The sequence below is a fragment of the Peromyscus eremicus genome, chromosome 1 (genome assembly GCF_949786415.1).
Source record: "Peromyscus eremicus chromosome 1, PerEre_H2_v1, whole genome shotgun sequence".
In the NCBI taxonomy this organism is placed as follows: domain Eukaryota; kingdom Metazoa; phylum Chordata; class Mammalia; order Rodentia; family Cricetidae; genus Peromyscus; species Peromyscus eremicus.
In genome coordinates, this window is record NC_081416.1 from 48,433,626 (window position 1) to 48,505,714 (window position 72,089).

General features: G+C 37.8%; 6 protein-coding genes and 1 pseudogene across 6 annotated transcripts in view; 1 reads left to right on the plus strand and 6 right to left on the minus strand.

The window, feature by feature from the left end:
* The window catches only part of LOC131897105 (olfactory receptor 5B3-like), a 930-nt gene extending 846 nt beyond the window's left edge, over positions 1 to 84 (minus strand). The window contains exon 1 of the mRNA XM_059247989.1: positions 1 to 84. This exon is cut by the window's left edge and continues 846 nt beyond it. Coding sequence (XP_059103972.1) covers positions 1 to 84 — 84 coding nt within the window.
* A 1,827-nt stretch (positions 85 to 1,911) lies between these two features.
* Positions 1,912 to 6,084, plus strand: LOC131915182 (serine/threonine-protein kinase haspin-like; annotated as a pseudogene).
* A 6,037-nt stretch (positions 6,085 to 12,121) lies between these two features.
* Positions 12,122 to 13,048, minus strand: LOC131897116 (olfactory receptor 5B2-like). The gene has a single exon (XM_059247998.1). The coding sequence runs from the start codon at positions 13,043 to 13,045 to the stop codon at positions 12,122 to 12,124; it is 924 nt and encodes a 307-aa protein (XP_059103981.1). The 5' UTR covers positions 13,046 to 13,048.
* A 10,646-nt stretch (positions 13,049 to 23,694) lies between these two features.
* On the minus strand, positions 23,695 to 24,642 carry LOC131915989 (olfactory receptor 5B3-like). The gene has a single exon (XM_059269620.1). It carries the CDS (start codon positions 24,637 to 24,639, stop codon positions 23,695 to 23,697), a length of 945 nt encoding a protein of 314 aa, XP_059125603.1. The 5' UTR covers positions 24,640 to 24,642.
* Positions 24,643 to 34,310: 9,668 nt separating this feature from the next.
* Positions 34,311 to 35,237, minus strand: LOC131897127 (olfactory receptor 5B3-like). Its single transcript, XM_059248007.1, has one exon. The coding sequence runs from the start codon at positions 35,232 to 35,234 to the stop codon at positions 34,311 to 34,313; it is 924 nt and encodes a 307-aa protein (XP_059103990.1). The 5' UTR covers positions 35,235 to 35,237.
* A 19,068-nt stretch (positions 35,238 to 54,305) lies between these two features.
* LOC131897138 (olfactory receptor 5B3-like) lies at positions 54,306 to 55,350 on the minus strand. The gene has a single exon (XM_059248017.1). The coding sequence runs from the start codon at positions 55,330 to 55,332 to the stop codon at positions 54,409 to 54,411; it is 924 nt and encodes a 307-aa protein (XP_059104000.1). The 5' UTR covers positions 55,333 to 55,350; the 3' UTR covers positions 54,306 to 54,408.
* Positions 55,351 to 68,543: 13,193 nt separating this feature from the next.
* Positions 68,544 to 69,470, minus strand: LOC131897149 (olfactory receptor 5B3-like). The gene has a single exon (XM_059248028.1). It carries the CDS (start codon positions 69,465 to 69,467, stop codon positions 68,544 to 68,546), a length of 924 nt encoding a protein of 307 aa, XP_059104011.1. The 5' UTR covers positions 69,468 to 69,470.
* Positions 69,471 to 72,089: the final 2,619 nt, after the last annotated feature.

The following is a 72,089-nucleotide window of genomic DNA, read 5'->3' on the forward strand; positions in this document are numbered from 1 at the left end:
GAAGAGGGGAAGCTGCAGGCCTGGGTCATTGGTCAGTCCCATGAGGATAAACTGTGTTACTTCTGTCCTGTTCATCATTGTCATCTGACAGTCACTTGATGCTCTGTGGCAATGAGAAAGAAAAGGAATATGATAATAATGAACTTGAAATTAAGAAGCATAAACACAAGATATAGACATTCATTGTATTAACAACTTGTTTGTAAAGATTCTGTACAAAAGCCTGGACTTTGAATGCCAATTTAATGTATTTGCTACATATATGGTCACATGCTATTAAATATAAAAAGTAATACATGTAATTTAAAAGTGGTATTCATCAGTGTGCAGAGAGTTAGACACTTTGGAGAACCTTGTCCCAAATGGGATGTCCCCATCAAACATCTCATAGGGCTGAAGGAACTATGTGGAAGAGAATGTGGAAAGATTGTAAGAGCCAGAGGAAATGGATGACTCCAAGGAAACAGTGTCTTCCAGATTCAACAGGACTGATAGGCATATGGATTCACACAGTCTATGTCAGCATGCAGAAGTTCTAGCCAGAGTGGCCCCAACCTGAAGAGGGGAAAGTAGATGCAGGTTCCAACTTGAAATCAAGAAACTATCTGTAAATGACACACACTTGAAAAGATAAAATCATTTTTCTCCAATGCACTTGCACTGGGTATATCAACCATATTAAAGAGCAGGTACCATGCACAGGAGTAGTTGGCCTATACAAAATGAACTACGTGGTTTTTGTAAGATTTTTGTTTGTTTTGGGATTTTTCTCAAATTTTTGTTCTATTGATTTTTTGTTTGGTTGGTTTAGTTTTCACTTTGTGAGGTTTTTTGAGAGGAAGTGGGGGAGAGAGAGAGAGAGAGAGACAGAGACAGAGACAGAGAGAGAGAGAGAGAGAGAGAGAGAGAGAGAGAGAGAGACAGACAGACAGAGAGACAGACAGAGAGACAGAGACAGAGAGAGAGAGAGACAGAGAGAGAGAGACAGAGAGAGAGAGAGAGAGAGAGAGAGAGAGAGAGAGAGAGAGAGAGAAGACATAAAGTTGGTTGGGTAGAGAGGATCTAGGAGTAATTAGAGGAGGACAAAAGCATAATCAAAACATATTGCATGAAAAAACTTAAATAGAAAAAGAAAAGTGTTTTCCATATGCTAGTTAATTCTTAAATTAATAAATGAACAACAAACAAATATGTCTTCCAGTTCACTTCTGAACTCAATAAAGTTCAACACTTCCACATTTGTCACTTGCCAACAACTGATATAAACAGTTAGATTGCATTTATTGTTTCCTCTCGAATATATGAATTCAAAGAAAGCACTAAAACACAGTCCCTGTTAATTCATTCAGGGCAATTTCTTACTTAAACAAGGATCATTTCCCTTTTTTTGTTTTTTATATGTTTTTTGTTGCCTGTTTATTACCTCCTATGATAGATGAACATATTCTAAATATAAAACTCTAGTTGCTCAGTGTCATTCACTGAGATATTTAAGTTTTTTAATCTTAGCTTTGCGTATCACATGAGCGCAATCAGTAAATTACCTAGGATGAAAATGTCTATATTTATACCTCACCTAGATCTTAGATTTTGAAAACTATTGAAAATAATATTTTCACCTTTTCAATAAGTCACAGTGGGTACATCTGCCACTGGATTGACATGAATTACACTATTTACTGTATATTCACCCTTACCAGTTTTCTTGAGGGAAAAATTTATTCACTGAGATAAGTCAGTCTCATATAAAACCAGCAATGGAATGAGGACTGAATGTGATTACAAGCACATGCTCTCTAGTTGTATTAAAAAGATTCTAAGTTCTCTGTGCAGAAAAAAAAAAATAGAAGAACGAGTGTTAACATAGATCAATGTCCAAGTTAACCATAATTTCTTTCTGCTTTATAGGTAATGTCATGGTAATGTCACATCTGCCACATATTTTGCAAATTCTAGCTGTAAGACTGAATAAGAGATGTCAGTGAAAATCTCCAGACTAAGTTAACAATTTAAAAGTATACCAGCCTAATGTTTATCTTTTAATATTTTCTCTCACCGTGATTGAAGCTCCTAATTAATCCTCCGGTCAGAAGGCTTTATGGTTAACTATTATGACTGAAATAAAAAACCATTAACCAATGAAGCAGGACATGAAGTTCATTCCTTCAAAACTGTAGTATGGAGTTGTATTTGTTTTTCATAGTCTATCATATGCAGATCTGGAGCAAATTATACAGACTTCTCCCAGGAGTCTACCTACAGCTTCTGTCCCTACATTATGTGGAGGAAGCAATTAATTGACCCATGAGAATCACTCGGTTACTTTAATATGCACAGATAATTTTGTATTACTTTTATGAATTTGTTTTGAAATTTAAAATTAGTAATGATTCCTTTTATTTTACTTTCATTTGAGAACATTCTATAACATATTTCTATAAATGTTCTTAGGATACAGTTTTAATGTGTTTTTATTTTGCTTATTTTTATTGAAAATAGTTTCTTCTCTCATACAATAATCCTGACCACAGTTTTTCCTGTATTTTAAATAAGTATGCAAAGTAATGGGTTTTTCATTGTAACATTTTATACCTTGCTTCCTGTTGGTCCACCTCTGTCAGTCCATTATTCCATCTCCTCACACCACTTCATGCTGGCACTATTCCTTCCCCCAACGATGTTCCTTCCTTAGAAAATGGTTTTCTTCTTCAACACTTGCATGTATTACCATCACACATCAATCCTGGGATTGAATTTTTGCAAGCAAGAGATAGATTCACACTTTCAATTACACACGATCATAAGCGATTTTCACACATGTCCCAAAATGCAAATTTGTAAAAAAATAATCTTCTCCCATCCGAAAACATACATAAAACAAGAAAGATAATATAGAGAGAAACACACACACACACATACACACACACACACACACACACACACACACACATACACACACAACAATTAAACCACTTAAGGTCAAATATACTGTCACAGAACCTCAAGAAACACATAGCTTTTTACAGCCATAGGGAAAGGATTCATAGACAGGATAACAGAGAATTTCTCATCAGAAACCATGAAAGACATAAATAGCAAGAGAACTTGAACCTTTAAAAATGACAACAACCATCTTTGAAGACAAATGAGTGAAAAGAGACATGACGAGAATGATTCTTGAGAGCTGACACTGATACTGGTTTTTTCCTGTTAAATGTCAATAGAACAATCAGGTCCAAGTGGATTTTTCTACCTCCATAAATCCCTGAAGTCAATTCCAAGCAACAAATGCTCCTTCTTTCTGACTTTCTGATATCTGTCTACTCTCTCTCTCTCTCTCTCTCTCTCTCTCTCTCTCTCTCCATACACAACTACACAATTTTTATGTTTGTAATACTGGAGTGACAGCAATTGAAATAACCAAGAAAATGAGTATGCAATTGAGGTTTGACTCAATAGGTGAATAGCACAAATTTTCCAATAAACTCAAAACAAATTATGTTGTAAAATTTATGAAAAAATGCATGTGATGTATGAGACAACCAAGGTAGAATGGGCAGGATATAATTTGTAAGTGCTTGAGCATAAAAATATCAGTGAAATTATTAATTATAGTCTCCTACATTCACAGGTCAATGCCTAACTTGACAGGCTTCCTCCCCCAGCTGATGGAAGCACAAGCAGAGACCCACAGCAAACATTAAGTGGAGCTCAGGGAACCCCATGGAAGAAGGCAGAAAGAATTGTAGGAGCCAGAGGGCATCAAGGACACCAAGAGAATATGTCTCACAGAATCAAATAAGCAGGGCTTGTAGGGGCTCAAAGAGACTGAAATGACAATCACAGATCCTGGATGGGTCGTTACTAGGTCCTCTAGATATAAGTTGTGGTTGTTTCAATTAGGTTTTTTGTGGGACTCCTAATAAAGGGAGTGGGGGTGTCTCTGACTCCTTTGCCTGCCCTTGCAACCCTTTTCCTTCTATTAGCTTGCCTAGTCCAGCCTTGATAAGACGGTTTGTGCCTAGGCTTACTGCATCTTGCATTCAGTTGGTATCCCTAGGAGGCCTGTATTTTCTGAAGGTAAAAGGAGAAGGAGTGGATCTTGGGTGGAGAAGGGAAATGGGGGAAAGCTGGGAAGGGTGGAAGGACAGTAGCTGTGGTTGGGATATGTTATATGAAAGAAGAATCTGTTTTCAATACGTGAATAAGTAAATAAACTTAATAGGTTGAAATTACATAAAATATCCTCACTTAGAAAACCTTTAAACTAGGAATCTTTAATAAGGGAACTTGAATATTCACAAATGTGTAAAAGGCATATATACAATTTGTTGTTATGTAATCTCTAGTTATGAAGAGCTCTTCTTCTGATAGAAAAGAAGCATAGTATGCCATTGCCTCTGAGGGCTTTAATGGTGAATTTCCTTCATCAGAGCATGTTATTTTACCTCATATGTCAAATAATCTCATAAGCTTCAATCTTCAGTGGGGACCAGAAAAGAGAAGCAAATAAGATAGAACCTAGATGCCAGGTATGGACCTCTACCACCTGAGCCGTATGTCACATCAGATTAAATGGTTCTTGAATTTTTAGCAGCTATGTATTTGCTAAGCTCTTAAAGACCCTGCAAGTCACAAACAAAAAGCCATCTTATGCTGAAAAGGTTTATGGGGAGTGTAATCAGGAAGAGCCTATTCCCTTTGATGATTGCCTTTCCACAGAAAACTGGAACACTGTGAGAATATTGGGGAAGGAGTGTTTGGGGAAGTGTTTCAAACAATTACTGATCAAATACCTGTAGCCCTAAAAATCATTGCTATTGAAGGACCAGATTTAGTCAATGGATCCCATCAAAAAACCTTTGAGGAGATCCTACCAGAGATCATCATCTCTGAAGAGCTGAGCTTCTTGTCTGATGAGGTGTACAACCACACAGAAGGCTTTATTGGACTGAACTCAGTACACTGTGTTCAAGGGCCTTACCTTCCCTTGCTGCTCAAAGCCTGAGATCATAATAACTCAAACAAAAAAGCTACAAATGACCAGCCTCACTTTTTCCAGGAAGACCAGCTCTTTGTTATACTGGAATTTGAGTTTGGTAGGGTTGACTTAGAGCAAATGAAAACAAAGCTGTCCTCCGTGGCTACTGCAAAGAGCATTCTGCACCAAATCACCACATTCCTTGCCATGGGGGAAGCACCATGACTTACACTGGGGGAATGTGCTCTTAAAACCAACCTCAAAGAGCTCCATGACACCCTCAGTGGGAAGAAAAGCACCATTCCCAACCATGGACTACAAGTCAACATCATTGACTACACCCTGTTCTGCTTAGAGTGGGATGGGATAGTGATTTTCTGTGATATCTCCGCTGAAGAGGAACTATTTACAAACCACCAGTTTGAGATCTGCAGGCTCGTGAGGAAGGAGACCAAAAACTGCTGGGGTGAGTATCACCCTTAAAATAATGTGCTGTGGCTACATTGCCTCACAGACAAGATTCTGAATCATATGAGCTTTAAGACTGAATGTCAGACCACAGCCATGAAGCAAGTAAAGAAAAAACTACAGCATTTCTACAGAACTGTACTGAGGTTCAGCTCTGGCAACACAGTCTGTTTAAGTAAGCCAGTACTTAGAGTTCACATTGAGAGCACTTCCAAAACCTCATTAAGTACACCTTCAACGCCTCTGGTACTGTTTTTAATCTCTGCCACTAGAGCAGGATGGAGGTAAATGCCCATCCTTAAAAAATTCTCTGCCAGCTTTTTAAGAGAATCTTGTTTTTAAAAGGTAACCAAAATATTTGTCAACATGATTAAACTTGCTTTTAACAAGTGTGCTTAAAAATAAACTACATAGAGGACAAGAGTATATATCTTATAAATCCTATTTCTGTCAGCAGAGTCTGAAAATCTGATATTGCCATTTTTGACCCTTGATACCTTATGTAGAATGAGCAAAAACAAGTCGGAAAAGCCCAGCCCTCAGCTGTGGTCCTTACTGCTCCTGAAGCTGTTGTCAAGGCTTGTGCAGGAACCAGACTTCAGATGAATTATTTACTGCATGACAAAAGCATGTAGCAGAACAGTGCAAAAAAAGAGACTAGAGGTTCAAAACCAAGAAGGAGGGGTATTCACCAGCACAGGGGAAGTACAGAAAATGTTTCTTTATCAAATTAATAACCAATCACACAGAAGAATAATTTATGGATTTTCAAAAAGAGAATAAATGGCTCTATGGCAAAAAAAAGAAAGAAATAGAATAAAGAAAGTGATGATCTCAGGGCAAGATCCTACCCAACTAAGTTTCAACTTGTGGAAAGAAACTAAAGAAAAGCTCAGAGCTCAGAGCTGAAGCCAGCTTGGTCAACAGAGTAAGTTTCAGGACAGCTATGCTTAGGCAGTGAAAGAAATAAAAAACAAAGCTGTGAAGATGTAATTGAAGGAGGGGGCCATGTTCCAACCCCAGCAAGGAGCAGAACTTGGCAGCTTCTGCCACATGGTTCTGAATTTAGAGTTAAGGACAGAAGAAAGGAGTTATAGAATAAAGCTGCTGAGGCCAGGCATGTGTCAGAGGTATCCCTGAATGGAAGCCTAGTAGAGAGGCCATTGTGTGAAGCTGTAAAGTTGAAGCCTGGATTGTCTTGGAAAATCCAAGGTGTTAGAGATGCCAGAGTTGTAGGATACCTGCTGAGGAGAGCTGCTAACTGGGAGTAGAACCAGCCCAAAAGAAAAATGTGTGTTGCAGTCAACAAAGCTTAACAGAGTTGGAGATCTGAAGAACATTCTGAAGAGCATTTTGACATCAGACATGGAGCTACAGTTTGGAGTTTGCCCAGCTGGTTTTCAGTCTTGCTTTTGTCCAGTGTTTTTTTGCTATGCTCCCTTCCCTGTGTTTTGGAATGGTAATATATATCCTGTCCCATAATATGTTGGGAGTTTGTGACCTGCTTTTTTAATTTTATGGGGGGATTTTGATTTACAGTTAAGAGATTGCCATGCATGCCTCTTAGAAGAGACTTTGGACTTTGAAACAAATTTGAGACTGTTACAGACTATGGGGACATTTGAAGTTGTACTGAATGCATTTTTTGCATTATGATAATGGCTATAAGCATTTGGGGCCAGGGAGTGGAATGAAGTGGTTTGAAAGAAAATGGCTCCCAAAGGGAGTGGCACTATTAAGAGGTGAGGCCCTGTTGGAGGAAATATAACACTGTGGGGTGGGATTTGAGGTCTCTTTTGCTCAAGCTTCCCTCAGTGTGACAGTCAGTTGACTTTCTGTTGCCTGCAAGATGTAGCACTCCCAAATCTACAAGCCCCATTCTACCCCCTAAACCCTCCCATCCTCCGAGACTGCAAGTGCTCCCTTAGACACAGACTCCAACAGCTCCAATTGGACCAAGAGCCACAGTTGCGGGCCATCAGGCAGCACTCCTGCAAGCAGGCCTGACTACCACCACCCTACCAGACCCTGTAAGCTACAAGCCCCACTCCACCCCCAAACCCACCCATCCACCAAGACCACAGCTGCTCCCTGAGACACAGACTCCGCCAGTTTCAATTGGACCAAGAGTTCCAAATGGATGGAGTGGCTCCTTGAGACACGGACACCATTTACACTGAGTGGAGGAAGAGATGGGTAGATGCCAGGGCAAGAATACATTCAACAACATAAAGAGCAATATGGCACCACCAGAACCTACTGGTTCTACATCAGCAGCATCACAACAAAATTAGAACAGAATACCATAAAAAGAGTAAAGTGTCAGCAATCTTTCCTTAAGAAAACTATTTTATTTTGTATTGTATTTATTGATGTAAATTTTTTCATACAATTTAAAGATTTTTTTCTATTTTTTAACTGAAAAGATAGATACTTTTTCATATAATATATACTGATTAGAGTTCAATTCCTCCATCTCTGCCAACATCCTCCCCACCTTGGAGCATTCATCATCTCTCACTTTTACCATTTTTCTGTTTTTTTCTTCCACAGAGATCCCTGAGCCTTGAAGGGAAGTGTTTGATAAAGATACCCCACTTAGGGGTGAGAGCTCCAAAGTCTCTCACATTCTGCACATTGCCCAGTTATGGGTCTCAGTTAATTATCAGTGATTGTACTGAATGAAGAATTTCTCTGATAAGGGTTGACCAACGTAATGTTCTACAGTTATAGCATAATTCACCATGGCCATTTCATTGTTGTGTTCATTAAGCAAAATAAAAATAGTAGGTTTTCCCTAGGGCCTATGTCCTACCAATCATAGGTTCCTGGCAATTTTAGATTTTTCGGGCATAGGTTCCATGTCATTCAAAGGACCTTAAATTCAATCAAACTGTTGTTGGCTTCTCCTATAATACTCGAGCCACTAATGCACCAGTATATCTTGCAGGCAAGTTGCTATGCTCTCTGTAGCTGGAGTTTTCCTGCCTGGCCCACAGTCAGGACAAATCTCTCTCACCTGCCAGTCCCACAGCCACTCAGACCCGACCAAGTAAACACAGAGACTTATATTGGTTACAAACTGTATGGCCGTGGCAGGCTTCTTGCTAACTGTTCTTACAGCTTAAATTAATCCATCTCCATTAATCTATACCTTGCCACTTGGCTCGTGGCTTACCGGCATCTTCACATGCTGTTTGTCATCATGGCAGCTGGCAGTGTCTCTCTGACTCAGCCTTCCACTTCCCAGCTTTATTCTCCTCCTTGTCCCGCCTACACTTCCTGCCTAGCCAATGGCCAATCAGTGTTTTATTTATTGACTAATTAGCAACACATTTGCGATACAGAACATCCCACAGCACTGCTCTCTCTCTCTCAGAATTTGTGGCTATGTGAGACTGATGATTACTCTTCTCCTCTGGTATCATGTATAGTACCTGGCAACACCATGAACACTTGTCATTAGAGGTGAAGCTTGATTTCTCCATTTGTTCCATTAGATGTTAGATGGCATAAATAAGTGGTGTCTTCAGCAACAGGGCCTTACTGTCAAGTTAGGAAGATGACCAATAGCACTGGCAACAAACTGTGAGGTTTAGAGAAGTCTATGAGACCCCTTTGGCCAATGACTCCATAAGCTCTGACAAATTTTGGGCTTTAGGGGTCTTACTAAGTAGCATATAAGTTTAGTTGGGGCATTTTTTCTTTCCCCCGCTATATTGTAATTCAATTTAAATTCCTTTCATATATGTGTATATTTCAGGAAGCATCTACAGTAGTTGGTCTCCATATGGCTTTAGAAGTATCTTCAGTGTCAGTGGTTCCTCCCATGTTTTCTCCCTGCCATCCCATTCCCATCTCCCATTTAATCCTTCTTTTCCTGGTTTTCCCTTCATTCTTTTATAATACCACATTCTATTTCTCTTCCCTGGACGATCCTCTCACCCCACCCTGCTTATTTACCGGCTTCCTAACCTCTATGGTTGTAATAAATGAAAAACACATATAGCCTTAAAGGAGTCTATATGCTATATTACAGACAATGCTTGTCTTTCTGAATCTGGGTTATCTCACTCAGGATCTGGGTTACCTCACTCAGGATGACTGTTTCTAACTTCATCTGCTTACCCGCAAAATTTCACTTTTCTTAACACTTGAATAATATTCTCTTATATAAATGAACCACATTTTCATTAGCCATTCGTTGGCTGATGTATATCTAGGATGTTTCCATTTTCTAGCAATTATGAATGTGACATCAGTAAACATTGATAAGCAAGTATCCCTGTATTAAGTGTGGAGTCCTTTAGGCACATGCCCAAGAATAGTATGGCTGGATCTTATGGTAGATCTATTCTCAGCTTGTTGAGAAAATTCCACACTGATTTTTATAATGGCTGTACCAATTTGCACTCTCACCACCAATGAGTGTTACTTTCTCCCTGCATCATTGCCAGCACCCATTGTTATTTGTTTCATTTATCTTGAACATTCTGACAGGTGTAAAATAAAATCTTAAAGTAGGTTAAGTTTTTATTTTCCTGATGGCTAAGGATGTTGAACACTTCTTTAAGTATTTCACAATCATTAATGTTTCATCTTTTGAGAACTCTGTTTAGTTCTATACCCCATTTTTAATAAGGGTGGGAGTGTTTTGATGCTAAGGATTTGTTGTTGCTATTGTTGTTTTTATATTCTAGTTACTAACCCTTTTTCAGATATATAATTTGTGAAGATTCTTTTCTCATTCTGTAGTCTGACACTTTGCTAGTCTATATTGCCCTTTACTGTACAGAACATTTTCACCTTCATAAGGTATCACTTATTGGTTTTAAGTCTTAATGCCTGCACTATTGGGGTCCTCTTCATAAAGTACTTTCCTATTTCAATGAGTTCAGAACTATTACCTACTTTCACTTCTGTCAGATTCATGATATCTGGTCTTCTGTTGAGGCCCTTGATCCTTTTGGAGTTTAGATTAGTGCAGGGTGGTAGATAAGGATATATTATCATTCTTCAACATTCAGCTATCCAGATTGACCAGATTTTTGTTCTAAAGTGTAAGAATGTTTTCAATAATATGCATTCAATCTTCAAAAACAATATTTTCCCTCTGATTTATTGTCTTAAAAGTGTAGACATGAATAAACTGCTGTGCAAATGACTGAAAATGAAGTACAAATTCCTATTAGATGTATATATATGCACATATGTGGTTAAAATATTCAGAGAAGTGCAACATATTTCATTTACCAGTATTTTTCTCAAATTAAGACAGAATAGAATGGAAATGAATTTTTAAAACTTTTAGAATTTATATTTTAATACATATACTAAAAATAGATCATGATTCTTAAACACCAGTTTATTAAAATTCTCCAGTAAACAAATCCACAGGACATGATAAAGCAATGTGAGATTTGTTATGGGATATGCAAGAATGAATATGGATCCTAAGCAGTATCATGACGTGCTATCTGAAAACTGTGTAACAGGAAGACTTATGGTGTGATTTATTCTGATTTTAAAGACATGGTGTTAATAGGGGTGTGTAGTAGACAACTAGTCACTCATATGAAACTGGGGAAGTGAAAAACAGGAGATTCAATAACTGATGTCTAAAAGTGAGAACAAGTGGATTTTTTGAATTTAAGTAGAATTTGTTGTTTATATAATGCACTGTTCAGTTTCTGCAACCCTCAGTGGCTTGAGAATATCTGCCTACTAACCAGGAAATAAGTTGGTAGTAATTCCACTGAGTCAAAAATTAGTCCACCTGCATAGGATACTCACAGTCACACACGCTCAATACACACACAACACAAACAATAGCAACAATAAAACCATTTTTCCCAATGGAGGTTTTCTATTTGTACAGTTAACACTTGATAACACACAAAAAAATCTTTTCATTTTGTTTAATTTTCCAAATGTATTTTCCTGAATCCTCACTCAGCATCTTTGTACATTTCTCTTTCTCATGGGCTTTTTCATTTTTGACATGTATTTATTTGTACTGATGGGTGTATCACTTACCTTTCCCTTTCCTGTCTCTGGGACAAAGTACACAACAAAAGCAACTTTAGAAAAGACGGGGTTTATTTTGGCTCAATGCTTAAGAAGATGTATACAAATATTCCACGAGGTTGAAGAGAGCATGGTGGCTGGAGCTTAAAGCAGCTGGTCACACTTTTCTCTGCAGTCAGGACAGTCAGAAAGAGTTTCTGGTACTAAGCTCTCTTTTCCCTTATCATCAGAGGTCCCCAGTCCATGGAATGGTCCTACTATTCTCTACAGTCAAACTTTCAGGAAAAAATATTTATGACATTACCCAGAGAAGCATTCATAAAGATACTAAAGCCAGTCCTGTTGACAATGAAGGCTAACCATCATGATATGTCACAGGAAAAATTCAAGGAAGGTGATTAAACATATCAATATTAGTAATGACACTTTTGACAAAACAGAATCAAATATATCGAAAGCATCTCACTCAGGCTATGCTTTTAAATGTAACGTTCCTTTTCTCTGAGTAAAGAATAGAGGGAAGGGTCAAATCTCAGGCACTTAAAATAGCATTGATTTTAAATGTAACCCAGTACATGGAGGCAATCCTACAACAATAAATCTAGAGAGTGTGTATACAAAATGTTAAGGTTATAAACATAAAACTTACTTTTCCAGCAGAACAATTTTTCTGAACGCGCCTTTGACCTCCTTGTTCCTCAGACTGTAGACCAGGGGATTCAACATGGGGATGAACATGGTATAAAACACAGACACAATTTTGTCAGTGTCCATTGCATGACTAGAACTTGGCTGTAAGTACATGAAGATAAGAGTCCCATAGAAAATGGTAACAGCAGTGAAGTGGGAGGCACAGGTGGATATAGCCTTCTGGTATCCTGTACCTGAGTGCATCTTTAGGATGGTGGTGAAAATTACTGTGTAGGACACTATGATAATTATGAGAGCACACAAGATATTAAAGCTGGCTAGACAAACAGAAACCAGCTCATTCACATGTCGATCAGAGCAAGACAGAGACATGATGGCTGGCATATCACAGAAAAAATGATGGATCACATTGTATTTACAGTAGGAGAGACTGAATGTATCCCCAATGAAGACAAATGCATTTAAGAAACCAAAGACATAACAGCTCATGATCAGACAGACACAGACACTTGTAGTCATAGTGGTGGCATAGTGTAGGGGCTTACATACTGCAGCATAGCGATCATAGGCCATTGAGGCCAACAAGTAATTTTCCACAGTAGCAAAACCTGCAAAGAAGAACATCTGAACAGCACAGTTGTTGTAGGAAATGACTTTGTCTCCTACTAGAAGCCCAGCCATGACTTTGGGAGTGATAGCTGAAGAGTAACCAAGATCAACAAGGGAAAGATTCCCCAGGAAAAAGTACATGGGAGTGTGGAGTCGAGAGTCCAAGAGAATCAGCAGCATCATCCCCAGGTTCCCCACCAGGGTGATGGTGTAGATGAGGAGGAAGATGATGAAGAGGGGAAGCTGCAGGCCTGGGACATCAGTGAGTCCCGTGAGGATGAACTGTGTCACTTCTGTCCTGTTCTCCATCACTGTCACCTGTCAGCACTAGATGTTCTGTGGCAATAAGAATAGGAGTAGGATCATAATAATTATGAAATTGCAAATTATTGACACAAGATGTAGACATTCATTGTAAGAGCAATATGGTCTCAAAGATGCTCTACAAAAGCCTGGGCAATTTGTCCCAATTCACTGTGCTAATTATATATATATATACAGTCACGTGCTGTTGAGTCTGGAAAATGCTGATGAATCATACATAGAATTTAAAGTTTTGTCTATATGTCAACTAAGTTTTAAACAGTTTAATGATTTGACCGAAAACACTATGTAAATTGATCTATCTTGCTGTTCACTTGTAAGCTCAGTAAAGTCTGTCACTTCCACAATCTTCATCTGCCATGATCTGAATAGACACTTTAGATTGCTTTCATTGTTACATAGCAATAATAGTGCTAGTTTGGACATTAGGGTAAAGCACAGGCTCACTCATTAATTCTTTTAGGACAATTTTATCATATAAACAATAACCATTTCCTATTCTACATTTTTTGTATGGTTTATACTTGTTTCTTTCCAAACATCCCCCTCTAATAGGTAAAAATATAGTGATAATAGAACATTTATCATTTTTCCTTTGTGCCTCTGCAGAAATAATTGTACTATATATGACAATCAAGAAATTCCCTATATTGGAGAATTTTAGACACCAGATGTTAGAAAAAGGTTGAAATCAATTTTAACCTTTAAATAATGCATAGTCAGTATAACTGCCCATGCCTTTATATGTACTCTTCTAGCTAAAATACTTATTCAAGCTTGTTATTTATTGTGAATAAAAATCTATTAGTAGTCAGTGTGCAATCATCAAGTAAAGCATGGAGTGTGGTCTAGGTATAATTGTGGTGATATTGTGTCCCACAAAATATTGTGCACCCTAATAAACTTATCTGGGGTCAGAGAACAGAACAGCCACTAGATAGACATAGAGGCCAGAAAATGGCGGCACACACACCTTTAATCCTATCACTTGAGAGGCAGAGATCCATCTGGATCTCTGTGAGTTCAAGGCCACAGTGGAAACTGCCAGCCATGGTGACACACACCTTTAATCCCAGGAAATGATGGCAGGAAGCAGAAAGGTATATAAGGTGTGAGGACCAGGAACTAGGCTTGTTAAGATTTTAGGCTTTTGAGCAGCAGTTCAGCTGAGAGCCATTCGGATGAGAACACAGAGGATTCCAGTTTGAGGAAACAAGATCATCTGAGGAACTGTCGTGGTGAGATTAGTTGTGGCTTGTTCTGTTTCTCTGATCTTTCAGTGTTCACCACAATACCTGGCTCCAGGTTTGTTTTTACTAATAAGACCCTTTAAGATTCGTGTTACATATGATTATAGGTACAATCTGTCAGATTGTACTCAAAAATTCTAAACTTCATTAAGCTGAGAAAAATGGAAGACAGTATTAGAATGAACCAATTTTCAAGTTGGTTATACATACTATTTTCTTCATAGAAAGATTTCTCACCTCATCCTTATTGGCATAACAAACACAATAATATCATTTCTGCCCCAATTTTACAAATTCTATCTGCGAAGCCTGGATATGAAGTGCTGGAGGACTGGCTGAGATGTTAAGAGAGCACACTGCTCTTACAGAGGATCTGAATTCTGGTCCCAGCACTCACACTACTCCAGCTTCATGGAGATCCCTTTCCTCTAGTCCTGGGGCACCTGCACTCATGCAAAAACACACAGCGACACAAATACACAGGCATGTAATTAAAATAAATGAATAGAGACATTTGTGCAAGTCATGATTTAAGATTAACAATTTTAAAAATTGGTAAGTCTAATATTTATCTTTGAATATTTTCCCTCACCATGGTTGAGCATCACAACAATCTCTCAGGTCAGAAGGTCTTCTATCCTAAGAATTGTTGTCACTGAAATGAAAAGTAGAGACCAACAAAATGTGACCTGAAGACTGTTTCCTCTAAAATGATGAGATGTGGAGTCATATTAGAACTCAGAGACTAATGCTTGGAGACCTGGAATGACTCATACAGACTTGGGGAGCTCTGGAGATTTCTTCCCAGGAGGCTCTGTGATACATAGTGAAAAGGAAGCAATTAAACAACATGTGGGATCAAGTTGGCTACTTCAGTGTACACCAATGTGTTTGTGTCACTTGTTACTTCTTGTTTTTCAAAATGGTCTAATTAATGCGAGATACAGAACTTTAAGCATATAGTCCTAAGAATGCTGTCAGATATCTAGCCCTATATCCACTACCATTATCAAGTAAGGCAAACCATCTGAAACTTTCTTTGATGACTGTTCCTTCCATCTGCAATCCCTTTTCAATTAAACTATCCAACTGATTTCACTTTTATTTTATGTCCCTAACCACAACCCTGAAGTATATGTCTTTTGAGTTTGTGCTTCATTTAGCAATTGAGGGCCATCTGCAATGCCATTTGTGACAGGGATATCTTTGTTTTTTTTCTATCATGTGTATATATGTGTGCAATGCCTGTGTACGTGTGTGCAAATTACATGTGAGTATATACACATTCCTGCTCTCTTCTCTGTTGCTACAATAAAACATTGGACAAAAACAACTTGGGGAAGAAAGGTTTTATTTGGTTTATGTTTCCATGTCACAATACATCACTAAGAGAAGCCAAAGCAAAAACCTGGATGCAGAATGATAGTCCCATAGGAAATGGAGACAGCAGTGTAGTGGGAGGCACAGGAAGACACAGCCTCCAATATCCAGAACCTAAAGGAATCCTTAGGATTGTGATGAAAATGATAATGTAGGACATTAAGATAATTATAAGGTGGGGAAAGGGATTTAGGCTGGCTACACATACAGTTCGTTCACATATCTGCTGTGGGATGTTCTATATGCTGTGAATGTGTTGCTCTGATTGATTGATTGATAAATAAAATGCTGATTGGCCTGTAGCCAGGCAGAAAGTACAGTATAGGCGGGATAAGGAGAGAAGAGAATTCTGGGAAGTGGAAGGCTGAGTCAGGAGACGCTGCCAGATGCCACCATGAGAAGTAAGATATAAAGTACCAGTAAGCCACAAGCCACATGGCACCTTATAGATTAATAAAAATTGGTTAATTTAAGATATAAGAACTAGATAGCAAGAATCCTGCCACAGCCATACAGTTTATAAGTAATATAAGCATCTGTGTGTTTATTTGCATCTGAGTGGCTGCGGGCCTGGGTGGGACTGGAGATATCTCCAGCTACACATATCTATCAGGGAAATAAAGAGTCATGATTGCTGGCATATCACAGAAAAAATTATGAACAACATTGCACTTATAGAAGGAGAGACTGAATGTGCATAACCTCTAACATAATATCAAATGTAGTCATATTTGTTCAGAGCCTTTGTATGGAGATAGGTAACTGATTATACACCTGAAGAGCACTCTGGAGATTTCTTTCCTGAGACAACTTATAATTTCTAAGCCTATATTGGGGGTAAAAAACATGTAAGTGACCTATAGGGATCAAGTTGGCTATTTTAATATCCACATATCTACTTGTATTATTAATACTGTTATTTGTTATTTAAGTAGTTTAATTAATGTGCAGTTTCCATGAAGTTACACCCATATAATTTGGTGTATATTTGTTAGAATTTTATCAAATATCTTGTCTTGTATGTATTAAGGCAGCCAACCAGGCCATTTCATCTGAACTCTGTGATAACTGTTCCTACCATCTAGAGTTCACATCACCAGTTAAATTGTTTGTGTTTAGTAACTTTTTCTTTGCTACAATGTCCCTGATTATGTTTCTGAATCATGTGACCTGTGAGCCTGAAAAATCTCACTTAACCATTGAAATCAATCCCCATGGTCACTTTTGTCAAAATGGAGTCTTTTTATTGGGGACTGGGATGCTATGACAAAAACACCACACGATACTTTTCTATTCTACAGGTTGCCAAATATTCATGTTGATTTTAGTGTTTGGTTAATAGTGATAGACAGGTCTGATTAAAATATTTAATGAAAAGGAAGAGACAGAACTCAGTGGTTAAGAGGGCTGACTGATATTCTGGAGGACTCGGGTTCAATTCCCAGGCCATCAGGTGTCTGATCATGCCAGGATAAAAATTTAATGAAATCATTTAGGACACATCACTGTTTTATGTGATCCATGTACATTAGCATCAATTTGATTTGTTAAATTGTGTTTATTTGAATAAGAAAATTTCCAGCTGGGCATTGGTGGTGCATGCCTTTAATCCCAGCACTTGGGAGGCAAAGGCAGACAGACCTCTGTGAGTTTAAGGCCAGCCTGATCTACAAAGTGAGATCCAGGACAGGCACCAAAACTACACAGAGAAACCCTCTCAAAAAAAACAAAAAAAAAAGAAAAAAGAAAAAGAAAGAAGGAAAGAAATTTTCTGAGCACATTTTAATTTTTTAAATTTGTATACAATATATTTGGATCATATTATTATCCCTCCTTCAACTCCACCCAGATCTTCCCCTACATATCTACCTAACATATCCTTTCTGTCTCTTTATAAATAACAACAAAAGAACACACACATGCACATGCACAAGCACATGAGCACACATGTACACACACACCAAATCTGTTTTGTGTTAATCAAATATTCTTAATCATGAAGCCTGCCCTGGAGTCTTATTGATATACCTAATGTCATTCCACTGTTGAAAATGAATTTTCTCTCTCCCAAAAGTTATAAATTGCAAATATGTTCTTGGATAGGGGTGGATCTGTGTGCCCACTTCCCTTTCTATGTGCTAGGACTTTGTCTGGCTTGAACTTGTATGGGTTTATGCACACTGTCACAGTGAATTTACATATTATTAGCCCTATTGCATCTCATAAATGCTATTTTGTTGTATTCTTTCACCTCTGTCTCATACACTCTTTCTGCCTGCTCTTCTGCACAGATCTCTGAGGCCTGAGGGAAGGCTTTAGTAAAGACATTCTATTTATAACTGAGCATGCCAAAGTCTCTCACTTTCTGCACACTGTCCAGTTGTGGGTCTTTGTTAGCTACCAGTAATTCTACTGCAAAAGGATCTTTTCTAATGAGGGCTAGGCAACAAACTAATCTGTGGTTATAGCAGAATTTCGGTAGGATGTATTTTATTACATTTAGCAGAATAATAGTAGTAAGTTTTTCCCTAGAGTCAATTACCTATCTACTGTCATGTTCTTGATCTTCTTAACAATGTCATATATGGGTTCCATCCACCTCTTTCAGTGAGCTTAAGTCTAACCACAAAGTGGTTGGTTATTTCCATAATTTTGTACCATTATTATATAGTAGGTATATCTTCCAGACAGATTATTCTTGTAATTCTCAGCATTCATAGGTTGGTGAGACTGATGATTACTTTTGTACTCTGATAACATGTTCAGTATTTTCCAACATTATGGATACTACTTAGTAGGGGTAAACTTCTCATTAAACAACAGTTTGAATTCTTTATGTTTGATGGCATGTGTGATGTCTTCAGCAATAGGATCTTACTCTCAGGTTATGTGGGGGATCAAGAACACTGGAACTAGCCTGTAATGTTTGGGGGGGGTCTATGGGACCCCTGATAGTGGGGGTTGTATTTGGTGGCACATGATAGCTAGTAGGAGCTTTTTCTTCCCCAACATATGGTGACTCCTTATAAACCCATTTATATCTGTCTATATTGTAGGAAGCCTCAACAATAGTAGGTTTTATATGGCTTTTTCAAAAGTTTGGCAGTGTTATTACTATTTACATTCCCTCCTTTATGCTGCCTTCCCATCCCCTTCCTCATTAATTCTAATTACCTCTTTATCCCTTTATGATACTATAATCTATTTCCCTTGCCTTGAAAATCCCTTCTTTTCCCTGTGCCCTTATAAACTCTCTAGCCTCTGTGGCTATTCTGAATGAAACACATGTATCTAAAGTTTAATGGTTAATATCTACATATGAGAAAACATACAATGTTTGTCTTCTAGGTCTGGGTACCATAGCCAAACACTTTTTAAACTTATCTTCCATTTTAAACTATTACCAGTAATCAATTAAAGTATTTTGAAGTGTGATCCTAATTAGTTTTGTCAATTAAAACCAGGACTCAGATATCAAGGTAATAATCTGAAAGATCAAAAAAGCAGAGCAGCTTCTAGAGACATGGTACCTTTACAAATCCTCAGACCAAATGGGGGCCAGAAATACTGTCTCCACCTGCCTTATATTCCTATCTCCACCTCCTGATTGTACCGGGATTAAAGGTGTGATCCTCCCAATTGCTGGGATCAAAAGCATGAGCCTCCAAAGTGCTGGGATCAAAAGCATGAGCCTTCCAAGTGCTGAGATTAAAGACATATACCACCAGTGTTGGCCTCTATGGTTAACTAGTGGCTAGCTCTGCCCTCTGATCTCCAGGCAAGCTTTATTTGTCAGAACACAAGCAAAGTATCATACAATAGTATTTAACATTTTATCCCTACTCAGTATTTAACATTTTATGTTCCTTATTTTATTTTAGTTTATTTTTTCCCTTTAGTCATTCTTTCACTAAAGAATGTCTAAAAGTATCCTTAGCAAGCTATTTTTTCTTCAGAGCACACCTATGTTCCCAATACTCCCCAGCCTTATGAATTATTTCTTTTGCAAAAAAAGATAAATTCATACTTGAACTATCACACTGAAATCTCAAAATGTCTTTCCAGTGAGACTCCTCAGTTTTGTCAGTATAGCAATGTTTCACAGTTAAACATTGTTCTGAAATTATAGCTTCCTTCTCTTCACATTTAAGTAATGAACTTGTTCTTCTCAAGGACCTTTACAGTAGTGAGGGAGAACTGTCTACAGGTCCTTGCCAAGTGAGTCATAGTCTCCAGGGGTCTTGCCACAAGGATAGCCACTAGTGCTATTCTTAAACATTATTCCCTGAAGAAGTCGCATGGCTCTTGTTTTGTGTGTGTGTGTGTGTGTGTGTGTGTGTGTGTGTGTGTGTGTGTGTGTGGTTTAAATGGAGTTACCCCACATGGGGTGAAAATGCTCTGTCCAGATTGAACTATCTAACAAAACACCAGGGCTGGGCATGGGAATCCATTAGGGATTCCATGAGATTCCCCCAAATACTATAACCTATTATTGTTTCCTAGAATGTGAACGTAAGAACTTATTGATGAAGATACCATATACTTCAGACACAGAACTTGGAGGAATCAAGCTGGTAGTGACCTGGAAGTCTCTTTGATAAGGACAAGCTTTCATAGTATCAGAAGATACTATGTAAGCTGCCAAGAGAGCCAAATCTGGAAGATATCTATAATGTTGTAATAGTGGCACTGATAGCTTGGGAGCAACCAACAATGTCTAAATAGACTTAAGACTTACTCAATAGGAGGGAATTTATCAATGATAATATAAGGTCAGTAAAGAACTTGTGGTTGGAGAGATTATAGACCACAGGAGAAGTTACTACTTCTATTTTTCTAAGTCAATGTAGCTTCCAACTCTATTCTAAATACGTATCCTTATAACCAAAGATAACTGTATCCCTCATCAAAGAAGCTTCTTTTTGTGGAAAATGGAAGCTACTACAGAGATTCACACTCCACAATTAGTTAAAATGGCCACGGGGTACCCAGCACTAACTGGTACCTCTATAACATCCTGGAATGTTGAGACCTATTACTTCATGGATAGAATAACAAATCACATGGAGACAAAATCTTTTCATTAGATTTTATATTCTATTGAGCTCCTTGAACACTAAAAGTAAAATTATGAGCATTACATTTTTAATTATGTATGTATGTGTATTATCTGTGTGAAAGTCTATGCACATGTGTGCACGCACATACCTATGAAGGCCAGAAGAGAGAAATAGATCCTTAGGGTAAAGTTACAGGAGACTGTGAACTACCCAGTAGTGGTTCCAGGAGCCAAACTCAAGTCCTCTGCAAGAATAGTGCACATTCTTTAACTAATGAGCCACCTTTACAGCCCTGACCATTATATTAATACTAATATATTGAAAGTACCCTGTTTCCTTTGAAAAATATGGTAGTATATGTATTCTGTATACAAACAGTGAATAATCATCATTAATTGTATGGTTTATATGTAAAAATACTTAGTAAGATATAACTAAATATAAATCTTTTATAAGTTCATATTTAATGTTTTTATGTTTTGATAGTGGTTCTTGGTCAAGGTATGTCTTGCCACTTATGGCACATTACTAGAAAAATCATAGGGTTTGAAATGGTCCAGTATATTAAGAGAATTCCAGGAAATCACTTTGTCTAAAAGCAAAGAATGGGAACTATGTAAGTATATTGAATAAAAATGCTCAGCAAAGTAGAAGACACACACACACAGAGATGTGTGTGTGTGTGTGTATGTGTGTGTGTGTGTGTGTGGTCTCTTAATGCATGTCATATTGACCTAGAAGGTCATATTATGCACAATTAACTCTCATAGATAGTGATGCAAACCTCCAGCATTGTACAATTTATTTCATTGTTTGCTTGTTTTTCTCAACCATTTAATACTTATTTACTAAGAGGCTATTATGAAACTCATAAGGCTGGCAGCATCAAGAATTTCAGGTGATCATTGTTAATCTAAGCTTGAATATTTATAGTAATATTATGATATGTTTAAAATATTTTTTTTATTCTTCAACATGTTTTATAAATTATCCTTCCAGTGGTGGCGCACACCTTTAATCCCAGCACTCCAGAGGCAGAGGCAGGCGGCAAACTCTCTGTGAGTTTGAGGCCAGCCTGGTCTCCAAAGCGAGTTCCAGGAAAGGTGCAAAGCTACACAGAGAAACCCTGTCTTGAAAAACTAAATAAATAAATAAATAAATAAATAAATAAATAAATAAATAAATAAATAATCCTTCCAAAAATATAATATAATTGCATGTGTTGAATGAAATGACTCAGCCAAACAGAAATTAGCAATTTATATGATATACTAGACTTATGTATCTTATCAAAATAATCCTGAAAAGAGCACTTTCATTTAATTAATTTAATATATCACATTTACTTAATTAGGAATATTCAAGTAATGATAGATTTTTTTTAAGTAGACAATGTTTTTTTTCCTCAAAACCCTAATTCAAGTATTGTTAGTATTACCAACTATTATTTTATTAGTTGAGGTTCTCTAATAAAACAAAAAATTGACAAGATTTCCTACATATAGATACATAAGAGGAGTTTTGTTATGGGTCTGGTCTCATGTAATTATGGAGGATGAAAGTCCCTTGTTATCTCATTTGCAAGCAGGAGAGCAACAGATTCAGGTGATTGATTCAGTATGAGCAAAAAGGCCTAAGAAAAGGGAGAGGTAATGTTGCCAGTTTTGAACAATGCAGGCCCAAGACTCAGACCTGGATTAATGAGTATGATAGTCAAGAACAGGAGAAGTTGCTGTCCCAGTTAGATAAGGGAAACACATGGAGAAAGGAGAGAGGGGGGAGAAGAAAGTGAGGAAGGAATAAAGGAAGGAAGGAAGGAAGGAAGGAAGGAAGGAAGGAAGGAAGGAAGGAAGGAAGGAAGGAAGGAAGGAACAAATGAATGAACGAACAAACGAACAAAGAAACGAAGGAAGGAAGGAAGGAAAGAAGGAAGGAAAGAAAGAAAGAAGCTAGGTAAGTGATGAAGGGAGATTTTTTTTCTTTTTATAATTTATTTCTATTCAATTGAGACCTCAATGGATTGGGTTATGGTCACTCATCTAAATGATATTTTTTTTTTACAATTTACTTTATCAATATTAGACTTTTGAGGGGCTACTGTCACAGAAAAGCATCATGCTGTCTATCTGGGCTTCCAGTAATACAATCAAATCAACACATGAAATAACCTCTTCAGTATCCATATTATATTTAACTCCAACAAATTTAGCACATCCCTGTGTGTCTGTCATCATGGGAGACCTGTGTAAATTCATTCATTTCATGGATTTCTTCAAGTATTTTTTTACTCTCATTTTCATTGACACGTGACAAATATACCAGCAAAATGAATGAACATATCAATGTTGAATAATCGTTTGTGGATCTTGACCTCCAGAATTTGTATTTGTACAAATTTTTATTTGTAGCCAGAAAGTTTCTCTCCAGTCCTGCCCAGCCCATGGTCCCATAGCCACTTATAAAATAATCGCTCAGAAGCTTATATTAATTAAAACTGCTCGGCCCTTAGCTCAGGCCTACCACTGACTAGCTCTTACACTTAAACTCAGCCCATTTCTGTTAATCTAGATGTTGCCACATGTTCCATAGCTTTACCTGTGTGCCGTTACATGCTGCTCCCTGGAAGGCAGGCTGGCATCTCCTAATTCGGCCTTTTCCTCTTCCCAGCATTCCTTTAGTCGGCTTGCCCCACCTATACTTCCTGCCAATCAGTGTTGTATTAAACCAGTGTACAACAGCATTATCCCACAGCAGCTATTCTAATTTAGCTATGTATTTCTAGGTATATCATGTCCTGTTTTAGCAGACATCAGTCATTGCATATACAAACAAATCACTTTGAGAACTTTGGTGTGGACCACAAATGAAATTCAATACGTAGAGAAGATCTGAGAGGAATAAATCCATGATTGGGCATCCCAAGTAGTGTAGAAATGAAAAATTTCTAAAGATTGCTTTCTCTCCAGAAAGTGAATGTACTCTTTATCTTTAGTAATGCACCCTTGACCTCCTTGTTCCTCAGACTGTAGACCACAGGGTTCAGCATGGGAATAACCATGGTGTAGAAGACAGATGCAATTTTGTCTGTGTCCATGGAGTGACTGGAGCTGGGCTGTAAATACATGAAGATGACAGTCCCATAGAAAATAGAGACTGCAGTGAAGTGGGAGGCACAGGTGGATATAGCCTTGCGATGTCCTGCAGCCGTGCGCATTCGTAGGATGGTAATAAAAATGAATATGTAAGATATCCATATGACTATTATAGAAAAAAAGATATTAAAGCTCACTACATAAACAAGAAGCAGCTCATTAATATGCCTATCAGAGCAAGAAAGAACCATGAGTGCAGGAATATCACAAAAAAAATGATGGACCACATTGGACTCACAGAAAGAGAGACTGAATGCATCTCCAGTATAGATGGAAGCATTTAGGAAACCTAGGACATAGCAGCCTATGACCAGCCATGCACACACACTTGTAGTCATGGTGGTGGCATAGTGTAGAGGCTTACACACTGCTACATAGCGATCATATGCCATTGAGGCTAACAGGTAGTTTTCCACACTGGCAAAGGCAGTGAAACAGAACATCTGTGTAGCACAGTCATTGTAGGACATGACCTTGTTTCCTATAAGAAGTCCAGTCATCACTGTTGGAGTAACAGCAGAAGAATAACAAAAATCCACCAGAGATAGGTTACCTAGAAAAAAGTACATGGGAGTGTGAAGCCGAGAGTCCAGGAAAATCAACAGGATCATCCCCAGGTTCCCCACCAGGGTGATGGTGTAGATGAGGAGGAAGGTGATGAAGAGAGGAAGCTGCAGATCTGGGTCATTGGTGAGTCCCAGCAAGAGGAAGTATGACACTTCTGTCCTGTTCTCCATTCAGGTAATTTGAGATCAGTGGATGCTCTGTGGCCATAAGAACAAGAGGGAAAAGACAACAAAAGAAAATGTTATAAAACATGTAAATTATGTGTAGAAACCACTGAGGTTTGACTTGTGCCTTGAGCTTCTTCAGAGAAAGCCTGGGCTTCAGAATCAAGTTAAGTTCATTAATTATATAGTGTTATCTACTCTATGAAGTGAGGAATCCTAATAGATAATGTACAGAATTTTAAAACTTTCTTTATAAACAGAGATGTTAGCAATTTGATAATTTAATACAAATTGCTTGTTGGGCTGAATCTTTTCCCATATAATCTCTCCTGAACTCAGAATGGTTGATACTTCCATATTGCTCACCTGCATAAGCACTGTTATGGGCATTTTTGAAGTGTGTTTACTGCCTCTTCTTAGGAACATATTTGATTGGTTGCCACTTTTATGTAAATTATAAGGTACAAGAGGTTAAGTAATTTGTTCTTGTTTCTAAACTATTAATGGGCACTATCTGCTTTGGACTCATGCCAACCTTTAAATGTTTCTAAGTGTCTGTTAATTCTCAGTTTTAAGTGAATTTATATCAAACTAATCACCTGAATTTATAATTGTAATTTTGTCACCATTCATGAAACACAGTATTTACGTTTTCACAGTGAACAAATAATGTGACTGATCAAGCACTAATTTCATATTTTTCACAAGACTGTTTCTTCTCATTGCAAATACAAAAAACAAAAATCCAGATAAAAATGATTCTTCTCTTAAAAGCAGAATTGTCCTTCATGAATTTAAAATTTCTTAATTACACAAGCCTGGGATACATAAAATAGTTTCATAACAAGATTCAAACAAACAAAAGAAGTTCTTGATTTCATGATGATGTCTCATCTTCACCATCTCAGACAGATTTTCACCATCACTAACATCCATACATGTTGAAAATTCATAGTTAAATCATAAGTCTCTGAATTGATTGAGGTGTTCAACTCTTGAGCACAGTAGTTTTCAAGGGATAGTGGAGTTATGGGAATGAGTTCAACCTGAAAATACAATTTTCTGAGTGAATGAGTGAGTGAGTAAGTACAGTGATTTGGCAGAGATAGGATTTACACTACTGGAAAGGGCTAATATTGGAGCAATTGCTGACCAGGTAGGAGTCACTGTAGCCTCATTTCCCAAACATCGTTTTTCCATCCACAGAATAAAGACAGTCCCAAAACCCAAGTGGAATTCAGTAAACAAAGTGCATATGATAGGACTATGCTGGCTGCTGAGCACAGCCTGACAACTGCCATCACACTAGTGTTAGGCTGGATCCAGGGACTTCACATTGGTTAGACCAAGGTGAATACTAAAGTGCAAGGCTTCACTTGCATGTCAATCTTGAAGCTTTTCTCTCCATTTTGTCTTTTCCCCCAGTTCCAGGCAGTGATCATATCTATGCTCACTAGGGTTTCTCTGTCTTTACTCAACAAATAACATTGTCTTTCTACATTTTCATGTAGACTATTGTTAATTTTTTCCTTGAAGTCTGTATTTCAGTTTAGTAAAAGCCATGACTTCTATAAATCCATTCTTTGTCTTGTTAGTGTTGTGAAACAGGCTAATCACAGGTCAGTGGGTGACTGTCTTTACCACAGATCTGTTTATTCCAAAGCTTCATATTTTTTTAAAGTTATTTGAATCTGTTCTTGTATAGTAACAATATTATTTCAAATATTCTTTCTACTCTGAAAACTCTGGTAGGATATTCACCTAAAATTAACTACTACTGTCTATCATCTTACTCATCAATCTTTGGCAAGATCAAGTACAAGCCTGCCCTCAAAGATGTCATGGTTCCCAACTTTAACACACATGATCACTTTCAGCATTTGCTTCAAACAATAGTGAAGGCATTTATAATTGTGTGTGTGTGTGTGTGTGTGTGTGTGTGTGTGTGTGTGTGTGTGTGTTAGATAGTGCTATTATACATTGGTAAAGAAACTGAGAATTTGAGAAGTTACACAGGAACTATAAGATAGGATCCAGATTAAAAAACTTAAGCAAATTCCCATGAGTAAGCATGAGATTAAAATAGCTTTAATGTGAAATTAGGAATTTATTAATTTATAATTCATTATGACCTTTTTCAGTTTAGCAAAGTCCCATTTCACCTTTCTCATTTTTATCTGTTATAACTCCCAATGAGATGAAAGGCTACATGTAACATAAAATCATTAATCAGACTGCCTGTATTTGTCTGTATTTAGTGAACAAAAGAAGCATGATTTATAAAACAAACTAATAAAGTCTCCATTATATACATTATGGCACTTATGACCTACTCTCACCTCAATGTTTTTTAAAAAAATAACTTTGAACATCTCATTTTGTTTTCATATAACTCATATCGGATACAAACAACCTATGATTGTTTTATGAATTTTACTTCTCATTTAAGTGCAAACATGATGTAGAAGCAAAATATTCTGAGAGACTCAAAAGAACACTCAATACAGAATAATATTGGAGTCATAAAATCTCCTATAGAATATCGCCAAAATTCTATTATAGGAGACCCAACTTCTTTAATATGATGGAAACTGGCAGAAAAAAAAAAAAACATAAGCATGGATCAAGTTTCTAATCAACAGGAATTCCTTAGATTTTTGTTGTCCTGAGAAGAATCACTTACCTCCTCCTTACTGGTAAAATAGATATGATACAATTCCTTTTTTTACACAACTCAGCATTTCTGTAAATAATAAAGAGCAGATAGCTATCTTTAAAAGAAGGTATAATTCAAAAATCAATCACTTAGCAGTGCCTATGAGCAGCATACATTATATACATATAGAAAATGTTTTAATGCTCATTATTTTGCACAATCAATATACACTGATAGTAGAAAAATCCATCAATGTATTCTTTATATTTGGAAATCTCTTTGATACTGGCTAAAAGTTCACAGCAAGTCTTCAGGTAAGTAGAAGGCATTTTTGTATTCACAATGAATATCACTCAGATGATTAATGATGTCCAATGAATCATGCCCTGCAGGATGTCCTTTCTAAACAATGTGATTTGGAGTCAGGTTGGGATTTAGAGGCCAATGTAAGGGGAACTTGAGAGAATTATACAGGTTGGGTGCACTCTGGAGATTTCCCCTGTGAGAATACTTGAAGAATTCTCATCCAGTTTTCCTAGAGAAGAGACAATTAACCTGCCTGTAGGGACCAAAAGGGGTGTTATATCTTTAAAATTAAAGTTTTTAACTGATAAATGAAATTATGTAAATTAGTGAGGAGTCACTAATTTTCTTTTCTGTTTTTTATAAGTTTTACTAAATTTGTTCTAAAAATGTATATTATGCATTCTTATTACTCTCATCCCATCCTAGCTTGTCTTTCTTCACCTTCTGCCCCCCAAAAAGTCCCTTTCTCACACTCATGACTTTGGAGCTTCATTGAGTTTAACAAGAACTATGTAAGCGGCCTTAGAATTGGAACTATCCATTGGTGCCTGGTGGACACCAGTGGGTTCTCAACTGAAGAACAAGATTGTCTCTCCTCTAGAATCCAGCTAATAGTTAAGGAAGTGTTCAGTTCTGTGAGCCCCTCCTCTGTCCAATTTGACTTTGATAGGCCCAGTTCAGTGCAAGAAAGTTCAGGAAGTGGCAGCTGCTGTAGGATCATAATTGCAGTTGTTGTGTCAGACTCTGAAGACACTTTGCAGCTCTTCTCCATATTTTCTGGCACTCACATACTTCCTGCCTCCTCCTCTGTGACGTTCTCTGAGCCTTTGAGTGAGTGACATAAATGCCCTCTTGAGAGCTGAAAACCCAACATCATTTGTTCTTAGCAACTTGAGCAGCCAAGAGTCTCCTTATTCACCACCATTCATAGCAAAAAAGAAGCATCTTTAATTAATGCTGAGAGTAGCGTTTTTCTATGATTAAGGTTGAAGTGTAGTATTTTTCTACTGATGTAAACATAAATATTTAGAAATTGATTTGCACCATATCAGTTTAGCAAAAGAACATTCGTAGCCCACTGACCCCATCCCCACCTGTGGTTGATATACTGTGTACCCTAATAAACTTATCTGGGAGTCAGAGAACAGAAAAGCCACTAGACTAGACATAGAGGCCAGACAGTGGTGGCACACACATCTTTAATCCTATCACTTGGGAGGCAGAGATCATCTGTATCTCTGTGAGTTCAAGGCAACACTAGGAACAGAGCCAGGCATGGTGGCACACACCTTTAATTCCAGCACCTGAGATCTCATGTCTTTGCTTGGGAAGGACACATGCCTTTAATCCCAGGAAGTGATAGCAGGAAGCAGAAAGGTATATAAGGCGTGAGGACCAGGAACTAGAAGCTATTGAGCGGTTCAGCTGAGAGCCATTCCAGTGAGGACCCAGAGGCTTTGAGTCTGAGGATTCATGGAAACAGAATTGGCTGAGGAGTTGTCAAGGTGAGGTTGGCTGTGGTTTGCTCTGCCTCTCTGATCTTTTAGCATTCACTCCAATACCTGACCCCGGGTTTGTAGATGAAGTTTTCTCCAGTCCTGCCTGGCCTATGGTTAGGACAAATCTCTCTCACCCGCCAGTCCCGCAGCTGCTCAGACCCAACCGAGTAAACACACAGAGACTTATATTGCTTACAAACTGTATGGCCATGGCAGGCTTCTTGCTAACTATTCTTATGTCTTAAATCAACTCATTGCTATTAATCTATAAGTTGCCATGTGGCTCATGGCTTACCAGTATCTTAACATCTGCTTCTCATCGTGGCAGTTGGCAGCGTCTTTCTGACTCAGCCTTCCTGTTCCCAGAATTCTCTTCTCTGCTTGTCCGGCCTATACCTCCTGCCTGGCTACTGGCCAATCAGCATTTTATTTATTAAACAATCAGAGAATTACATTTAACATACAGAACATCCCACAGTATGGATTATTATTATTATTATTATTATTATTATTATTATTATTAAGGCCATTTAAAATTCGTGTTACACCCACCACAGGGCATAAGACCCCCTCAGTCATTTTTTTCTTTTCCTTTTCACTGCTAGTATCATCCATAAATTCCCTCTTATAGACTAAGCTTCAAATCTAGAGGACTGTTAGTTACCCCCATAACAGCCAATCTATGTTTACACCAATGCATCGTGCCTGGGAGATTGGCATTGTTGTTCATAGGGTTCACAGCTGTGGAAGACAATTGAAGGCTTCTTTCACTCAACCACCTGTGTAGAACCTTCTGGCACTTTCTAGAACTGTGGAAGTTCAGTTCCAGGCTAATTTCTTTATATATTGCAACAAATGTAAATGTTGCCTTCAGCTATAAGCTATGAGGTATCTTATCAAATATTTACACTGAGTTACCAAGAGGAATGCCAAGAGTGTATTGTTTTAAGGGCCTCCACAGACTCCCTGATCAAAAATTCATAAAGCAATATCCCACAACCAGCACTGGGATTTTTATAACTCAATAGTTTTTAGGAGCCACACTATTTAGCAACACAGGATACCTATCCTCTTAAACATCTTACTTTTAGCCTGTATGTTTTCATTGGGTTAGAAAAAGAGTGTGTTTCTACACTTGCCTGTGGGCCTAAGACAAATATATACATATCGTTGTTAGGGATTGTGCTGGTTTACTGAATTAGAAGTTGTAGGTTTTCTTACAATAACCATAATTAAACCAGCAATAAGTGGTTATCTAGGTTTCCAGAATGAGGAATGGTATCCTTCTTGTTGACTGGATCTCAAAATTAGAGAACTGTTGGTTACTGCCAAGGTATTCTTACCACTATTACACCATTAGGGTTACTATGCAATATTGGTGTTTTATGTGGGTCATAGAAATCATATCCGGATAGGATTATTGGTTGTCTACATCCTTTGGAAGCTTGCATCGTGCCTTCCGGTGTGATGAAACTAGTCTGGGAGGACATTCATGTCAGTTTCAGCTCAGTTTATGGGCTCTGTTTCTGAAGTGTGTAGTGTCTTCAGCACTGTTACTCTCCTTTCACCTCTAGGGGGCAATAAGATGCAACAACAACAAGCTGTATGGTTTGGGAGTCTCTTGGATATCTCTATCCAACAACTCAGATGAAAGCATTTCATGTCTGGTATTGTTTTTGTTGGAGGAACCATTGTCAGTCCATACAATAAAAGTTTTTTTAACTCTAAATGTGTATTTATACACTTCATTATGGGTATTATAAGGTTTGTTTAGATAAATATCATGATTCCTTGTGACTTTTTTAGACTTCCTAATTGTTATTTTATACACTTCCCTCTTTCTTCTGTATTTATCTCCATCTTCTCCCTAAACAGCCTTCCCTTTTACCATTTTTCATATGAGTTCACTTGCATCCTGCTATTCCTCTTCACTCTCCTCCCATGAAAACCAAATAATAATAATAATAATAATAATAATAATAATAATAATAATAATAACAAAATGCACAATTGTGAAGCCCTTTCCCAATAGATACATCTACAAAACATTCATGCACGTAAGTCTTGTAAAAACGTTGCTGAAGAGAATATAGAATGATTGTTAAGAGTCAGAGAATGAGGGAGTTTGCTATGAGATTCTGTCTCCCAGTAACATCAAAAACTACATCCATGATGTATCACCTACATGACTGGCCAAACATGAGCTAAAAAAGGATGACACCAATAGAAGTGCCAAAGTGAAAACGAAAAGCCCATAATGCCTCAAGCCTTCACAAAGAGCTATAGGTAACTGAGAAAAGCTGGGAGCATAAGCCAATTTCCCAAAGGAAGAGCATATCAATTAGACATCCAGTACCAAGCCATCAGCCCTGAAAACATACACAAAAATAACGTTATGTGGCCGGGTGGTGGTGGCCCATGCCTTTAATCCCAGCACTCGGAAGGCAGAGGCAGGTGGATCTTTGTGAGTTTGAGGCCAGCCTGGTCTACAGAGAGAGATCAAGGAAAGGTGCAAAGCTACACAGAGAAACCCTGTCTCGAAAAACAAAAACAAAAACAAAAACAAAAACAAAAACCATTATGTGGACTGAACCAGTATATTTAGGAATATATGCATATATGTGTACATGTGTGCATGCAATATCCATTAGTGAAAAGATGGGCTATGAATTTATAGAGTAGAGAAGGGCATACGGAAGAATTTGGAAGGAGGAAATAGGAGGAATAAATGACATAATTATATTATAATCTCAAAAAGAAAAAATAAGAAAAGAATTGAAACAAAAAAGAAGCAGGTTTCCACCTGATGTTTCATACACCCTTCATTTAGCTAACCCTCCTCTATTCCATCATGTCTCCATCCCCGATGAAAGCCTAATGATCTCCAGTCACATTCCTGTTGTTATAAATAATAAAATATTTGTATGAATCATTAGTACATATTATATACAAACCATTTGAATACTATATTATCTTTATTCCACAATCACCTGGGAACATTTATGATTTCTTTCTATTTCTTGTGTATTGTGATTACCACTGCAAGGATTGTTTGTTGTTGTTGTCCAAATAGATTTTATTTCTTTTGAATTTTTACTCAGTACCAGGGTATGGGATGCTCCCTATAATTATCTATAGTGCTTATGTTAATCTATATTCCTTACAGAAGCATATAGCAGTCACCTTTCTCCATGCCTTTGCTATAGTAGATTCTGTGTTAAGGTGACAGTCACTATGGTTTGGACTGCCCCAGTGTCAGGATTACAGACACCAGGCACATTGGTCACATTTCACATAGATGCTTAGGCTATTTAATGACCTTATGTTTCTACAGCAAGTACTTTACCCACTGAGTCCTCTCACAATCTTTGTAGATTCATTTTTTGCTAAAAGTTTATGAGATTAGGAAAGATAGTAAGACCTATATTAAACCATCTCTGTAATAAACAGCCAGGAAATAGAGCTGAATGATATAACTTGAGCTCTTATACTTGATAATGAGGAGGGAAAACTATAATTAGTATATTCTTGGAGACTGAGAAAATGAGAGGGTATGGGAGAAAAAAGGGGGGATAAATATCACTCAATAACTAAATTTAAGAAGGCAGCTCCTTTTCCATGACTTTTTTTTTTCATTTTACATACCAACCACAGATCCCCCTTTCATCCCTCCTCCTGCTCTCTACCACCTTCCTCCCTACCCCTCTTCCCCTCCTCCAACAAGGTAAGTTCTCCCATGGGGGGACAGCTAAGCCTGGTACACTCAGGTGAGGCAAAACCAAGCTCGTCACTGCTTTATCAGGGGTGAATTAGTTGTCTGACCATAGGAAATGAGATCCAGAAAGCCAGGTCATCCACTAGGGATATATCCTGATCACACTGCCAGGGGCCCCTCAAACAGACCCAGCTATAAAATTGTCTCCCCTGTGCTGAGGGTCTAGTACGGTCCCATGCACATTCCACAGCTGTCAGTCTAAAATTCATGAGTTCCTTTGAGCTTAGTTCAGTTGTCTGTAGATTTTCCCATCATGATCTTGACACCACACCTTGCTCATGTAATCTCTCTTCCCACTCTTCCACTGGATTCCCGAAGGTCCACCTGGTACATGGTTGTGAATCTCTGCATCTGCTACCATCAGTTACTGGATGAAGGCTCTATGATGACAGGGTATTCACCAATCTGATAACCAGGTTAGGCCAGTTCAGGCACCCTCACCACTGTTGCTGTAGTCTAATCTGGGGGGATTCCCAGGAATTTCCCTAACACTAGGTTTCTCCCTTACCCCATAATGTCTCCCTTTATTAAGATATCGCTTTCATTGCTCTCCCACTCATTCCCTCCCCAAGCTCAATGATCCAGTTCCCTCGCGTTCTCATTCCCATCCTCTACCGTCTATTGCCCCCTCTCCTCACCAGTTTACTCATCAGGATCTCATCTGCTTCTCTTTCCAAAAGCGATCTTTACAGCCCTCTTAGGGTCCTCCTTGTTTCCTAGCTTCTCTGGAGCTGTAGGTTGTGGTCTCGTTATCCTTTGCTTTACATCTAGTATCACTTATGTGTGAGTACACACCATGTTTGTCTTTCTGACTCTAGGTTACCTCACTCAGGATGATATTCACTTTCAAATTTATCCAGAGGAGCCATCCATGGGTTATATGGGGAGGATGACTGACATTTTTTAAACAAGTCTGCTGATTTCCAGTATCACTTTTTAAATACAACCTCATATTATAGTCATTAAACAAACATTTGGATATCCCTATGAAATGAGCACAATTAAATGAACACAAAAGTAGACATATAACACAAATCCATGTTACATTTTATTCTGGAAATTTTCTGATATCCATTTGTAGAAATCTTCACAAGAAACCTATGTGTGTGTCTTCTCTTTAACTGGCTTCTAGATGCACCTGTATACAGAGATTTGTATTGATATAATAAAAAAAAGTATTGCATGAAAAATTATTGAATATGATAATATAGTCATTTAGGTTTTTCACCAGCTATCTTGAATGAATCATACACCATTTATTTAGGTTTCACTCTTCCAAATAAGACAGTGACGTTTGGACACCAACACACTATTGCACAGGTAAAGACATCAATTCAAGTTCTTGAATTCAGTGTAGCATGAGAAAATATGACTCAGTATAGGGTAAGATGGGAGAAGTGATTCCAGATAGTGTGCATTCCAAAAATTGAAAGCTGTAATATTATTTTAACCTCAATACAATCTTTATGAATGCATTCTTCACCTCCTTATTCCTTAGGCTATAGACCAGAGGGTTCAACATGGGGATGGCCATGGTGTAGAAGACAGATGCGATTTTGTCAGTGTCCATGGAGTGACTAGAACTGGGCTGCAAGTACATGAATATGACTGTCCCATAGAAAATGGAGACAGCTGTGAAGTGGGAGGCACAAGTGGACAGAGCTTTGCGATATCCTGCCACTGAATGCATCTTTATTATATTAATGAAAATGAACAAGTAGGATATTAAGATAAGTATAAGAGCAAAAAAGATATTGAAGCTGGCTACATAAATAAGAATGAGTTCATTGACATGTCTATCAGAACAAGATACAATCATGACTGCTGGAATGTCACAGAAAAAATGATTGATCACATTAAACTCACAGAAGGAGAGACTTAATGCATTTACAGTATAGATGGAAGCATTCAGGAAACCAATGATGTAAGAGCCAATGATTAGACATGCACACAAACTTGTTGTCATGGTAGTGGCATAGTGTAGGGGCTTACACACTGCTACATAGCGATCATAGGCCATTGAGACCAAAAGGTAGTTCTCCGCATTAGCAAAGGTTGCAAAAAAGAACATCTGAGTGGCACATGCATTGTAGGACATAATCTTGTCTCCTGTAAGGAATCCAGCTATGACTTTTGGAGTGACTGTTGACGAGTAACAAAAGTCCACTAAGGACAAGTGACAGAGGAAAATGTACATGGGGGTGTGAAGCCGAGAGTCCAAGAGAATCAACAGAAACATCCCCAGGTTCCCCACCAGGGTGATGGTGTAGATGAGGAGGAAAGTGAAGAAGAGGGGAAGCTGCAGACGTGGGTTATTGGTCAGTCCCAACAGGATGAACCACGTCATTTCTGTCCTGTTCTCCATTAATGATACCAATTAGTCAACAGAAGGCCTTAAACAATTAAAAAAAAAAGAGGTGAATAAGGGGCTGGAGAGATAATTCGGAAGTTATAAGCAATGGCTTTATATTTTAAAGGACTCGGTGCCTACCTGAAAGCTCACAATTGTCTGTAACTCCAGTAACAAGGAATCTAACACCATCTTCTGGCCACCTCAGTCATGAAGCACACATTGTGCACAGACATACATGTTGGCAATGCACCCAAACACACAGAATTATTTTTTAAAAAAAAAAACAAGTTAAGAAGAGTGTAATAAAGGAATTGAAATCTGTGAAATCTTTATTTTCCACCAAAAATAAAAATTACATGTATTTTTTAACCAGACAGAGAAAGTTTAGTAACTGTGTGAAAATGGTTTATATTAATGTATCTACACACCTGTTCACTTTTCTTGGGCTCTGTAGAACTAACAATACTGTGATTCCCTGCCAAGAGATACTATACAAACAGCCTGTTCTCTGTCAATAACATAATGACTTTGATAAATTGCTATATCCATCTAAATTGTGAAGCACAAGAGATATAAATTGTCTGCATATTTAAATAATATAATTACCAACTTCTGCTTTGAATTCAGGTAAACTTTTCACGCATTACAAGCTAATGATATAAAATAACTTAATTTAATTATAATGAATAATCATTTTCTTTTATTTAATGACAGTAAACTTAGTGGTACACTGTATGTTAATTTCATCTTGGTCACTATAGATTTGCTCTCATTAAAGATCAAGCAAGTGAGCCTCCCAACTATAAAATGATTCTTCTGAATGCTAATAGCTCTGAATGAAGTAATAAGCTTGAATTGCATTTTAACGCTTCTTTGCACACATATCCTCATGCTTTTATACAGCACATCTAGATCCATTGATACGAATATATCCAGAGACATAAAATTATGAAGAGCTCAAAGAAGGCCTTACCTTGAATCAATATTGCTAAATACTGTACATACTAGATTTGTGGAGCTCACAGGTATGTTGAAAGAGTGTTCAATCCCAGAAGCAGTATGAAATGAAGAAATATCATTAACTAAAACACAGAGAGTTCAAGTTCTTGGGAGAAATACATACCAGATCACCTACTGACTACCTAGAAAATACCTAACTCCCCTACACACCATATAGCCACCTACAAAATGAAGACTGTAATGAGCCCTACTTGGGGTGTTATTGGGAAAATAAAGTAGCATATCAAAGGCAAGAAAATGCTGGTTATTTAGCATGGTTTAGTAAGTACTATAACCATGTTGTCATTACATTGTGATAATAGCATCCAGGGCTTTAGTTCTGGGTAAGTTTAAGTATTGAAAATTCTCTCTCCAAATTGTTTATCCTGCATTTGGGCCTGTGCCTTCTCATGAATCTGTTTGTTTTTACACTAAGAATACCAACGCTGGCCGGGCGGTGGTGGCGCACGCCTTTAATCCCAGCACTCGAGAGGCAGAGCCAGGCAGATCTCTGTGAGTTTGAGGCCAGCCTGGGCTACCAAGTGAGATCCAGGAAAGGCGCAACGCTACACAGAGAAACCCTGTCTCGAAAAACCAAAAAAAAAAAAAAACCAACCAATTACTGGACATGTAATCCCACATGAACCATCCTTTTCAAAAATTTCATTCCTGTAATCCATAATTTTAGATAATGCATTCCTCTTTTTGAATTTTTAGTTTTACTTTTCTCAGGATATTATAGTCTAATGATACTTAAACTTTTTTGTATGGCTGGGAATATTTGGAAAGACTGTTATTGCCTATCATTAATTTCCTGAGCCTTTGCCCACTTTAATGATGTACATCTACCTTGAAAATATTTATTTGCCAATTATATACCATATGACAACTTTTAGAATTTACTGTATTATCTACAAATGGAGTGTGCCTGTGTAGGGGTGTGTGTGTGTGTGTGTGTGTGTGTGTGTGTGTGTGTGTGTGTAAAACAGAATTGAAAGTATTATTTCTTACTGTATTTGTAGGAAATTTTAATATCTAAGAAGTTACATGGGAATTGCAATTTTTGTAAGCAGTGCAAAAAACACTGAAGGTGTAAGAGTTAAGATTTCATCCAACAATGAGCTTGACCTCATAGTATAGGGTAGAAATATCGTTGAAAGAATATGCATTTATATCTAGCCTGTCATCAGTGTGCAGAAAGATTATTTTATCTTCTGGGTTTGTGCCTTTTATGACTGTTTTTTATCTCCAAGTAAATCAAACATATAGTGAACAAAATAACATTTACATCAAACAAATTACATTTTATATTTTTTGTGAGAATAACTTATTATATGAATCATTAAATCTCCTGTACTATTTTGACAACTATTGCAGACTTAGCATTTCAAAAATAGTTTTAGAAGAATAACCTTAGCCTTTAAACTGCTTTAGCACTCAAGACTATTTTTAAACAACTATTTTCAAGTAACTCATAGTAAGTGTTCATAGCCCATTTGTTTTTCAAGAATTATACATCTCATTGTGATGCTAATGAGATGTAGGTAGCCAGTTTTTAGTAGTGGAATGTTTTACATGGAATGGTCACTCTAAAACCTTAAAAGTCCATTATTCAATACTTCACAAATCCCCTTCCAGGAGCTTGGTCGTAGTAGGTGATCAATGTTTAATCTTTTCTAAAGGAAGAGGGGAAAACAGAACCTCTGCTTAGACCAAGGTCTGAATTCATCATGCATTACTTCTCTTCAAGGGTCACTTACCTCTTTATTAGGAATACATACTATAGGCAAACCAGACAAGATTACTCCTCTCCCCCAGTTTACAGGTTGTGTCTGTATATAAAAACAGAAGAAGGAAACACATGAAGAATTTGCCAGATAAGAGTCAATCAATGTAACTTTTATCTTTGAGTGTTTTTCTTCAACTTGTTGAAGGTCCATAGCTGATCTTCAGGTCAGGCAGAAGACCTGCATGTGTTAACAATGACTGCCATTCAGAAAATAAACAGCTTCTAATGGGTAATGGCAAGCAGTGTGCCTCCCGGTGTGCCACATTGGGATTTGAGATACTAGTGCACAGAGATGTAGAGAGAATTATAGACACTCAGAGAGCTCTGGAGAGTTCCCTGAGAGTGTGTCTGAAGATCCTCATCCTGTCTTCTTAGGAGAAAAGCAATTAATGAGCCTTGGGGAACAAACTCGTTTCTGTATCTTAGAAGTCAAATTTCCATTATAGTGGATAAATGAAAACACAAAACTCATTACTGAGTGTTACTGAGGTACCATGCAATGTTTCTATATATAATGTCTACTGTAAACGATAAAGTTAGGTAAACAACACCTGTCTTCTCACTATTTCTCTGTGGTTAAAAACTTTCAAAATCCTTCCTTATAGAATTTTCATTTCTTCTAGTCTTTCCAAAAACATAATACCTTATCACTATCGAAGGTAACCCTTGTGCCCAATAGCACATCTCAACATCTTGTTCATAGCCAAGTGTAACTTGTCATAATAGGTAATGATCCTTGACCATTCTTTTATGTGACAACACTTATAGTACTCTACAGAATATTTTGTGCCTCTTTTTACAAAAATGTCTGCTAATTTCTATTGACCACAAATTAGTATTTAAATTTTAACACATTTTTTGTTTTTATTTATGTCTCTATTTACTCATCTATGGTGTTTGTGTGTAGAACTCTGAGAATAACTTGTAGAAGTCAGTTCTCTCCTTCCTGCATGTGGGTCCCAGAATTTGAACAAAGACCCTCAGGTGTGGAAACGAACTCCTTTACCTACTGAGGCATCTCACAAGTCTACATATATTAATTATTCAGTACGGAGTTTTGCAATTATTTTTCTATTCTAAAAATCAGAAATAGCTTTACAGATGCACAATTTTAGCTTGTTTTTTCCTATTTTGTAAGTTTTCTTTTTATTCTATAGACTAGTTTTTGCCAAACAGAATCTTTCTTCCTTGAGGCAATCACAGTTTTTTTGTTTGTTTCTATTTGTTTGTGTTTTCCATGTGGTCATCTGTGAAACAAAACAAGAAAAAAAATGAAAACACTCAATACATTGCAATGCAATGTCCTCAAGTGTCTCCCCTATATTTTCCTCTAGTATTGTCATAGTTTGTGTTTTTCATTTAAGTCACTTATTTTAAAGATGGTCTTCTAGCTGACAAGTTGAGATGTATGTATTTTTCTTTTTCATGTGGATATCTTGGTCTCCTAATCTCATTTATTGAAAAGAGACCCTATTCTCAGTGTGTTCTCTTGGGAAATTTTCAAGCATCACGTGGCTATGGATATAAAGCTTTAATTCTAGAATCTACATTTTACTAATCTTTGGGACAGATCCCATTTGATAACAGTAAAACTTTTTCTAATGCACTTCTTGTCTTAGTTTCTAAGTACCATGTTGAGGAATTTTCAGCTTTATTCATGAAAGATACTGAGCTCATACTTCCCCATTCATTGTGCCCTGTCTGCCACTCATTGTGCATCCTCTATTCATTGTGCCCTGTCTTCTACTCATTGTGCCCTGTCTTCCACTCATTGTGCCCTGTCTTCCACTCATTGTGCCCTTTCTTCTATTCATTATGCCCTTTCTTCCATTCATTGTGCACTGTCTTCCATTCATTGTGCCCTGTCCTCCATTCATTGTGCACTGTCTTCGTTTCATTTCCAGTTGCTATAATAAAATATCTGATAAAAGCAACTTAAAGGTTAGGTAATTAATTTGGGTCACACTTCCAGGTTACAGTCCATCATTATAGGGAATTCAAGGCTGCAGAAACCTGAAGGAGCTTCTCACATTAATCACAATCAAGACCAGATAACAATGAATTAATGCTGCAAGCTAATGATCAGCTCACTTTCACTCTTACAAAATTCAGGATCCTCTGCCCACAGCGTCCAGGATTTCCAATAAATCAAGAAAATCCCCAACAGACATTCACAAGTTAGTCTACTCTAGACAATCCTTCACTGAGACTCTCTTCCCAGGTGACTCTAGATTTTGTCAAGTTAACAAAACTATTAAATTTCCTTATCTGACTTTGGTATCAAGATAAAGTTAGTTGCATAGAATGTTTCTGACAGAATTTCTTCCCCCATCTATAGTTTTTTAATTTAAAAAATTTAAGCATGTTGAAAGTAGAAAAAATAAATTAATTAAAATATAATTGTAATAAATTCTCATTTTTCTGACCTATCTATGAACCTTCTGATATAACCTAACTCCAAATGGATCAAACACCTTAACATAAAACCAGACACATTGAACGTGAAAGATAAGAAACTGGGGTCATCGGCACAGAAAATGACATCCTGAACAGGAATACCAATATTGCAGGCACTAAGATTGGCAACTAATGAATGGGACCTCATGTAATTGAAAAGGTTCTGCATGGCAAATGACACCATGTTACTGACAGAGCAGGAGCCTACAGAATGTAAAAATATTTTTACCAATCCCACATCTGTTAGAGGACTAATATCTAAAATATATAAACAACTCAAGAACTAGATATCAAAAAACAAATAATCCAACTAAAAAATAGAGTACAGATCTAAACAAAGAATTCTCAATAGAGGACACCCAAATGGCTGAGAAACAAAGGAACATTTAGCATCCTATGCCATCAGGGAAATGCAAATCAAAACTAATCTAAGATTCATCTTACACCTGACAGAATGGCTAAGATCAATATCACAAATTACAGCTCATGTTGTTAAGAATGTGGAATTAGGGGGAAACTGACCCTTTGCTGGTGGGAGTGCAAATTATAGCCACTATGGAAATCAGTGTGACAGTTCCTCAGAAAGATGGGAATTGATCTATCTCAAGACCCAACTATATCACTCTTGGCAATATACCCAAAACATGCTTCATCCCACCACAAGGACACTTGTTCACCCATGTTCATTGCTGCTCTATTAATAATAGCCAGAAACTGGATGTCCCTCAACAGAAGAATGGGTAAAGGAAATGAGATACATTTACAAAACAGAGTATTGCTCAGCTGTAGAAAAAAAAATCATAAAATTTTCAGGCAAATGGATATAACCAGAAAAAAAACATCCTGAGTGAGGTAACTAAGAACCACAAAAATGTATATAGTATATATTCATTTATAGGTGGATATAAGACACTAAAAAAATCATAACCGAGTTATGAGTTTAGGAATGCAGAATACATGGGTTTCCCTGACAGAAAGAAATTGAATAGATTTTATGAATGTACATATGGCAGAAGAATCAGGAATCAAAAGCAAAGATCAGGTGGGACAGGTGAGGAGAGATGGAGTTGAGGAAAAGATTGCAGGGAGTGACAGCTAGAATTGAGAGACATTTGAGGGGTGGTATGGAAAACTAGTGCAGTGGAAGCCTTCTAAAATATATGAAGGTGACCTTAATGGATTCCCCAAATAATGAGGGGAGACAGAGTCACAGCTTGCCATCTCTTGTCACCAAATGAAGCTACAGTACCAGGACAAGTTTATACTCAATTGAGCTGTTGACCAAAGGGGTACCATGGAAATTCCCAAACAACCCAGGCCATGCAAAGACACTAGGTTGATCTCCACAAACTGACAGCAAGGCCCCATTGCTGAAGACAACACTCACATAATACACAGAAAATGGAGAGGTCAAACTGGTGCCTACATATAAACCTTCACCCTCATGTTTTAGTGTCTTTGATACAGGAAGTTACTCAAAAGGCTACCAGAAAAGAAATGTAATCGTGAACCCAGCTATGAAATCTTTATTCTACTCTGCAGTCCTGTTGCAAAATATTCTAGGACAATGGTGGAACAAAGCTTATGGGAGTAAGCAACCAACTCTTATTTGACTTAAGGTTCACTTCACAAGATGGAACCCATACACGAACTGCTTGTGTTGTCAAGAACCAGAGACTATATAGCCCAGAAATCTAGAGTAAAGTTAAATACTACTGGTCTTTAAAACAAACAAAAAGTAGTGATAAAAATGACTCCTAATGATATTCTGCCTTATTGAGCCACATCAGAGAAGCTTCCTTGCTGTGGGATGTTATGCATGTTAAATATGTTGCTCTGATTGGTTAATAAGTAAAACTGATTGGCCAGTAGCCAGGCAGGAAGCATAGGCAGGACAAAGAGAAGAGAATTGGGGGAAGTGGAAGGCTGAGGAAAGAGACCTGCGAACCGCCGCCATGACAAGCGAGATGTAAGGTACCGGTAAGCCACGAGCCATGTGGCAACTTATAGATTAATAGAAATGGGTTAATTTAAGATATAAGAACTAGATAACAAGAAACCTGCTGTGGCCAAACAGTTTAAATAATATAAGCATCTGTGTGTTTATTTTATAAGTGGGCTGTCAGACTGCCGGGGCTTGGCACGACCTTGAGAGAAAACTCTCTAGCTACACTTCTTCCTTTAGCAATGGGAATAATTACAGAGACCCCACAGCCAGACATTAGGCAGAGAGACAGACCTTAGAACACACATCTCTAAACAGAATCTATCAAATCCCTTCCCTCAGATGTAGGTGAATTTCTAAATGGCCTATTAAATAAAAAACATGGAGCCTAATATATGGATGAAAGCCTTAGAGAAAGATCAGGAAAATAGGAAAAGTCACAGTTAACCTTACCTCACCAACCTGGGGGCTTCCAAATGCGAGTTGGCTCCTGTCTACCCTACATATGTTGCCTTGCTGTTCTACCCTCTCATTGGCTCTGTTAGCCCAGCTACCTCATTTCCTCGTCCTACACAGCTCTGTCACTTTCTATCTGTCTGTACAGACCTCCAGGTCTCTATAGTTGGTACTGGAATTAAAGTTGTATGTCACCATGCTTGGCTCTGTTCCCTAGTGTGGCCTTGAACACATAGAGATTCTGCCTGCTAAGTGATAAGATTAAGGGCATGTACTACCATTGCCTGACTTCTTTGTCTATGTAAAATGGCTTGCAGTTTACTCTGATCTCCAGGCAAACCTTATTTATTAAAACACAAATAAAATATCAGCACATTTCAGCACAAATAAAATACATCACATTTCCCCTTTTTGTCTAATAAAAAATAAAAAAAGCATTTAAAAAGTAATAACATAAGAAAACCTATATATAATAAGTATAATAGCTATATACAATATATACAGGCAATCAATAATCAACAATGTCTACTACATTTGAATTTGACAAATTCAGAGAAAATATTTCATTATCTATCCTATTTTGGTGAGTCAAAAATGTACCTAATTCACTTTCTATCCTATCTTTTATTACCAACAGAAAACTATCATATGATATCTTTCAAATTTATACACTTTACACCTCTTAATGAATTTCTTTTCTGAATTTCTTTTTATAATTTTATTTTATAATTAATTTAATTTTACATATCAGCCATGGATTCCCCTGTCCTCCCTTCTCCCACCCCAACCCCCAACTTCCCCCCTAGCCCACCCCCCATACTCACCTCCTCCAAGACAAGGAGTCCCCGGGGGATTCAGCTCAGCCTGGTAGATTCAGCTGAGGCAGGTCCAGTCCCCTCCTTCCTACACCAAGGCTGAGTAAAGTGTCTCAGCATAGGCCCTAGGTTCCAAAAAGCCAGCTCATGCACTAAGGACAGGTCCCGGTCCCACTGCCTAGGGGCCTCCTAAATAGTTCAAGCTAATCAACTGCCTCACTTATCCAGAGGGCCTGATCCAGGTCCATGGGGGCTCCTCAGCTATTAGTTCATAGTTCATGTGTTTCCATTAGTTTGGATATTTGTCCCTGTGATTTTTCCAATCATGGTCTCAATATCTCTTGCTCATATAATCCCTCCTCTCTCTCACCGATTGGACTCCTGGAGCTCCACCTGGGGCTTGGCCGTGGATCTCTGCATCTTCTTCCATCAGTCACTGGATGAGAGTTCTATCATGACAGTTAGGGTGTTCGGCCATCTGATCACCAGAGTAGGTCAGTTCAGGCTTTCTCTTGACCATTGCCAGTAGTCTATTGCAGAGGTGTCTTTGTGGATTACTGGGGTGTGGGGCATTTACCCACCAACCCCACAGTTCCCCAGAGTTTTATTGAGTGTGAGCAGCAGGAAATATTAGATAGAAGAATTTATTGCAGAGAATCTTACAGAGATAAACAGATAGAAAATAAAGGATAGCCTCGAGAGGGCCTGGAACCTTTTCCAATGGGCCCTGACTGTCTCTGCCCCAGGGTTTTTATAGAGACGCCAAGGGGTGGAGCAAAAGACCTCCCCTCCAGCACAGTCAAGTGCAGACCATCTCAAACACCTGCACTCAAGCTTGTGGTCCTAGTCATCCTCTATGTGGGCCTGCTGGGTAAAGCCACAAGGACCCAAAAAACGGGCTCCCACACTGGGGACCTCTCTAGCACTCTGCTTCTTCCTATTCCCATGGGGTCTTCATTTATCATGGTATATGTCCTTTTTCTCCCACTCTGTTCCTGATCCAGCTGGGACGGCCTGTTCCCCTAAGCTCTCTTTCCCCCGACCTTTCCCCTCCATTACCCCCCACACACACACATTCATTTTGCTCATGTAGATCTCATCCATTTCTCTCTCGTTGGGTGATCCCTGTGTCTTTCTTAGGGTCCTCTTTACTAGGTAGTTGTGAGTTGCAGTCTGGTTATCCTTTGCTTTACATCTAGTATCCACTTATGAGTGAGTACATACCATGTTTGTCTTTCTAAGTCTGGGTTACTTCACTCAGGATGATTTTTTTCTACAAGACAAAACAATAGCCTACAGAATGGGGAAAGATCTTCACCAATCCCACATCTGACAGAGGGCTGATATCCAGAATATATAAAGAACTCAAGAAATTAGACATCAAAATGCCCTACAGTCCAATTAAGAAATGGGCTATAGAGCTAAACAGAGAATTCTCAACAGAGGAAGCTCAAATGGCTGAAAGACATTTAAGGAATTGCTCAACATCCCTAATCATCAGGGAAATGCAAATCAAAATGACTCTGAGATACCACCTTACACCTGTCAGAATGGCTAAGAGCAAAAACACTGAAGACAGCTTATGCTGGAGAGGATGTGGAACAAGGGGAACATTCCTACACTGTTGGTGGGAATGCAAATGTGTACAACCACTTTGGAAATCAATATGGTGCTTTCTTAGAAAATTGGAAATGAATCTTCCTCAAGTCCCAGCTATACCACTCTTGGGCATACCCAAGGAATGCTCAATCATACCACAGGGACACATGCACAACTATGCTCACAGTAGCATTATTGATAATAGCCAGAAACTGTAAACAACCTAGATGCCCTTCAACTGAAGAATGGATAAAGAAAATGTGGTACATATACACAATGGAGTACTACTCAGCAGAGAAAAACAATGACATCATGAGGTTTGCAGGCAAATGGATGGAACTGAATTTCTTAACAAGGAAAATTGTTACTACAACTATCTAATCTTCAACTCCCTCAGAGACCAAAGAAGGAAATAATATTACCTAGTAAAACAGGAAGTGCAAACAAGTAACTTCCAAAAAATTTGTTTTGACAGAAACCTGGATAGTCACCTGAGGTTTCTCTGCACATTGGGGCATCATCTTTGGCTTACAGGCTTAGCATATCTGACAGACTAGTTTGTGAAATAGGATGTACACAAGGCCTACAGCTCAACCTCACATTTGGCGTTGAGTATTTCATGTACCAGATAAACTGAGTGTCTTGTCATGATTCAGGATTTAAAATTCTGGAAATTACTGGTGTTTTTGGAATTCAGCTTCCCATTCTTCTTGGCTTGTGGGTGGCTTTGTCTCCTTTATTAAATGCTAGTCTACCACTGAAAGGTTAGACACCATCAGTCTAGTTATTCCTTCAAGAATAACTATTTCAGCTACTGTTCCACTGCACACCAGAAGCCATCAGGCCACTACCTATTCAGCTGCCTTCAAAGAAAGGGCCAATGTACCTTTTCCAGATTTCAAAGCCACTTAAGTGATGGTGCCATATTGTTCTGGCCTAAGAGGACACCTGTTGCAAAAGCTGCAACAACACTTGTCTTGGTAAGGATTGGTAGTCCTTTGTTTTGTGTCCTGTTTGTCCATTTTGGATAGCATACTGTCAGCAGTTGATGTGAGGGCACTTTGTTGCCCAGTGGCTAACTTTTGACACAATGAAAGTTAACTCCATGTGCAGTTTCTTCAATGCCCATATGTTCTCTGAAGTAGATTAGTACTGCCAGGAGTCAACATGTCTCATAGTCAAAAAATGAAAAATTCTAAGTTATAATAACATTTTAAATGCCATATTCTGTACGTCTCTGAAGGGTTTAAAGATGACCTGTCTAAAATGTATCTCTTCTTGACTTTGAAAATATACCTAATATAACTACAAGTTTGATTGTAATGTCTAACTACTAACTTACACTTCTTTATATCCTAATAGTTGGTAATCATAACATTCAAAGATTAGCAAATTACATTACATTGTTAAATGAACTGTATAGGTACAATATCCTGAACAAGATTAGAAATATATGTACAGCATTTTCTAACAATATCAATCTCAATATATATAATTTGTATGCAATATATAAAAATCCAATCCAATGTAAAGTATTTGAAACTAGTATCTCTTTTAAAAGTAAATTCAATAATCTACCTTTTTATCTATATCATATCTACATTCTCTCTTTTTTCTTTTCAGAGTAGATTCAATAATATACCCTTTGTTCTATTATTTCTATATATCTTTTTTTTTCAGAGTAGATTCAATAATCTACTGCTTATCTATATCCTCTTTTTGTTTTTTTTCAAACAAGAACCTTAAATCTAATCTCCTTTGTTTAGCCCTTTTCCTGACTATTAACAACAACTTGTAACCAACCCTCCTAAACAATGACAATTATCTGAAACCCAAAACCCATTGAAAGACCAAAAACCACCTGCCCCACCCTTGAAATTACTTCCTGCTGTTTGTGAGGAAAGGCATCTTTAGGGGATCCTGAAAAGAAAATTTGGGGGTTAATTGTCAAGTTCTGCGAGAGGTAGCTGTATCATTTGTTGTCCATTCTCCGCATAATGCAAAAGTGCAGAACTTATCTCAAGTCCTTGCTCAAATAGTCTGTGAGGCTGGATCTTCTCAGCTAGCCATCTCGAAATTGTCCTGAGCAGTTTGTAGTCCAACGCTGATCTTTTGGAGATGTTTGTCAGTTTAGTGGTATTATTATTGTCCAACATGGAATCATCGTTGTGGGGCCCCATCATCTTTCTGGAAACTCCAAATTCACTATTAGGCCTGGTCATGATTCCCTGCAAAAAACTGATAAAGACGCCAACACAAAAACATGTATAGGCAGCTAAATGAAGCCTTTTTTCTAGAATTAGTTAGTACTCTATATGACCATTACTATTATAACAAAAGTTTAAAATATATATTTATATTAATCTTATAAATTTTGATATAAAATTCATACCTTAAGAAAAGTATAAAGACTCAAAATAGAACCAAAGAATTGAGATTAGTGGCAATAGAATATAGTCCCTTAATTTTTTGGTTTTCTTCTGTCCCATATCAGAAGATGGCTCTTTCTTCTGACATGATACAGAGATTTTGCATTTTTCCTTTTAACAAGATGATTGGGTTTAGAGAAGGAGAGAGCCATTCTCCAACTCCAAAGCCAGCTTTAATTTTTAATTGAACTGGAACTACAAAAACATCATTTGTGTTAAATGTCTGTAAAAAATAGCAGAAACAAACATTTAGGAAGACTTATGAAAGTTTATGTGATATACCAATAGGCCAATTTACTCTTTTTCTTGGGACATTTTTTTCTAGATGATTTGTCCTTTTTTTTCATATGTCTCACTTGTCCAGTGTTCCTCAGATTCCTTAGCCTTCATTCTCCTGAAAGACAAAAACAAAAACCCTTTCCCAAGCCTAACTTTGGGGAGGTTCCCTTTTGGCAAGTTATAGCTGATTAAATGAAAAGTATTTATTAGTGGTATAAGTTAGTTTAAATTGGATGGCCATGCTGGTTGATGAACTATCACCTCTTTTAAATAAGAGGCCTCTCTTGTTCAGATCAACCTTTATCAATTTTGATGGTACCCACAGCTTAACTTCTGTGGTGGTATTGTGTTCCCCGAAATATAGTGCACCCTAATAAACTTTTCTGGGGTCAGAGACAGAACAGCCACAATATTAAACACAGAGGATAGGCAGTGGTAGCACACACCTTTAATCCTATTATTCCAGAGGCAGAAATCCATGTGTTCAAGGATACAGCCATGCATGGTGACTCACGCCTTTAATCCCAGAAAGCAAGCCTTTAATCCCAGGGAGTGATGGTAGAAAGCAGAAAGGTATATAAGGCATGAGGACCAGAAACTAGAAGCATTTGGCTGGTTAAGCTTTCAGGCTTTTGAGCAGCACAAGTCAGCTGAGATTCATTCTGGATGAGGACTCAGAAGCTTCCATTCTGAGGAAACAGGATCAGCTGAGGAACTGGTGAGGTGAGGTAGCTGTGGCTTATTCTGCTTCTCTGATCTTCCAACATTCACCCCAATACCTGGCTCCAGGTTTGATTTTATTAATAAGACTCTTTAAGATTCATGCTACTTCTCCTGTAGAAACAAAAGCAAAACTTTATCCCCAACATAACACATATCATGGTTTCCATTCTGAGGTCAGCACATCCTTAAAGTATATAGGCTGATTTAATTCTATAGTTTTGTTTTTATTATCCAATGTCTCTCCACAGCTGTTGTTCATTTCTCATTAGCACTGAGAAAATTCAAAGTTAATAGAGCATAAAATAATCTAATTCTGGGGGGTTTTGTTACCCCTTTCTGTTTATTTAGCATATCCGTTAAAGTTCGATTTGATCTTTCTATGACTGCTTGGCCTGTAGGATTATGTGGTATACCTGTAATATGCTTTATATTGTAGTAAGCAAAAAACTGTTTCATTTTACCAGAGACATATGCTGGAGCATTGTCAGTTTTCATTTGTGCAGGTATACCCATGATGGCCATAACTTCTAGCAAATGCATGATTACAGAATCAGCTTTTTGAGAATTCAAAGCAGTTGCCCATTGAAGTCCTGAATAAGTATGAATAGTATGGTGTACATATTTCAATTTTCCAAATTCCGCAAAGTGAAACACATCCATCTGCCAGATTTCATTCTTCTGAGTACCCTTTGGGTTACATCCTGCTGGTAGCAGGATTCTGATTGTAAAAAGAAGAAATAGAACATTTCCGTATAATTTCCTTGGCTTGTTGCCAGGTTATGGAAAAATACTTTTTTAAACCTTTCTATTAAAATGATTTTTTTTATGAAATTCTGAGGCCTCCAGCCCATTTCCTGTCAATAGTTTATCAATCTCCTCATTACCTTGTGGTAGAGGGCCTGGCAGACCTGTATGGGATTGGATGTGAGTTATATATAAAGGATGCTCCCTATTCCTGATTATGTCTTGTAACTGAATAAATAATAAATTTAATTCTGACTCATCAGGGATAAAATCTGCAGTCTCAATATGTAATACCTCTGAATTTGAATGAATCATTCCATTTACTGCTGAAGACAGCCTTTGTAAGAAATCCATGAAGGATTCTCTGGGGCCCTGTATAACTTTTGTAAATGATTTAATTTTCTTTCCTACTTCCTCAGTTCTGTACCATGCATGTATGGCTGCTATGTGTCATAGAATTAAGGTTTGGTTATCATATAAACATTGTCAATGTATATCAGCGTATTCACCTTCTCCAAGAAGCTGATCCTGGGAAAGTTCCACACCTCTGGTCCTACATTGTTGTTCTATTGTTTTAGCCTCCTCTTTAATCCATGCTCTACATTGTAATTGTGCCCTGGCCTCTAGGACAGCTGTAACTAGTTCTTTCCAGTCCTGAGGGACAATTTTACTACAAGTTGACCATGAGTTTAACATCTGCTTTACAAATGGGAGGCCCCCAGGCAGTGGGACCAGGACCTGTCCTTAGTGCATGAGCTGGCTGTTTGGAACCTGGGGCCTATGAAGGGACACTTTGCTCAGCCTGGGTAAAGGGAGAAGGGGACTGGGCCTGCCTCAGCTGAATCTACCAGGCTGAGCTGAATCCCCAGGGGAGTCCTTGCGCTGGAGGAGATGGAAATGGGGGGTGGACTGGGGGAGGGCGGTGTGGGAGTGGGAGGAGAGAGGACAGGGGAATCCGTGGCTGACATGTAAAATTAAATTAAATTATAAAATTAAAAAATTAAGGAAAAAAATTGGAGAATGCTTACCATATGAGACTATAGTTTCTTTAAGTCTCCTTAAATCTAACATTTCCACGGCAGTCTAATTAACTTGTACATGCCCTTGAGCAGGTTGTTCCTGTAAGGTTACCAGATAGATTAAGTTTGGTTGTTTGAAAACAGGCTGTCTATCTGTAACCATATAATTAAATCCTGAAATAATTTCACCTTTAAATTCTTCTGTCTGGGTCTGAATTTCTCTATAAGTCATTTTAACCAGTTTTTCTAAAGTCAGTTCTGGGCTAGGTTTACCTTTAAATTCTTCTGTTTGGGTCTGAATTTCTCTATCATTCATTCTAACATGTTTTTCTAAAGCTTTTATCTTGGCACTTAAATTAACCAACTTTATTAATACTAAAATAAAAGTGATTAAACAAATAACATTCATAATTAATGTTACATTCATCCTATCAACTTAAATTATCCTCTCATTTAATTGTTCCATTTTCAGACTGCCTAATGTGTTATCAAACAGAGACCAAATTCATTCCCTTATAAAAATATTCTCTTTTAACTAATTTCACCCTGTAAAATATCTTAATTGACTTATCAAATCTGTTGACTATGTAGAACAGTAGAAGTACAAGAGAATTTTAACTATGTATGTATATTTATACACTTAATTATGTGAATTATATGGTCTGTTTAGGTAAATAGCTAGTAGTATGATTCCTTGTGACTTTTTCAGACTTCCTAATTGTTATTTTATACACTTCCCCCTTCTTCTGTATTTATCTCCATCTTCTCCCTAAAGAGCCCCCTTTTACCATTTTCCATATGAGTTCACTTGCATGCTGTTATTCCCCTTCACTCTCCTCCCATGAAAACCAAAAAAATATAACCAACCAATTGTGAAGCCCTGTCCCAATAGATACATCTACAAAACATTCACGCACTTAAGTCATGTAAAACACTGCTGAAGAGGATGTAGAATGACTGTAAGAGTCAGAGAATCAGGGAGTTTGCTATGAGATTCTGTCTCCTAGTAACATGAAGCATCACTTACATGATTGGCCAAATATTAGCTAAAAGAAGATGACACCAATGGACATGCCAAAGTAGACAGGGAAAAGTTCATGATGCCTCAAGCCTTCACAAAGAACTATAGGTAACTGAGAAAAGCTGGGAGCATAAGCCAATTTCCCAAAGGAAGAGCATATCAATTAGACATCCAGTACCAAGCCATCAGCCCTGAAAACATACACAAAAGTAACATTATATTGACTGAACCAGTATATATAAGAATATATGCATATATGTGTACATGTATGCATACAATAACAATTAGTGAAAAGATGGGCTATCAATTTGCAGGGAAATAGAGAGGGGTATACTGAAGAGTTTGGAAGGAATAAATAGGAAAGATAAATGACATAATTATATTATAATCTCAAAAAGAAAAAAGAAGAAAAGAACAAAAACAAAAAAGAAGCAGGTTTCCACCTGATGTTTCACATACCCTTCATTTAACTAACTCTCCTCTATTCCATCATGTCTCCATCCCTGATGAAAGCTTAGTGATCTCCAGTCACATTCCTGTTGTTACAAATAATAAAATATTTGTATGGATCATTAGTACATATTATATACAAACCACCTGAGTACTATCTTATCTTTATTTCACAATCACATGGGAACATTTACAATTTTTTTCAATTTCTTGTATATTGTGATTACCACTGCAAAGATAGTGTGTTGTTGTTGTCCAAACTGATCTTATTTCTTTTGAATTTTTACTCAGTAACAAGGAATTGGATATTCCCTATAATTATCTATAGTGCTTATGTTGATCTATAATCCTGCCAGAATCATGCAGTAGTTACCCTTCTCTATGCCTCTGCTACAGCAGATTCTGTGTTAAGGTGACAGTCACTATGGTTTGGACTCTCTCATGTCAGGATTACAGACACCAGACACATTGCTCACATTTCACATAGTTGCTTAGGCTTTTAACTCATGACCTTATATTTGCACAGCAAGCACTTTACCCACTGAAAACTCTCACAATCTTTGCAGATTTATTTTTTGCTACAAGTTCATGAGATTACGAAAGGTTGTAAGATTTACATTGAACCATTTCTATGATAAACAGCCAGGAAATAGAACTGAATGATTCAACTTGAGCTCATATACCTGATAATGGGGAGGGGAAACTGTAATTAGTGTATTCTTGGAGACTGAGAAAATGAGAGGGTATGGGAGAAAAAATGGGGGGATAAATATCACTCAATGACTTCTTTAAAGAAGAAGGTAGCTCCTTTTTTCATGACTTTATAATTTTTTTCATTTTACATGCCAGCCACAGACCCCTCTCTCATTCCTTCTCCTACTCCCCTCCACCTTCCTCCCTTACCCCTCATCCTCTCCTCCAATAGGGTAAGTTCTCCCATGGGGGGCAGCTAAGCCTGGTTCATTCAGTTGAGTCAGGACAAAGCCCCTCACCGCTTTATCAGAGGTGAGTTAGGTGTCTGAACATAGGTAATGGGATCCAGAAAGCTGGCTCATGTACCAGGGATATATCCTGATCACACTGCCAAGAGCCCCTCAAACAGACCCAACTATCTTGGGTATGCAGAGGATCTAGCCCTGTCCCATGTGGGTTCCATAGCTGTCGGACTAAAGTTTGTGAGTTCCTTTAAGCTTGGTTCAGTTGTCTCTATAGATTTCCCCATCATGATCTTGACCACCTTGCTCATATAATCCCTATTCCCTCTCTTCGACTGGACTCCCAGATCTCAGCCTGGTGATTGGTTGTGGATCTCTGTATCTGCTTCCATCAGTTACTGGATGAAGGCTCTATGATGACAGTTAGGGTATTCACCAGTTTGCTTACCAGGGTAGGCCAGTTCAGGCACCCTGACCACTGTTACTAGTAGTCTAATCTAGGGTTGTCCTTGTGGATTCCTGGGAATTTCCCTAGCACCAGGTTTCTCCCTTACCCCATAATGTCTCCCTCTATCAAGATATCTCATGCATTGCTCTCCAACTCCATCCCTCCCCCAGCTCAACCATCCTGTTCCCTCATGTTCTTATCCCCCATCCCCTCCTTTCTATTGCCCCCATTAGCACCAGTTTACACATGGAGATCTCCTCTGTTTCCCCCGCCTAAGGTTATCTGTACATCCTTCTTAGAGTCTTCCTTGTTTCCTAGCTTCTCTGGAGCTGTGGGCTGTAGTCTGATTATCCTTTGCTTTACATCTAGTATCCACTTATGAGTGAGTACATACCCTGTTTGTCTTCCTGAGTCTGGGTTACCTCGCTCAGGATGATATTCACTTTCAACTTTATCCAGATGAGCAATGCATGGGTTAGATGAGGAAGATGACTGACATTTTTTAAATAAGTCTGCTGATTTCCAGTATCATTTTTTAAATACAACCTCATATTCTAGTCATTAAACAAACATTAAATGTTTGGCATGTTCATTTAGATATCCCTATGAAATGAGCACAACTAAATGAACACAAAAGTAGACATATATAGACAAAAGTAGGATATAGCACAAATCCATGTTACATTTTATTCTGGAAATTTTTTGGCATCCATTTGTAGAAGTCTTCACAAGAAATCTATGAGGGTGTCTTCTCTTTAACTGGCTTCTAGATGCAGCTGTATACATAGATTTGTATTGATGTGATGGAAAAATATTGCATGAAAAATTATTGAATATGATAAATTTGGGATAGTTTATGAAAAACCTAAATTTATCATATTCCTTTTATTCAGGTTTCACTCTTCCAAACAAGACAGTGACGTTTGGACAGCCAACACACTGTTGCACAGGTGAAGACATCAACTCAAGCTCTTGAATTCAGTGTCACATGAGAAAATATGACTCACTATAGGGTTAAGACGAGAGAAGTGATTCCAGATAGTGTGCATTCCAAAAAGTTAAATTGAAAGCTGTAATGCTATTTTGACCTCAATACAATCTTTGTGAATGCATTCTTCACCTCCTTATTCCTTATGCTGTAGACCAGAGGGTTCAACATAGGGGTAGCCATGGTGTAGAAGACAGATGCGATTTTGTCAGTGTCCATGGAGTGACTAGAACTGGGCTGCAAGTACATGAATATGACTGTCCCATAGAAAATGGAGACAGCTGTGAAGTGGGAGGCACAAGTGGACAGAGCTTTGTGATATCCTGCCACGGAATGCATCTTTAGTATATTGATAAAAATGAACGTGTAGGATTTTAAGATAAGTATAAGGGCAAAAAAGATATTGAAGCTAGCTACATAAATAAGAATGAGTTCATTGACATGTCTATCAGAACAAGATACAATCATGACTGCTGGAATGTCACAGAAAAAATGATGGATCACATTAAACTCACAGAAGGAGAGACTTAATGCATTTACAGTATAGATGGAAGCATTCAGGAAACCAATGATGTAAGAGCCAATGATTAGACATGCACACAAACTTGTTGTCATGGTAGTGGCATAGTGTAGGGGCTTACACACTGCTACATAGCGATCATAGGCCATTGAGACCAAAAGGTAGATCTCCACATTGGCAAAGGTTGCAAAAAAGAACATCTGAGTGGCACATGCATTGTAGGACATAATCTTGTCTCCTGTAAGGAATCCAGCTATGACTTTTGGAGTGACTGTTGACGAGTAACAAAAGTCCACTAAGGACAAGTGACAGAGGAAAATGTACATGGGGGTGTGAAGCCGAGAGTCCAAGAGAATCAACAGGAACATCCCCAGGTTCCCCACCAGGGTGATGGTGTAGATGAGGAGGAAAGTGAAGAAGAGGGGAAGCTGCAGATGTGGGTTATTGGTCAGTCCCAACAGGATGAACCACGTCATTTCTGTCCTGTTCTCCATCAATGGTATCAGTTAGTCAACAGAAGGCCTTAAACAATGAAATAAAAAAAATTACATGTATTTGTTAGCCAGATGCAGAAAGTTTGCTAACTGTGTGAAAATGGTTTATTTTGACGTATCTCTATGCCAGTTCACATTTCCTGGACTCTGTAGAACTAACACTACTGTGATTCCCTACCAAGAGATACTATAGAAACAGCCTGTTCTCTGTCAATAACATAATGACTTTGATAAATTGCTATATCCATCTAAATTGTGAAGCACAAGAGATATAAATTGTCTGCATATTTAAATAATATAATTACCAACTTCTGTTTTGAATCCAGGTAAACTTTTCACCCATTGCAAGCTAATTATATGAAATAATTTAACTTAATTATAATGAATAATTGTTTTCTTTTATTTAATGACAGTGAATTTAGTGGCACACTGTATGTTAATTTCATCTTTGTCACCATATAGTTGCTCTCATTAAAGATTAAGCAAGTGAATACTCCTAACTTTAAAATGTTTCTTCAAATACTAAAAGTTCAGAATGAAGTAATGAGCTTGAATTGCATTTTAACTCTTCTTAGCACACATATTCTCATGGTTTTAATACATAACATCTAGATCCATTGATACAGATATATCCAGAAGCATAAAGTTATGATTAGCTCAAGAAGGCTTTGTTTGAATCAATATTGCTAAATGCTGTACATACTAGATTTGTGGAGCTCACAGGTATGTTGGGAGAGTGTTCAATCTCAGAAGCAGCTTGGAATGAAGAAATGTCATTAACTAAAACACAAAGTTCAAGTTCTTGGAAGAAATACATACCAGATCATCTGCTGACTACATAGAAAACACCTGACTCCTCTACACACCATATAGCTACCTACAAAATGAAGACTGTAATGAGCCCTACTTGGGGTATTATTGGGAAAATAAAGTAGCATATCAAAGGCAAGAAAATGCTGGTTGTTTAGCATACTTTAGTTGAGTACTACAATCATGTTGTCATTACTATGTGATAATAGCATCCAGGGCTTTAGTTCTGGCTAAGTTTAAGTATTGAAAATTCTCTTTCCAAATTTTCCTTCCTGCATTTGGGCCTGTGCCTTCTCATGAATCTGTTTGTTTTTACACTAAGAATAGCAACGATGGACATGCAATCTTGCATGAACCATCCTTTTCAAAAGTTTCATTCCTATAATCCATAATTTCAGATAATGCGTTCCTCTTTTTGAATTTCTAGTTTTACTTTTCTCAGGATATCATCCCACAGAAAGAACACAGGCCCAGGAGCCCTAGTTTCCAGTTTATGGGCTTTGTTTATGTCATATACATAGTGTTCTTATAGTCTAATGATACTTAAACTTTTGTGTTTGGCTTGGACTATTTGGAAGTATATCCACTCTGTCATTTCCTATCATTAATTAACCTTGAGCCTTTGGCCACTTTAATTATGTACATCTACCTTGAAAACATTTATTTGCCAATCATATACCATATGATAACTTTTAGAATTTACTATATTATCTACAAATGGAGTGTGTCTGTGTAGGTGTGTGTGTGTGTGTGTGTGTGTGTGTGTGTGTGTGTGTGTAAAACAGAATTGAAAGTATTATTTTTACTGTATTTGTAGGAAATTTTAATATCTAAGAAGTTACATGGTAACTGCAATTTTTGTAAGCAGTATGAAAAACACTTAAAGTGTAACAGTTAAGATTCTATCCAACAATGAGCTTGACCTCATGGTATAGGGTGGAAATGTGATTGAGAGAATATGCATTTATATCTAGCCTGTCATCAGTGTGCAGAAAGATTATTTTATCTTCCGGGTTTGTGTCTTTTATGATTGTTTTTAATCTCCAAGTAACTCAAACATACAGTGAACAAAATAAAGTTACATTACCAAATTACATTTTATTTTTTTCTGAAAATAACTTATATGAATCATTAAATCTCCTATAATACTTTTACAACTATTCCTAGACTCAGCATTTCAAAACTAGATTTAGAAGAATAACCTTAGCCTTTAAACAATTTTAGCCCTCACAACTATTTTTAAACAACTATTTTCAAGTAACTCAAAGTAGGTGTTCATAGCCCATTTCTTTTTCAGGAATTATACATCTCATTGTGATGCTAATGAGACGTAGGTAGCCAGTTTTTAGTAGTGGAATGTTTTACATGGAATGGTCACTCTAAAACCTTAAAAGTCCATTATTCAATACTTCACAAATCCCCTTCCAGGAGCTTGGTCGTAGTAGGTGATCAATGTTTAATCTTTTCTAAAAGAAGAGAGGAAGACAGAACCTCTGCTTAAACCAAGGTCTGAATTCACCATGCATTGCTTCTCTTCAAGGGTCACTTACCTCTTTATTAAGAATACATACTATAGGCAAACCAGACAAGATTACTCCTCTCCCTCAGTTTACAGGTTGTGTCTGTATATAAAAACAGAAGAAGGAAACACATGAAGAATTTGCCAGATAAGAGTCAATCAATGTAACTTTTATCTTTGAGTGTTTTTCTTCAACTTGTTGAAGGCCCATAGCTGATCTTCAGGTCAGGCAGAAGACCTGCATGTGTTAACAATGACTGCCATTCAGAAAATAAACAGCATCTAATGGATAATGGCAAGCAGTGTGCCTCCCGGTGTGCCACATTGGGATTTGAGATACTAGTGCACAGAGATGTAGAGAGAATTATAGACACTCAGAGAGCTCTGGAGAGTTCCCTGAGAGTGTGTCTGAAGATCCTCATCCTGTCTTCTTAGGAGAAAAGCAATTAATGAGCCTTGGGGAACAAACTAGTTTCTGTATCTTAGAAGTCAAATTTCCATTATAGTGGATAAATGAAAACACAAACTCATTACTGAGTATTACTGAGGTACCATGCAATGTTTCTATATATAATGTCTACTGTAAATGATAAAGTTAGGTAAACAATGCCTGTCTTCTCAAGCACTATTTCTCTGTGGTTAAAAACTTTCAAAATCCTTCCTTATAGAATTTTCATTTCTTCTAGTCTTTCCAAAAACATATTTTTTGCTATCAATAGTAACCCTTGTGCCCAATAGCACATCTCAACATCTTGTTCATAGCCAAGTGTAACTTGTCATAATAGGTAATAATCCTTGATCATTCTTTTATGTGACAACACTTATAGTACTCTACAGAATATTTTGTGCCTCTTTTTACAAAAATGTCTGCTAATTTCTATTGACCACAAATTAGTATTTAAATTTTAAAACATTTTTGTTTTTATTTATGTCTCTGTTTACTCATCTATGGTGTTTGTGTGTAGAACTCTGTGAATAACTTGTAGAAGTCAGTTCTCTCCTTCCTGCATGTGGGTCCCAGAATTTGAACAAAGACCCTCAGGTGTGGAAACGAACTCCTTTACCTACTGAGGCATCTCACCAGTCTACATTTATTAATTATTCACTATTGAGTTTTGCAATTATTTTTTTCTCTAAAAATCAGAAATAGCTTTACAGATGCACAATTTCAGCTTGTTTTTCCCTATTTTGTAAATTTTTCTTTTTATTCTGTAGACAATTTTTTGCCAAGCAGATTCTTTCTACTTTAAGACAATCGTATTTTTTGTTTGTTTCTATTTGTTTGTGTTTTCTGTGAGGTAAAAAAAAAAAACACTTAATCCATTGCAGTACAATGTCCTCAAGTGTCTACCCTATATTTTCCTCTAGTATTTTCATAGTTTGTGTCTTTCCTTTAAGTCATTTATTTTGAAGATAGTCTTGTAGCTGGCAAGTTAAGGTGTGTGTAGTTTTCTTTTTAATATGGATATCTTGGTCTCCCAATCTCATTTATTGAAAACAGACCCTTGTCACAATGTGTTCTTTTGGGAAATTTTCAAGCATCACATGCCTATGGATATAAGGGTTTAATTCTAGAATCTACATTTTATTAATCTTTGGGACAGATCCCATTGGATCACTGTAAATACTTTTTCTGATGCACTTCTTGTCTTAGTTTCTAAGTACCATGTTGAGGAATTTTCAGCTATATTCATGAAAGATACTGAGCTCATACTTCCCCATTCATTGTGCCCTTTCTTAGCTCATTTCTTGTTGCTGTAATAAAATGTTCTAACAAAAGCAACTTAAGGGTTAGATAATTAATTTGGGTCACACTTCCAGGTTACAGTCCATCATTATAGGGAATTCAAGGCTGCAGAAACCTGAAGGAGCTTCTCACATTAATCACAATCAAGACCAGATAACAATGAATTAATGCTGCATGCTAATGATCAGCTCACTTTCACTCTTACAAAATTCAGGATCCTCTGCCCAGAGAATGATGACACCCACAGTGTCCAGGATTTCCAATAAATCAAGAAAATCCCCAACAGACATTCACAGGCCAGTCTACTCTAGACAATCCTTCACTGAGACTCTCTTCCCAGGTGACTCTAGATTTTGTGAAGTTAACAAAACTATTAAATTTCCTTATCTGACTTTGGTATTAAGATAATGCTAGTTGCATAGAATGTTTTTGACAGAATTTCTTCCCCATCTATAGTTTTTTAATTAAAAAATTCAGCATGTTAAAAAAAGAAATTAATTAAAATATAATTGTAATAAACTCTCATTTTTCTTTCCTCTCTATGATCCCTCTGATATAACCCAACTCCAAATGGATCAAATACCTTAACATAAAACCAGACACAGTGAACTTGATAAATAAGAAAATGTGGTCATCAGCACAGAAAACAACTTCCTTAATAGTAATACCAATATTGCAGGCACTAAGATTGGCAACTAATAAATGGGACCTCACGTAATTGAAAAGGTGCATGGCAAATGATACCATCTTACTGACAAAGCAGGAGTCTGCAGAATGGGAAAATATTTTTACCAATCCCACATCTGTTAGAGGACTAATATCTAAAATATATAAACAACTCAAGAACTAGATATCAAAAAACCAAATAACCCAACTGAAAAATGGAGTAGAGATCTAAACAAAGAATTCTCAACAGTGGACACCCAAATGGCTGAGAAACAAAGAAACATTTAGCATCCTATGCCATCAGGGAAATGCAAATCAAAACTAATCTAAGATTTCATCTTACACCTGTCAGAATGGCTAAGATCAATATCACAAATCACAGCTCATGCTGTTGAGAATGTGGAATTAGGGGGAACCTCACCCCTTGCTGGTGGGAGTGCAAAGTATAGCCACTATGGAAATCAGTGTGGCAGTTCCTCAGAAAGATGGGAATTGATCTATCTCAAGACCCAGCTATATCACTCTTGGCAATATAACCAAAACATGCTTCATCCTACCACAAGGACACTTGTTCACCCATGTTCATTGCTACTCTATTAATAATAGCCAGAAACTGGATGTCCCTCAACAGACGAATGGATAAAGAAAATGTGATACATTTACAAAATAGAGTATTACTCAGCTGTTAAAAAAAAAAAAAAGACAGCATAAAATTTTCAGGCAAATGAATATAACCAGAAAAAAACCAAACTCAGTGAGGTAACTAAGCACCAGAAAAGTGTATATGGTATGTATTCATTCATAGGTGAATATTGGCCACTAAAAAATGATAACCAACCAATGAGTTTAGGAACGCAGAATACATGGGTTTCCCTGACAGAGAGAAATTGAATAGATTTTATGAATGTACATGTGGTAGAGGAATCAGGAATCAAAAGCAAAGATCAGGTGGGACAGGTGAGGGGAGATGGAGTTGAGGAAAAGATTGCAGGGAGTGACAGCTAGAATTGAGAGACATTTGAGGGGTGGTATGGAAAACTAGTGCAGTGGAAGCCTTCTAAAATATATGAAGGTGACCTTAATGGATTCCCCAAATAATGAGGGGAGACAGAGTCACAGCTTGCCATCTCTTGTCACCAAATGAAGCTACAGTACCAGGACAAGTTTATACTCAATTGAGCTGTTGACCAAAGGGGTACCATGGAAATTCCCAAACAACCCAGGCCATTGCAAAGACACTAGGTTGATCTCCACAAACTGACAGCAAGGCCCCATTGCTGAAGACAACACTCACACAATACACAGAAAATGGAGAGGTCAAACTGGTGCCTACATATAAACCTTCACCCCCATGTTTTAGTGTCTTTGATACAGGAAGATACTCTGAAGGCTACCAAAAGAGAAATGTAATCATGAACCCAGCCATGAAACCTTTATTCTACTCTGAAGTTCTGCCTGCAAAATATTCTAGGACAATGGTGGAACAAAGCTTATGGGAGTAAGCAACCAATCTCTTATTTGACTTAAGGTTCACTTCACAAGATGGAACCCATATATGACCTGCTTGGGTTGTCAAGAACCAGAGACTAATAGTCCAGAAATCTAGAGTAAAGCCAAATACTACTGGTTTTTAAAACAAACAAAAAGTAAGCCAGGCAGTGGTGGCGCACGCCTTTAATCCCAGCACTCGGAGGCAGAGCCAGGAGGATCTCTGTGAGTTCGAGGCCAGCCTGGACTACCAAGTGAATTCCAGGGAAGGCGCAAAGCTACACAGAGAAACCCTGTCTCGGAAAAAAAAAAAAAAAAAAAGGTGGTGATAAAAATGACTCCTAATGATATTCTGCCTTATTGAGCCACATCAGAGAAGCTTCCTCCTTCAGCAGTGGGAATTATTACATTGACCCCACAGCCAAACAATAGGAAGAGAGACAGACCTTAGAACACACATCTCTAAATAAGACCCATCAAATCCCTTCCCTCAGAGCTCATGGAACCCTGTGAAAGAGGGGGCAGAAACAGTGTAAGAGCCAGAGGGGATGGAGGACACTATGAAAACAAAGTCCTCTAAATCAACTGAGCAAAGCTCATATGAACTCACAGAGATGGGGGCAGCATGCACAGTGTCTACAGTTCTGCCCCAGGTCTCTGCTAACATACTATGGCTTTTAGTCTAGTGTTTCTATGGGACTTCTGTGTGAAAAAGTGGGTCTCTGATCTTTGTGCCTTCGCTTAGGCTTTATTCCTTCTGTTTGTTTGCCTTGTCCCACTTTGAAGTGATGGTCTTTGTTTTATCTTATATTTTATTTCGTTGCTTATTTTATAATGCAATTCTTTATAGATTCTTTGGGAATTTCGTATCATGCACCTGAATCCCGCTCACCTCCCAGTTTCTTCATACCTGCACCTCACTCCTTCGACATTCCCTCCCCAAAGAAAACTACCCCCAAATTAATTCTTTTCATTGTTTTATTATTAAGAGATGTTCTATTCATTTTACATACCAACCACAGATCCCCCTCTCCTCCCTCCTCCTGCCCCCCAGCCTTCTCCCCCAACCCACCCCTCACTCCCACCTCCTCCAAGGCAAGGTCTCCCATGGGGACTCAGCACAGCCTGGTATATTCAGTTTAGGCAGGTCCAGGCCTCTGCTCCCTGCACCAAGGCTGTACAAAGTGTTCCACCATAGGCACTGGGCTCCAAAAAGCTGGCTCATGCAACAGGGACAGGTCCTGATCCCACTGCCTGGGGGCCCCCTAAACAGTTCAAGCTAAACAACTGCCTTGCCTATGCAGGGGGCCTAGTCTAGTACCATGGGAGCTACTCATCTGTTGGTCCACAGTTCATGCATTTCCACTAGTCTGGCTGGTCGTCTCTGTACATTTTCCCATCATGATCTCAATGTCCCTTGCTCAAAAAATACACTTTGCTCTTCCGTCTTTCCAACACCTCATCATTTATCCTAGTGGCATTAGGAATGGCAGTGTGTCACATAGTATACCCTTTTGTCCAATCGTCTTCACCCCAAAAATGTTCATTGCAATGAATCATGGGTCTGGTTCAAGGTTCTGACACACCATCACCATTGGACCCTCACCAAAACTCCTCTTGCATATTCTGCTGTTGCCCACGGAATCCTGAAGATCCTGTGGCTACTGTTCCCTGGACCAGTTCCTTCAAACACTGCAGTACATTGTAGATGGGGTAGGTGCTGGGATGGACCAATCCAAGCCCCAAGACATGTGTCTGGGTGGTCGCTGAGCTGGTTGGTCTGGGTCACTGGAACTCTCCCCTCAGCCAGAGCCAACTCACCTGGGCCCATGCTACAGGCCAGTTCTCCCATGTCCATGGTGAGGCCTGTGACCATATCTCCCGAGTGTGGAGACCCATCCTCCCATGAAGGGCAGGTCCAACTGTCTCTCTCCTACTAGAGTGTCCAGCAAGCAGCAGGGCCAGCTGTCTCCAGGTCAGAGAGGGGCAAGGCTGGCTCAGCAAGGCCCTCGATTTTGACAAGCATGGTTCCTATTTTTATCTCTTGAAAGTCTGTTCTTTTTAATTGAGAAAAAGAAAGAGAGTGGATCTGGATAGGAAGGAAGGTTGGGAAGAACTGGGAAAATGTAATTATGATATATTGTGTAAGAAAGGAACCTATTTTCAAGAAAAGGGAAAAAAGTCAAAGATGTTGAAAATAAAAAAGAAGAAATTAAAATGTAATTATATTAAATTCCCTTTTTTCTTTCTTCTCCCCTTCCCCTTTCATATTTCTTCTCCTGCTTTCTCTCAAATTCATGGTTTCTGGCCTCTTTCCCTATGTGTGTGTGTGTGTGTGTGTGTGTGTGTGTGTGTGTGTGTGTGTGTGTGTTCCAAAACATATAAATACAATCTATTCAGTTCATATGTTGGTTGTATGCATATGATTTCATGTATAAGTCTTGAATATTTGTTAGAATGCATCTGTGAAGTCACCTGGTCTGATGGTTTATTTGATAGAATGTTTTCTTACTTATTCAAATTACTGAGTATTAATGCTCTGTTAAATCCATTGATAATGGTTTTTATTGCACCTAGTGAGCAGTGTTATGAGTAAGGCATTTAGAGCTAGAGAGATGGGAATGATTTGAAGTTCAGGGTTGCCCTACCTCAGAGAACTTTCTGTTTCAGCTGCTGTGGGATGTGTTAAGATGCTTGCACTTAGGATCAGGATAAACTTTTGTACCTAGCTTTCTTTCTACACAAAAAGAGAGAGAGAGAAAGAGGGGGGAGTTTATACAGTAGCTAACTCAGGTCATAGGTATAATTTTCTCTTTCTTTTAGGTGTATTACTCTGTACCTCTTACTGAGTCAACTGAAACTCTTCTAATTTTAAGTGGAAGCTAAGTAGGGAGACTCTTCAATGGCTCCCTGCTGCTATGAAGTATCTTTGTCACTTGGACCATATGAGCCAGAAGATCTAATGTTTCATGGTTATTAAAGGTGCTATTTGAAGAATTTAGTCACTGCATGTGAATTTTAGTATGGATCCTTGTATTTTTGAAAGAAAGTTCTGACATCCGTTGAGATGAATTAATTTGTTTAACCAAAGAAATTTTGACCTGGTACTAGGCTTGGATCATTTAAAATAATTTCTGCTTATTGTAAAATTTGTCTTCATAGATTTTAAAATCATAATTATATATTTCATTAATCTCTTTTTGGTTTTGTGGGGGTTTTTTAGACAGAATTTCTCTGTGTAGCTTTGGAGTCTTTTCTGGAACTCACTCTCTATCCCAGGCTGGCCTCAAACTCACAGAGATCCACCTGCCTCTGCCTCTCGAGTGCTGGGATTAAAGGCACCACTGCCCAGCCATTTCATTAATCTTATATTTAACTTCTGTTGTTATTTTTAAAGTTTGTGTCACTCTTAATTTATTCAAACATGACTTCTTAATAGCAATTACGATAGTGTTTGACATAGCCTACTCCATGATAGGACGTGCATTAAATTATTCTGTCTCAAAGTGAGAAGTATGAGAAATGAGTAGCAACAGAGAAGGAAAAAATACCTCAAGAAAAGCAAAGCAGGAAATTACATGTGTTTCTGAAATTGTTCTACACATTCATTTGGATGCATCTCATGCAAGATTTACAAAGCTTCAAAGGTCCACATGGTGCCATTGAACTCAAAGCTACATAATCATACTCTTTCATTTTAAAATATTCACTTAGAAGCTTACTATTAATATTACTCATTTAAAATATGCCTGAAATCTCCTATGACAAGGACATCTAATCAGATACCAACCACCATGCTTAATGAAAGAGTTAGAGTCACTTCTCTGGTTCAATTTTCAGTTTAGCTGGAGAAGATAGAAAAGGAGGTAGTAAGTAAATGCAGTAAATGTTAGTATGGTCTTTGAAGAAGATAGATTCTGTGAGGGTGTAGTTTATGTGGTGAATGAAGGAGTAGTGTATAAATGGGTTGAGGAAAAAGACTAAAGTTGTAGAAAAATAAGAAATATTGGGCTTAAATTTAAATTCTGAAATTAAATATCAAATGATAATTATTTTTAAAAAACATTGTATTCAACAGTTTTACCTATATACTGAATTTTAGTCTTTCTCATCTCTTGTTACCCTTCTTATCCAAATGAAACCCTTCTTCTCAAAAAGTTTCCTTGCTACTTTCATATCTTTTAGGTGTGACACACAGAGTTAAAATAAGGTTGCTTATATGAGTATTGGTAGGAGGTTATTTACTGAAGCATGAGCAAATTATGATCAAAAACATGATACCCCATCCAATATCAGCTATGAAGAGTCCTCAGGGATGGGTGGGGCCCCATGAGCCTTTTCCCTTTCCAGGATGAAATATTGAGGGGCTCAATCTTATGTGGACCTTGTGGGTGTAACCACAACTGCAAAGATTCCATGGGTACAGCAGCCATGTCATGTCCAGAAGACACTGTTTCACAGAAGTCCTCTCAACCTCTAGCCCTTAACAGCCTTTCTGACCACTCTTCCACAATGTTGCAGGATCCTTGGGATGGGGGTGGGGTATATAGATTGCCTGTTTAAGGATGAGCAGTCTATAGTCAATAGGTAAAAAAAAAAAGTCCATGTATAGACTTACAAGAAATTTTGCAATCAATTCACTTAATTATAGAAGTCAAAAAATACCCACTATGTTTTCTGTGAAGGCTCAATCCAGGAAGGCTGATGGGTTAATTAAGCCATAGTTTGTAGATGTAACCATCTTATTAAAATAGAAACACAGAGCCAAATGCAGAGTTGAGCACCCAAGAAGTCAGAGCAATAGCTAAGAGCTAAAAACCCTTTCTTACCCTTCACTGCTGCTGCTGTCCTTCCCCTCAGCAAGAGACCTACTTCCTGTGTGTCTGTCTTTTTATTGACTTTCTGTTCTGCCTTCTCATTGGTTGTAAACCCAACCACATGACCTCCTCGTCACTGCCTGTCTATAAAGGCCTCCAGGTCTTCTATGGTTGGTACTGAGATTAAAGGAGTGTGTCTCCATGCTGGCTGTATCCTTGAACACACAGAGATCCACATAGCTCTGCATCCCAAGTGCTGGGATTAAAGGCATGCACCACCATCGCCCGGCTTCCGCTATGGCTTGCTATTAGCTCTGACCCCCAGGCAACTGCATTTATTAACATACAAATAAAATCACATCTCAGTACAAATAATATATCACCATAATAGTTCAAAGACCTGAGAAAGGGGAAGGGGAGTAAAGACCAAGGGCTTGAGATCCAGTAGCTCCATTATCTAGATGTGACAGAAGTTGCATGTCTGTCTCAGACAAAGAAAGGAAAACAGGGAGAGGGAGAAGACAGGAAGGATGGAAGGAGAGAGAGAAAAAGAGAGATGCAGAAAGGTAGAGAGAGGGGGAGTTCCTACTTCATTCTATCTAGGTGAGCCCTCTCAGTTTGGAGGATGGGCACCCACAGTGATCAGGACAAATCTTCTGTGATGAGATAACATCTTCCAGTAGTTACTTTCAGAAATGTTCTTATAAGCTCTCAGAAAGACATAGGTTGAGACATTCTTATTCCTGATTTTTTTCCATTGATTTTTTTGTTCTGCTTTTTGTTTTGACACTGTCTGACTACGTAACTTAAATTAGTCTCAAACCATTAATCCATGCATATCACCCTCTTAATTGCTGAGAATCCATGGGTTTGCCACCAAATTTGACAAGAATACTTTTATTACTAAAATATTACTTAATACAGTCAAACTAAACCATAAAACTACCATGTAAAAGCAAAGTACATTTCTTCCAAAAACTTGGCCACATCTGTGTTTATGTGTTCTACCACATAAGGGAATTTTCATGGACTCCAATGTGTAGTCTGTATTGTGTTCTTATACAAACATTTGCACTGTCACAAGTAGAAATGAATTGATGAAAGATGAGCTTATCAATCCATATCTTATTTTACTTGATAAGAAAACCCCAGTACCATTAGCATTCTCATTAGGATATTATGACTCTGAATATCTCTGTTTTTCTGAAAGGAATCACTTTGGATAACTAATTCAGAGTTGGTTTTTGTAATGGAGGGCATAGCAAAGAAACCACCAAAATCACTGCTCTATGATTGGAGAGATGCTTTTATTGTAAATAAGAAGGAAAAGCCAGACATCTGGAAGGGGTCAGAGAAGAGAGAATAAGAAACAGACTGGACATGGCCAGGGCTATCTTCAAGAGAAGCAAGAATAGCAAAAGAGAGAATAGCAACAATAGTAGGGATAAGGGACAACCTTTGTCTTATATATAAGACCAACTTATATCTGGGAGGAGGGAAACTTGCTACTCATAGCAACCTGGGCTATCATAGTAGAGAAGGAGGAGAAGTGAGAAGGGACAGGATTCTAGACTGGACTTTGAAGTGTATAAAAGATCTGTGTGAATAGGACTGAAGGAGTCTGGAGGCCAGCATGGACTTTTGTATACAACCACATGTATAGCCACAGAAAGTGGCCATCTCGGCTAAGCAGAACCCCATTTTTGCAGGTTCCTGGCAAATGCTGACTTTGGGCTTTTATCTGTTTGCAAGAAATTCTTCTATAGTCCAACTTGAGATGAGCCTACACTGTAATTTATGGACATATGAACTGGCCTTTGGAGTTTCGGAAATTGGAATTTCCTTTCAACCTAAGAGTTTTCAAATGTGATTCAAGACTAAAAAGTTGACTTAGTGAGTAAAGTGCTGTTTGCCAAAGCTAAGAGCCTCAGAATCTATGTGGTAGAAAGAGAGAGAACTGCCTTCCACAGGGTGTCCTGTCACACACACACACAGACACACACACACACACACACACACACACACACACACACACACACACACAAAGACGAAGGATGAATAGATAGACAGACACAGATAGATAGATTGATTCCATGAAAAAGATGTGAGAGAAATGAATCCAGGCATTGCACATCTTAAATGTGTAAAATAAATATTGTAAATGTCATTTTGCCCTGAAAACAATCTTTTTGAATGCACTCTTGACTTCCTTGTTCCTCAGGCTGTAGACCAGAGGGTTCAACATGGGGATAATCATGGTATAGAACACAGACACAGTTTTGTCAGTGTCCATGGCATGACTGGAACTAGGCTGCAAGTACATAAAAATTACAGTCGCATAGAAAATAAAAACAGCAGTGAAATGGGAGGCACAGGTGGAAACGGCCTTCTGATGTCCTGCAGCTGAGTGCATCTTTAGAATTGTGATAAAAATCATTAGGTAGGATATTAAGATGACTGTGAGTGCAAAAAAGATATTGAAACTGGCTACACAAACAAGAATCAGCTCGTTCACATGTCTATCAAAGCAAGAGAGTACCATGACTGCTGGAATATCACAGAAAAAATGATGAACCACATAGGGCTCACAGAAGGAGAGACTGAATGCATCTGCAGTGTAGATACAGGCATTCAGGAAGCCACAGGCATAGCAGCCTGCAATCATCCATGCACACATACCTGCAGTCATGGTTGTGGCATAGTGTAGGGGCCTACACACTGCTGCATAGCGATCATAGGCCATTGAGGCCAACAGGTAATTTTCCACAGTAGCAAAACCTGTAACAAAGAACATCTGAGTAGCACAGTCATTGTGGGACATGGCTTTGTCTCCTACTAGAAACCCAGCCATAACTTTCGGAGTGACACCTGAAGAGTAACAGAAGTCCACCAGTGATAGATTACCAAGGAAAATATACATGGGAGTGTGGAGCCGAGAGTCTAGGACAATCAGCAGGATCATCCCCAGGTTTCCCATCAGGGTGATGGTATAGATGAGAAGGAAGATGATAAAGAGGGGAAGCTCCAGGGCTGAGTCATCAGTGAGTCCCAGCAGAATGAACCATGTTGTTTCTGTCCTGTTCTCCATTAGGGCTAGCAGAGAATCAAAGGGTGCTCTGTGTCAAAGTGTCAAAAGTTACAAAAAGATTAAGAAGTTAAATTGAACTTCACATTATCAAGCAATATATACTTTGATATTTTCTAGAAAAGCATGATCTTCAAAGAAATGATTGTGAGTTATATACAGGGTTACAAGCTATTGAATCTGTGACATCTTTACCAATGTTCTGCCTAATTTCAATTTTATAGATTGTTAGGTAAAATTTAAACAGTTTGAATTGCACTTTATCTCTCCAATATACACTCATTTTATGCATCTTATCTTTAGGACACATTGACAAAGTTGTGAGCTAAAGCATAAACTTTTGACTAGGCTGAAGATAATACAGGGTGAACTCTGAAATTATCCTTATACATCTCTATGCATGGTGGATGTGGTAGGATAACTGACATGACGGAAATGTTCAGCCTCAGAGACATTCTTACTGAAGATCTGTCCTCAGATACAAATATAGAGCTTATGTTCCTGGAAAAGGTGCATGTAAGACAGACATTTACAATGTAAGAGTCACTGATCCTGACCAAAATTCCCTGAATATCTTATTCTCATCTGCAAAATGGAGACAGTAATGAGACCTGCTTAGAGATGTTACTCTGAGAATTTAAACAGAAAATATGCTGAAGGCAGTAGATATGTGCTCAGCACAGGCAGGTAAGTTTTGTTTATCATGTTACTGTTATGCTTTCATAGCATTGTATATATTGGTTTGATCAAAGTGGATGCTGACACACAGGCCTTTGATTGTCTGTAAAGATTTGCCATTTTAAAATTTCTCTTTTCAATCTGGAAATATTTGGGGGAAGGGAAGGGAGGAATATGATCAAAATATATTTAAATTTTAAAATTATTCTAAATAATAAAAAATAAAAATAAATTTCTATCTCCACTTTGTTTCTGTGCTATATTACAGCCACTGGGATTTTCAAAGCTTTCCAGTGTCGTCAGTCTGTCTTTATTCCACAAATGCAATTGGTGATTTCATAATTCTAGATGAGTCTGCATTTTACCTTTGATATAAAGAATTAACTTTTAATAATCATCCAATATCTCATCAGTGGCAAACCTTAGCCAAAGCAGAGTTCATAAATTAAAGTATTTTTGAATTATGGGATGTCTTTAGCTCACAGATTTATTTTGATGGTAGCTACCATCCTGGATGCTATTGTATCTGAGTCCCTTCTAGTGTAATAATAGCATATTGAATTTCTTGATTGTGATTGAAGCTTTTAAAGAATATTCTTCCAATTCTAACTACTATTCCTGACCGACCTTTCACCTTCAAAATATCAATTTATAAGACTTTGAACATTGTATTCTACCTTTAACAAATACAAGCTCAACTTAGAAGATACTTATATCTACAACCAGTATTAAAGGTTTATATGTAAATATATGTCTGTATGTCTCTATGTCTATGTTTGGGGAGACGAGTAACATTTTTATTCTTCACTATTAGAAAGCTGACAGTTGAAATGTATACAATATCCTAAAAATCATACATCCAGTTTTTTTTAAAGGTCAAGATTCAAAAGTTAAAGGCATTTTCAACCTAATTAAACGTCTATGATTTGTATCCATACCACTGTCAAAATGTGTAGGTGTATTTGTGGTAATTAGCATGAGATCATGGGATAAAGGTTAAAGTGCAGTTTGAAACTTGTTAATCCTTTAAGGACTCTTGTTATGAAGGAAGCATTCTTTCACTTTGAGGATTAAATGTTATTTTTTGCTTGTTGCTTTCCTCCAATAAGAAGCAAGTACATAATTAACAATGTAAGAGTAGAGCCTAATCAGCTAGGACAACATATTTCGTTTTTGTTGATCCTTACTGACAAATAAACATGATGTGTCATAAGAATTTCTACATTCCTTATGATGGAATTTTTCACATTTACCTCAGATTTTGAAAACATGTTGAAATCATCTAATTTTCTTTTAGAATAACTCACAATGAATGTAGTTGCCTTGCTGGTTTAGCATACAAAAATTATGAAAATTTCATGGAGAAGAGAAGCTTACCACTTTCCTTGGAGAGAACAGCCAATCTGAAATAACAATCTGAAATCCCCAGATCAGCCATGGAATACTGTGTAAGTGCTGTGAGAGAAGCTCCCTCTCAGACAGTGGTCAAAAAGTCCCAAATACTCTACTGCAGTGAATGGAGAAGAAAAGAGCATTTGCATGAATTAATGTCCAAACCTCCTTTAATTCTTGAATCCCTGGAAGAGCCTCCAACTTCCTCCTAATTTGCTTCATATACACGATAAAATTGCATCTCTCAATTTGTTCACAAACTATGTTTGTACATAATGCAGTTCTACAAAGCTTCTCATGAAGAGATTATTACTTAAGTCTATCAATGTGAATTTATCTTTGTTTTCCTAGATCTTAGTTGAAGGATTGTAGCTAATCCTCAGGTGAAGAAGGCCTGTAGGTGCTGAAAGTGATTGCCATTCAGATCAATGACTAATGGCCAATGAAACATGGAATACAGTGTGTTCCTCCTAAAATGGCATCACGTTGAGTTACATTGCACTTAGAGGCCAATACAAGGAGATCTGGGGGTGGCGGGAATCCTAGAGACCTTGA

Excerpts from the sequence above, each read along its gene's own strand:
- LOC131897116 (XM_059247998.1), bottom strand. The coding sequence starts at position 13,045 with ATGGAGAACAGGACAGAAGTGACACAGTTCATCCTCACGGGACTCACT.
- LOC131915989 (XM_059269620.1), bottom strand. The coding sequence starts at position 24,639 with ATGGAGAACAGGACAGAAGTGTCATACTTCCTCTTGCTGGGACTCACC.
- LOC131897127 (XM_059248007.1), bottom strand. The coding sequence starts at position 35,234 with ATGGAGAACAGGACAGAAATGACGTGGTTCATCCTGTTGGGACTGACC.
- LOC131897138 (XM_059248017.1), bottom strand. The coding sequence starts at position 55,332 with ATGGAGAACAGGACAGAAATGACGTGGTTCATCCTGTTGGGACTGACC.
- LOC131897149 (XM_059248028.1), bottom strand. The coding sequence starts at position 69,467 with ATGGAGAACAGGACAGAAACAACATGGTTCATTCTGCTGGGACTCACT.